At 47.0% G+C, this 72,089-nt stretch overlaps 1 pseudogene; it reads left to right on the top strand.

The window, feature by feature from the left end:
- The first annotated feature begins 28,558 nt into the window (after positions 1–28,558).
- Positions 28,559–63,262, top strand: LOC149858252 (uncharacterized; annotated as a pseudogene).
- Positions 63,263–72,089: the final 8,827 nt, after the last annotated feature.

The following is a 72,089-nucleotide window of genomic DNA, read 5'->3' as shown; positions in this document are numbered from 1 at the left end:
CTCCTTGGGCAACACCCAGAAGTCCTCAAAGGCATCCAAGAAGCCGGTATATGCTACCCATTGGTACTCTGCCCAGAAACGTGAAAGAAGAAGTGAGAGGAAAGTGGTTCTGGAGTCTCTGGGCACCTTCCCAGCCTGAGTCTCTTTCCTGGTCAAGTACAGGGGCCACTTGACCAGTGCCAGGAGGAGGTTGACTAGGAGGTCCTGGAACTTGGTGAGGCTGCGGATGAGGTGACCAAAAACAAAAAAGTGAGGGGTGAAACTCAAACAGATGGAGGTTTAAGCCTGGGTGGGGGGGGGGCACTACTTGGAGGCTTAAGGCTTAAGGTGACTCTGGAGGTGGAGGGGCTGTAGCCTGGTGCACTCAAGAGTCATGTGTGCCAGGGTCTCCCTCCACCCACAGAAGGGGCAGGAGACCAGGGTGTCTGTGAAACTTGCCACATACACACCTGTGGTGATGGTTCCATGGAGGAGTCACCAGCTGAGGTTCCCAGTGGCTCATGGGATAGGGTTGGAGTACAGACATAGCCACTGCGGTGCCTCAGCCATGTCCTCACCAAGCTGGTTCCACCACTTGGTGTCTGGGTGGGACATGAGGTCAGCATGATGGATTGTGCAGCACACAAGCATGTAGAAGTGGGGGTGATGGATGGTGGAAAATCAGACCTGTCTGTTATCCTCTATCTGGCTCAGGTGGTGGAGTGGAGAGTGCCATGAGGCTGCACAGGGCTCCAGCCCATGACAAATTTGGGTGGAGTGGAGAACACTGTGGCGGGGGGCAGGGCAGGGACTGCCACTGCATAGGACCTGTTCAAACAAAGGTGAAGGTGTTGAGAGATAGGGCAGATTTCACCTCCTGGATCAGATGGCAAGTTACACGTGTCATGGATAGACCCATGCACTGGGCTAGTACAGTGAGCTCCACCCAATCCTGCCTATCATAGTCCAGGAGTTTTCCAATATGGGTGACACTACCCAGGATCAACCGCTGTTGCAACTAGGGTGCCTCTGCTGTTTAAATCTCCAGCTGGGGTTTCAAGAGGATGGGCTTAACAAGCAGGTTGGTGCCCTGGGTGAGTGTCACAGGTAACCTGAAGGTGAAGACTAGACTCCAGGCCCAGAGAAGGTCCTAGTATAACTGTGACAGTCCTTGCAGGTCCTGTAAGGAGAAGCCCCACAGCCAAAAAGCTTCCAATTGTATTGGATCCCCCAGTGCTGGAGGAAGGCATATATCAGGTGGCCTCATACCATGTGGCTACTGACACCATATAGTAGTCACTGCAGGGCCTGAAGGCAGAATATCAGGACCTGGGTTTGCAGACAAACCAGGCCCTGGCTCTCCTGCTGTGAGGGGAGGCTCATGACTTCCACAGCAACACAGTAGTTTTATGATGGTGAGGGATCTGTGGGGCACAGGTAGACCTCCAGGTAGAGCAGTGAGCTCTCGCTCCAAAAGATCCCATGGATCATGAGCGGTGTCAGCCTACCTGTCACCCATCACCCATTGTCAGACCAAAGCTCTTGATCCAGTTGACTCAGGCAGAGGAGGCCACAGAGTACAATGCCTGGCAGGCCTCCACTTGCGCCAAGTCATCTGAGTCCTGGTCCATAAGGAGTACATCATCAGCATATGCTGACAGGACCAGCCACACTGCCAGCTTCCAGAGCATCAACCCTGCCACCCACCTCAGCAGGAGGACAAAGAAGGACTCCAGGGACAAAGTGTACAGCTGGCAGCCTTGATGTACCACTTACCTGAATGGGATAGGCTCTGTCAGGGTCCAGCTGAGCTTGATCAAACACTCTGCAGAGATGTAGAGCACCTGAAGAGCCCGCATGAAGTGAGGCCCAAAGCCAAAGGCCTGCAGCATGGATGTGAGGCACCCATGATGCATTCTGTCAAATGCCTTCTCCTGGTCCAGGGATAGGAGTGCAAAAGACAGGCCCTCCTGATGCGCTATCTCCAGGAGGTCCCAAACCAGGTACAGATTGTTGAGGATGGGTCATTCAGGCACCGTGTATGTCTGGTTTGCATGCATCACATCCACCAGCACGGAGCACAGGTGCAGTGAGACAGCCGTTGCTGCCACCTTGTAGTGCATACAAAGTAGGATCACAGGATGCCAGTTCTTCAGGTCATGGGAAACCCCCTTCTTTAGCAGGAGGGTCAGCATGGTCCTCTGGCATGACAAGGGGAGTTCCCCACTTCCCTCATAATCAGTCCATACCACAGCAAAGTCTGGGCTGAGGATGTCCCACAAGGCCCGATAGAACTCGTAACCAGCCCGTCGATGCCTAGTGCCTTGTTGACAGGCATCAGGTGGAGGGAGGATGAAAACTCGGCCAGAGTGAGAGGATCCTCCAGCCAGTCCTCGTCACCCACACTGACATATGGGAGTCCTGCCCACAGGTTCTGACAGGCTTCAGAGTCGGTCAAATCCAGGAAGAAGAGCTGTTCTCAGAAGGCCAGCGCATGTCAGCACATCTCACCTGGATCCATGAGGGGGATGCCAAAAGGCAGGTGATGTACTTCTTGGCCCCTCTCCTCCTTTCCAGGGCATAAGAGAAGCAGGAACCATAGTCCATATCCTGAAGGAGCTGGATGTGCGAGTGGACAATCCCACCACAGGTCCAGTAGTCATCCAGAGCATGAAGCTCTTCCCTCCTCTCCAAACATTCTCCACAGATGGACGGGTTGTTTGGATCAGTGGCCAGGCATCTCTCCAGCTCCAGCACTTCCCACTTGAGCTGATCTCGGACTGCCTTATATAAATCTGGTCCAACTGAGAGTGGTGTGACTGTTCCTCTCCCACCCTCACATAGGTGAAGGCAGGGAGCTCAGTAGGGTGACAGGCACTCCAGATGTCCACCAGAGAGTAATCCATCAGGATCTCCCCAAGGACACCCACAGCAGCCTGGTTCCTTTCCCTGCCTGACTTGTCTTGCGTGTCCAGTCTCATGTTAAAGTACATGTTCACAGGGGTGTACATGTTCAGAACATTCAGGACCATGTCCTGCACTTGGACAAGAAGGTGCAGCAGGCAGCCCAGCATGACCTTAATGTCATGGAGAACTTCTGACTGCAGGCCTGGGGAGAAGAGGGTGGCCACCTCACAAGAAGTGGCCAAGAGGTGACTAAAAAAAACCCCTGCCTCCCCACTCCAGCCACCAATTAGTCTCATCAGCAAGAGTCATCAAAATCTCCTGAAAGAATATGAGGGGGTATCCACCCTCCAGAATAAAGGAGATCACTTAGCCCTTCCTGTGGCTGAGGGCCATGATCTTAAATGACTTCATGGCTAGAGAGATGAAGTAGACAGAGCCTCAATGCCTTGGGACCAGGGTGAGGGTAAGGGTTGGGGTGGGGCTCCCTCACAAGATGGTAGGGTAAAGCTGGAGCCCAGGGGGGAGGGGATCTGCGCAGGGTCCCAGACAAGATCTTTCCTAGAGGTGGGGTGTTGGGCACAGCTGGGGAGGCCCACATAAGCTGGACCACTGCTTCTCCCCATGTGATAGTATTGGGAGGATGGGGGGAGTCCTTCATATCAGAGGGTTCCAGCTGTGCCCATGCCTTCCTCTTGGCTTCGCACTCAGAGGGGGCCAACACCAACTCAACCAAGGGGTGGTCCTCAGGTGGACAGGTTCTACCAGCAGGTTAGGGTTGGTGGGCTGGGGCAGCTACAGCAGAGGCATAACTGCTGGCTCCTACCCTGGGGGTCTTTAAGAGGAGGCTTGATGCCTACCTAGCTGGGAGCATTTGAGCCCAGTTTTTTCTCCTGCCCAGGCAGGGGGTTGGACTTCAAGATCTACAAGGTCCCATCTGACCCTACTTCTTTGATTCTATGACTCTATGATAACTAGAGGCAGGGGGATGAACTCCCTCTGGGAGGAGTATGATCCCTCTCTTCTCTTGGCTGCTGCTACCCTCCCCTGGATCCTGCCAAAATTGATTGGGAGGCACAGTCCCCTGAGCTCACAGGGGCTGGATGATGTGGCTGACATGCCAAGTGGGCTTGAGGGGGGAGGGGCACTGGTGTCAGGGGCACCCCTCTCACCAGTGGGACACATGGATGCTATCTCCTCTTCACCCATGTGACATTTGTGATGCAAGTGTCTCTGGCCATGGTACCAGAAACACCTTAGGCATCTAGTATATAGAAAACTCTCAGCAGGGACCCCTGAAAAGGAATTGCAAGGCATCCCTTGGCCTCCAGCCATGCTCCCATCACCAGCTGGATCATAACATAATGATGGAATGAGTGCATGTGTTGGAGGCCAGGGTCTCAGCACCCCAGTGAGAGGGCCACCACCAGGGAGATAACTTTCTGCAGGGTTTGGAGCTGGGGGAGCAGGACCCAATTAGGGATATAGGGAGGGACGGAGCTGAGGACCACCCTGGTTCTCAGCTCTTCTAGTGGCTTAAGGGGTATACTCACCCTCCACCTCAAGCCCCCTCTCCACTACCTTCTGTCCAGCAGCCTCCAAGGCAAGGGAAAAGACCCACTTACCATTAAGGAGTCTCAAAGTGCAGGTTCTCCTGCTTGAGTAGTTGGCACTTCACCCCATGCCTGTGGGTGAGTGTTGAAAAGGGGGCCCCCCTTTCCAAGAAGGAAGGACCAGTGGTGGAGTGTTCAGGCCCTGCAGCTTTCGGCTTTCTGCACCTTCTTGTGCACAACTGTGCTTCCTCTGCTGGGGGGTCCTTTGGTGGGGCCAGAGCTAGGGACAGGGACAGACTAAGTGGGTGTGCTGGCTGGTGCAGTGCACTTGGTTCCCTCAGGTGCTGGTGGTTTAGGCTTGGGGGGCAGGTCCCTTGCCCTTTCCACCCCCAATTGTATAGGAGGATGAACAGGATCCTTTCCCAGTGACCTTGCCCTGGGTCCTTGATGGTGGGCTAGGGGGCTTGGGAACCCCTCTGGGGGTGGCCTGTCCAGGAGGATCTCCAGGCCCTGCTGGCTCCCTGCTGGAGTCTCACCTGCCCCTGCAGTGGAGGTTCCAGGTTTCCCTACCCCTGGAGGAGGTTGGTTGAATTCTGCCTACAGGGTGGGGGCTGCAGGGCCATGCACCATCTCAGGGGCTTGGCTGGGATCCACCCCCATAGTGCAACTTGCAGGAAGTTTTGTAGGGGCATCTTCCTCTCTAGAAGGTTCCTTCCTCCTGGTTTCTGGATTTACAGAAAAGAGAGGAAACTAATTAAAAACAGAACATACAGTGGGGCTAGTCTTTGAAAAAATGATCAAGGGCCACATTTGTGAGAGCCCTGCAGGGGACGTGATGTTGAGGGGTAACCAGCATGGATTCATACCAGGCCGATACTACCTAACCTGGTCTCCTTCTATGACCAGGTAACAAAGAGCTTAGATGTGATGGAGGAAGTCAATGTTGTTTTCTTGGACTTCCAGAAGGCCTTCGACACAGTGTCCCACTCCAGGGGAACACCCAGAGGGTGGTGGAGGATGGGTCAATGTCGATCTCGGAGGGTGTGGGCAGTGGAGTCCCCCAGGGCTCGGTCCTTGGGCCGGTGCTGTTCAACTTCTTCATTAGCGACCTGGACGAGGGTGTGGAGAGCACCCTGTTCAAGTTCGCTGATGACACTAAGCTGTGGGGTAGAGTGAATACACCGGCAGGCAGGGACCACATCCAGGCAGACCTGGATAGGTTAGAGAAGTGGGCGGATCTGAACAGGATGCAGTTCAACAAGGACAAGTGCAGGGTGCTGCACCTGGGGAGAGGGAACCAGCATTATGGTGATAGGTTAGGGGCTGACCCTCTCGGCAGCACAGAGGCAGAGAAGGATCTTGGAGTCAGGATTGACTCCAGGATGAATATGAGTCGCCAATGCGATGAAGCAATAGGCAGAGCCAACTGCACCCTGTCATGCATCAACAGGGGCATTACTAACAGGTCCAGAGAGGTCTTGCTCCCCCTCTGTGCAATACTGGTCAGGCTGCAGCTGGAGTACTGTGTCCAGTTCTGGGCACTGCACTTCAAGAAGGATGTGGAGAACCTGGAGAGGGTCCAGAGGAGGGCCACTCATACGGTTGAGGGCCTCGATGGCCAGCCCTATGAGGAGAGGCTGAGGGACCTGAATCTCTTCAGTCTCCACAAGAGGAGACTGAGGGGGGAACTTGTGGCTGCCTAGAACTTTATCAGGGGCCACCAGCAGGGACTCGGGGAAAGTCTGTTCACCAGGGCCCTCCTTGGAGTCACCAGGAACAATGGCCACAAGCTGAGGGAGGATAGGTTTAGGTTAGATATTAGGAAGAACTACTTCACTGTAAGGGCGGCCAGAGTCTGGAATAGGTTTTCCAGTGTCAAGGAAAAATCTTAAGTTTGGTGCTGCCATCACAGGGAGTTGAAACTACAGACAGGCCCCCAGAATGTGTCCTCTGGGTGACCTGGAGGCTTGTCAATCACAGAGCATGAGGTAATCTGATATAACATACATGCTCAGTTCACTGACTGCATGATGTAATTTGACTAGAAATTTCTCTGTGAAGAGCGTTCTGATTGGCCACTAAATTCTTATAAAAGGTTTGTGAGCTGCCACCCGGGTGTGGTGAGGTAGTGTGTGTGTGTTTTGGAGGGGAGACTGTGCTCGATCCTGTGAGCAGAGGCTGCCTTTGCAGGGACTGTCTCACAGGGAGAGAACGATCCTGTGAGCAGAGGCTGCAGATGGCAGGGACTGTGAGGCGCAAGCAGAGGCTCCGGACAGTGGGTGGAGTGACTCGTCTTTTCGATCTCGGTTAGAGGACTGTTTGGTTTCGATTTTGACTTCGGTTTACTTCGTTCTGGCTTCTCATCTCCGACCTCAGTTTACGGACTGTCTTTTGGACTGGCGTCACGACCCCGTTCCTCGATTCACTACGTTACAGTTTTTGTCATTTGTTATCCCGTTCATGAGCTGTTGACCAGTCCTGGGACTAGCTAGTGGGCAGCCGCACCTATCCCTCAGGGGGTAGAAAGCAAGGGCTTGCTAGTGAACCCCGTGGGCCAATAGACCCCTTTGTTGTTCGCTATACTGTAACTGAAGAAATATCTGAGCCTCCACTTCCCAAGCGTGAGTAAATAAATCATCTTTGTTTAAACTTCCCGTACAGCTCACACTCCACCACCGCTAATCCCACCTGTTTGTATTCCAGTTGCCACCCTCGCCCACCGTGACCTTGGGGCCCGATTCACTTGGTGTTCGGTTACCCCAACACCCAGAAAGGTGGTTCTCTCACCTTGCCTGGAAATCTTCAAGAGGAGACAGGATAGGCACCTGGCTGGGGTTTTATGACCCCGCCCATCCCCAGTGCTCCTTCCTGTCTATGGCAGGGGGTTGGACTGGATGATCTGTCTAGATCCCTTCTGACTCATTAATTCTATGATTCTGTGATTCTAGTAAAACCAATAGCTGCAGACTGGGGCTGTGGGAGAAGGGGGAGTGGATGGGAAAGGGGGATGAAGCTCACTGAGCTACAGCCCAGCAGAAAATCAGGTGGATTGTGCCTGTGGAAGGTAGGGGATGGGACACACACACAAGCTAGCTTACTCAGCCACACAACAAACACTAGGGCAGGAGGAATGGACCACAGAAGGGCAAAAACACACAAGGAAGGCTGCTAAGGCAGATGTGAAGATGGCTGGAGAGGTGAAGTGGGCTTTGTTTGTTGAGGCTTAGTCCAGGAGCTGCTCAGGCCTCCAACCAGGCACTCAGCATCAGGACGGCAGGCAGGAAAACAAAGCAGTACAAGGTGCAGTGAAGCAGCTGTAGGAGAGTGCAGAAGCAACTAAGCAAGTAATTTGGCTTAATTTCTAAGCAACTAATATGGCTTAGAAAATCATTGTACCAAATGAGTAGGGGGATAAGTAGTTAATATGGATTAAATAGAATATTTTTCCTGTTTTAGCACTTCTAGCATGATTGCTATATCAGTTTGTGCTTGTCCGCTTATTAAAATCTAATAAGCTAATTGATAACAATGATTTGATCTTAATTATCAAACAAATATTTTAATTAGGATAGTAAATGTGTCTTTAAGATTTTGTATTTATCTTTTTCAAATGGCAGATGAAAATAGTAATAATAATCATAATAGACATAGCTGCAGATGGTCCAGGCTCCTTTCTTTATCCTAAAATATACTGTAAGGACCCTGACACATTGCAATGATAAATACGCAGCAGTTTCACATTAATTAAACTAAGCATAGTACTGAAATACAGAGGAAAAGGAAGTTTTCCTTTTAAGTTTGTAGTAACTTGTTTGAAATAAGAATTCCAGTATTAAATCCAGTTCATATTACACATAAGCACAGCCACCACTACAATTAATGCTTTTTGAATACCTCCTCTAAAATACCAAGTCCTGAAGATGCTTAAGAATGAAGTTGGTCAGTGTGAAGAATGTGTATGGGGCAGCCTGAAAAAGGGATTACGTTATCAGTTTGGAAGCTCTTAACAGCATGGACAAATAAATAAAAACAGTAAGGTTTTTACATGCTGGGGAACTCCCTTCCTGTCAGTGCAGAGGCAGAGAAGGAACTAGAAGTCATTACTGAGGCCAATATGAACATATGCCAACAGTTTGGGGATGTGGTCAGGAAGGCCAACCATACCTTGTCATGCATCCACAGTGTAGCAAAACCCCCATTTTTTCTTTTTTCTTTTTTTATGATTTATCTTAAAATGCATTCCCTCCCCTTCCCCCACCATTTCTGACTTTTCTCTCCCTCTCTATTCCCTATAGATAAGTATAAGTGAGCTCAAATTTAGGATAAGTTTTAAACATTTTTATTTTGGTAGCAAATTTTTGGTTTTGGATATCCATTGTTTTATAATGATTAGGTTTTTAGGGCAACAACAGATGCATCTCAAGCAGGTCCAAAGAGGTGATCCTCACCTTCTATGTGACACTGCTTAGGCCATAGTTGGAGTACTGCATCCAGTTCTGGGTGCCGCACTTCAAGAGCGATGTGGACAGTATGGAGAGAGTCCAGAGGAGGGCCACCCGCATGATCAGGGGGCAGCAGGACAGGCCCTATGAGGAGAGGCTACGGGACCTGAATCTGTTCAGCCTCCACAAGAGAAGGCTGAGGCTGGATCTAGTGGCCATTTACAAACTAGTCAGGGGGGACCAGCAGGCATTGGAAGAGTCTCTGTTTCCTTGATCACTCCCAGGAGTGACAAGAAATAACAGTCACAAGCTAGCACAGGGTAGATTCAGGCTAGATGAAAGGCGGGTGATCCAGTCTGATCTGGACAGGCTCAGCAAATGGGTGGACAAGAACCTGATGGTGTTTAACACCCAAAAATGCAAGGGTTCTCCACCTTGCGAAGAAAAAACCTGCAGTGACCAAAACTCTGGCTTGCATCCATAGATGCTTCTCAAGCAAATCCAGGGATGTCATTCTCCCCTTGTATTCGGCCTTGGTGAGGCCGCAGCTGGAGTACTGAGTCCAGTTTTGGGTTCTGCAATTCAAAAAGTATGTGGAGAAGCTTGAGAGAGTCCAAAGAAGAGCCACGCGCATGATCAGAGGTCAGGAAAATAGACCTGACAACTACAGGATGAGAGCCATGGGGCTCTTTAGCCTAGAAAAGCGCAGGCTCAGGGGTGATCTGATGGCCACCTATAAGTTTATCAGGGGTGATCACCAGGATCTGCGGGAATATTTATTCACCAGAGCGCCCCAAGGGATGACGAGGTCAAATGGTCATAAAGTACTGTGAGACCGTTTCAGGCTGGACATAAGGAAGAATTTCTTTACTCTCTAAGCCCCCAAGGTCTGGAACAGTCTGACATTGGAGGTGGTTCAAGGACCTACTCTGAACACCTTCATGAGCAAATTGGATGCTTATCTTGGTGGGATCCTATGACCCCAGCTGACTTCCTGCCCTTTGGGTGGGGGGCTGGACTCGATGATCTTCCGAGGTTCCTTCCAACCCTAATGTCTATGAAATCTATGAAATCTATGAAATCTAGATATCAGGAGGTGCTACTTCACTGTCAGGGCAGCTAGGATCTGGAACCAACTTTCAAGAGCAGTGGTGCTGGCTCCTATCCTGGGGGTCTTTAAAAGGAGGCTGGATGAACACCTGGCTAGGGTCATTTGACCCCAGTACTCTTTCCTGCCATGGCAGGGGTTTGGACTTGATGATCTGCTCAGGCCCCTTCTGACCCTACCAGCTATGAAACTATGAAACTATGAAGGTTGTACTGGTAAAATCCAGTTCAAGCATACAAATTTTAGAACTTCCATATTGTGGAACAGACAGATTCCTTACACTATGGAAGATAAATTGAATGGTTTCTTATTGTATCTCTACTAATTCCAAGATAAGTGAATCTATTTAAATCAAATTGTTTTGATTTATTTGTGAATATTTAACACAATATTATACGTTTAAATCCAGATTAAAATAGTCCCATATTCAGTGATGGTTTGATCTGGAGTTATAGTTACAAATAAGATGCATCATAAACTGATTCTGTATTCTGATTTCTTAATATTACACAATAAATTTTCCTGTTTTAAATTGTAGTGTAGTGTAATATGTTACAGTAAATACCATACATCAGAAGACAGTGTCCTATGCAAACAATTGGCTCTGAATTTCAAAACCAACTCTCTGAGGATATTTTATGAAACAGCAGAATAGCTTCAATTACATATACATTTGGACTGTACTTTTTAACTGAGATAATGTAAGGTACTGAAACACTTAAGAGAAATTATCTTGAAGATTTTTTTTTTCATAAAATGAAATGGAACACAATATGTGCTTTATTACAGTATCATTTAATACTGAAGACTTCATTAAGAGAAAAAGAAAACCTTGAATATATAGATCTCCTGGCTTTCAGAATTACTGTTTATTGTTCTGTCTTCATTGCTTTCCTTTCTGTACCCATAGCAGATACTCTTATAACTAAAAAGTATCCAGAAAATGCTTTTTGTGGCTTCTTTCATCTTGGCAAGATGGGAACAAGCTACTGTAACCATTATTTTCATTCTTCTCAATTGCCTGAGGACAATAGAATTACTTTAATCACTTTTCCTCCATGCAGTTGAAAAGTATTTTGCACTTCTGAAACACCTTTCATCTAAGGATCTAAAAGTTCTTCACAATTATGGTTAATTAAGCCTCAAAAATCTTGCCCCTGAATGTAGATACATGGTGCAAGAATTTTTTTTGGGAGGGGGGAGGAGTTCTTCCTTAATTTGTAAAGGAAATGCATTAAGGAAATTTGACCATGATAAGCACCTACATGCAGAAGATGTTAGTGTGACAGCTAATATGATAAATGTTAAGTCACAAGGAGGTCTGTTATCATTTATCTTCAGTGTTAATGTTGTGTTTGATTTAGAGTAGATGAGAATATCATATGTGAACATCTATGAGATAAAAAATGAAAAGGGACTTGGCACAATCATTGCATAAAAGCCAGCATATTAACAGTCAGGGCTGTTGTCAGAAAAGCAGTCACATGTACTAGTACTAACTAGAACAGTTTTCAGGTAAAATCCATTTAGATTTTGGTACATGCATCTAGTAGTGGGTAGTTTCTCTAATAATTTGAGTTTGTGAGTGAGATTGAAAGAAAGGGCAAATCTGGTCTGTATAGACCTACTTTGTATTTGCTATCAGTGGGACCATCCAGATGAATGTGCATGTGCCTCTTGCAGCATCCCAAACCTATATGATATGCTACAAGTGGCAAGCTGGGAACAAAAAAAAAACATTCCTCACACTGCATATTTACAGTACAGGCTCAAAATTTGATACATCTCCAGGTATCAAAAAATACCCTAGGGTAAAAAAGCAGGGCAAGGCATGGTCCCAGACCATGCCTTGAGGCAACCAAAACCTAGGGCCTTCAACAGAAACATTCTGGTGGCCAGCCACAGTGTCTCTATGGCTGCCCTTTGCCCCAGAGCTGCAGCAGGCTGTCTGTCCATGCAGGGCAAACAGTGGTGCAGGCTGTTGTGACCTGGACTACATTCCAGGTAGGTAGGGGGTGAGGGGTGTAGCAGGAATTGAACTGATGTAACTGATGTTAACATAGAGTGTAATAGTAGTGAAATGTAACCATGTTAGTTTTGTCCTGTAAGTAACTTAAACACTCCATTTTGTATTCTTTTGGTTGACATAAGTGAATGAACTCTGTGTGCCCTTTAAAAAAAAAAAAGTGTATGTGAAAGGGTGAATAGTGCAAGCATGGCATAGAGATGGAGAAAAGATTTAATTGTTTATGTAAGCAACAAGACAGCAAATGTAAGTTATTAGTCAGTAAACTAATTAATGGATGCCTGAAGAATCCCTTTGAGGGCTAGGGCACAAAGGAGATAATAAGGAGTAGGAATACACACACCCTGCCAAATGGTCAGCAAGGACACTCCAAGGCTGACATACCAACTTTTATGACCAAACTGACCTCAGGCTAAGATTAGCTGAAGACAAATAAAGAACAACTACAAAAACAGAAGATGGATATGGAAAAACCCCAAAGCACAGAAACAAAAGATGCCAGTCCCTATTAAAGAGGTCTTTGAAAATGCCAAGTTGGGTGAACCTCTCTCTCAGCTGCTGCTTTCTCAGAGCACAGACACATCTGTCCACCCCATTCCAAAGCTGCTATCTACAGGATCTTTCTCTCCCTCAATGAGGCTTAGGCCGGCCACCCAGTGCCATTATTGAACAACAGCTGCTGGTAACTCTAATATCTCAATGTAATAGTTGTTTTGTGTTTTGTGTGTGTGTGTAATGATGTACATGATGATTTGTGTGTGTCTATATGAGTGGTGTGTCCAAAACTTTATGTCTAATTCATGTAATCAATAAATGCAGCATTTTCCTTATCCCCCTTTATAAGGTCTCACTCTTGATTTGGCAATTGGAATTTAAAGCAGTGGGAGGAACTGAAGGGGAGGGACTAGTGAGGTGTGGTGGACCATGGGGACACCCCTGGAGCGGTGGGTCCCCCTCCCACCCTCCACATAGCCCCAGACTCCCTAGCCACCCCCCCGCTCAGAAAGCCCAAGCTCTATTGCAGCTGACCAGCAACAGCAGCAGTGATTGGGGCACTCAGGGACTCATGGCACAGCCTCCTTGCATGGTGTGGTGCCAGTTGCCTCTGCCACATCACGTTGGTGTGGTCTGGCTTGGGCAGTACTCCATAGTGCTGTGCACTTTTGGGCAGCTTGGGGCCACTCAGGCTGTCACCTGCAGCCTCACACCACTTGCAGGGACCACCTGCCACAGTGGACCTGGTCCTGTGTGCATGGGCCTCTTGTGCCATGAAGCTGGGCCACTTCTATCCATGCAGGATCTGGCCTGGTGAGGGAGGCAGTCCCTTTAAGCAGTGTGGGGCCACGGGAGACAGCCCAAGTGGCCCCAAGCTACCCAAAAGTCCATGGTGTCATGCAGCACTGCACCGAGCTAGGCTGCACCCTCATGATGTGGCAGAGGCAGCATGGATGCCAGGTGGTTGGCAACAAGGTGCACTACTGCATTCTGTGCAAGGATGGGTGATGGGCTATGAAGCCCTGAGCACCCCAATCCTCACTGCTGCTGCCAGTGAGCTGTTTCTGGTGAGGGGGGTTCTGGACCATTTGGGGAGGTGGTAGCCTCTGCAGGGGGCTGTAGTCCCTTTGGAGGGGGTCTGTAGCCCCCGTTCGGGGGTAGGGGACCCACCCCTTCTAAGCAGCCACCCCACACAGTCCCCCCCACACATTCCTCCCACAATCCCTCCACATTTCTCCAGCTCAGCACATCCTGTGCTAAGTGCCAGGAAGACTGTGATGCTGCCACTGGCCCCAGCCTGCAGCAGCAGCCTGCTGAAACCTGGTGTGCAGATCCAGGGGCCCACACCACCAAGAAAGAGCTGGTGAATTGATCAGAGAGCTGAGGAATTGAATCAGGAGCTAGGGAATTTAACCAGGGGATGGGGAATTGAACAGGGAGCTGGGCAATCCTTGCCCCACAACCTGGCTCCTTAGGGAGCAGAGATCTATGCTGGGGTATCCTTTGAGCTGCTGCCCATCGCATGCAACCCCACATTGCCAGGGCTGCATGGGGTGTGCATCAGTGGCCTGGAGACCCTGGCATGGCTATCTGCTCCCTGTGGAGCCAAGTTGTGAAGCAGGAACCAACAGACTTGCTCACCACTGTGTGCTGCTTCCCTGCCCCTCAACCCAGTGTGACAGGGATCAGAGATCCACATGGGTGTCTCCTCTCCTGCATGGAGGGCTGCAGACCTCCCTCCCCCCTTGATGAGCCACCCATGACCCCATCCTGTTCCTTGCTGAGGCCTTGCAAGCCCTGGCCTGAAGTCCTACCTGGGTGAATAGGGCTGTGCGAAGCTTCCCTTGCAGCCTGTTCAAAACAGATTGAAAACAGTTTTGGCTGAGATCTCTGAAACAGATTTGGTACAGGACAGTGATCTAAAACACCAGCCTTTTTTTAAAAATCTGGAAGAAGATGGATTTTGGGGTTTTTTAAAGAGTGAAATCAGGATTTTTTTATCAGAGATTTTGCAGTTTTTAAATAGGGAACACCAGAATTCCTGCTAGTGGGCCAGGAGGCAGACACAGGCAGAGGATCCAGCTCAAGGCTTTCTCGGTTCTTAGGTATCCCCCTCCTGGTCCTCAGTGAGCTTCTTAGGCACCATCTGAGCCCCCTGGTCTGTGAAAACCCAGGACTCTGGTTGGGATTGGGAAACCTCTGCAGCCCCCTGGGATGAGGCTGTGGGTAAGGGATGGAGCCCTGGGTGGTCTGCACAGAGTCCCCAGGAAAACTAGCCTCTTGATCATAGAACCCTACCTCAACCCCCTCTGGTGTGGGATTGGTAGTGAGGTTTTTTGAGGGAACAGGGGAGGAGACCCAACAGGCAACAGGGTGGCCTCAGTGCCTGCCTCAGTGTTGTAGGAGAGAGGACTCCCCTCCTCAGGACTCACCAAGGTGAGCCCCAGGGCTCTTGTCTCTGCCACATCATCAGAGGGGGAGAGTTTCACTGCCTGGGCCCAAACAAGATGGTGTTCGCTGAAAAGGAATGGCCAGATGCTAGAGGAGTGTGCTTTGGCAAAGTGCAGCAAAGAGCTAAAAATCTGATCCAACTGGGAGCAGCATGCCTGCTCCTCCCCCACCTTCATATCGGTGAAGGCAGGGGGGTTGACAGGGTGACAGGATTGCTAGACATACCCCAGGAAGTATCCAGTCAGGATATCCTCAAAGATGCCCACAGCAGCGTGGTTTCACTCCCTTCCCAACCAATCTCACACATCTAGCATTATGTTAAAGTCCCTGCCAAGGACCAGGCACTCACAAGGATTGAGGGTGTCAATGTAAGTGGCCACCTGGCAGAAGAAGTCCACTGACTCCAGATCCTTTGCAGGGGTGTACATATTCAGAAGGTTCAGGACCAGGCCCTGCACTTGGACCTGGAGGTGCGCAAGAGCCCTGGCACCACCTCAAGTCCTGGAGAACCTTTTACTGAAGCCCTAATGAGAAACGGGTGTCCACCATCAAGAGGTGTATGACAGGTGACTAAAAAGACTCAGGAACCCCACTCTACCTGCCATATAGGCTCATTGGCCAGAGTCATCAATGTCTCCTGATGATGCTCTGGAGTTGTCAGTCTGTCCCTGGCTCTGACACAAAATGCATGGGCAGAAGCCTGTTGCATCCCTAATGAGACTCAGGACTCCCAGGACTCTCCAGCAGGACTCTGACAACCTTGACCCAAACTCCCCAGTGCAGCTAGAGGAACCACCAGCCCCCAAGAGCAGAGCAGCACTGTCGGTGAGCCCTTCTGCACATGCATGCAGTTTAAAAAGGGCCCGCCAATGGTAAAAGCTGTAGTCTGTCCCCAGATACAGTGTGAGATGCATGGGCAGAAGTCGGTTGGGCCCTAAGACCCTCCAACAGGGCCCTGCAGCCCCCAACCCAGACTCCCAGAGCAGCCAGAGATAGGTGGGGCCCACAGCAAGGAAGGGATCTAGTCAGCTGCAGGTCATGCCACAAATTAGAAATTCACCTGTGTGTATGTGTATGTGTAGGTGACTGGTATGTATGTGACCTGATATACATGTATGTCACTGTGTGCATGATATATGAATTAGTGATCTGTGTATGTGTATTGGCTGTGCAGGTATTGGCAATTGATTCTGGTCTAATTTCTTTTGGTCTGTATAGTGTGTGTAGGTGCTTGAAATGGTGATAAGCATGCATTTGCCTAGGCTGGTAATTTTGGATGTGTATGTGCCTGGATTGGTAGCGTATGTGTGCACGCCTGTTGGGGGTGCATGCACCTAGAATGTGTGTATGCACTGTGTGTGTGGCTTTTGAGTGTGTGAATGTGCAATTGTACACCATGCCCTCTTGTTTAACAGCGCAATATTGAGATCCTGAGGGTTGGCCTGACCCCACAGTGCAGCACAGTCACAATGGTAGCAGGACAAAGAGACTCAGTGGAAGGGTTGGAACCGAGGTAGGAAAGAGAAGAAGAGTCAAAGTCCTTGGTTGAAGAGGGGATGGGGCGTGATAGCTACCTATTAGGCTATAAAGGGGTCTTTGTCCAGCAGGTAATGTCCATAGGGGGTTGTTGGCATGGCCTCTGGGTGGATAGGTGGTGTGGCATGGTGCAGGTCCAGATGGAGAGGGAATTCCATGGAATCAGTCTTCACTACTGCTTTTTATGGGGTAGACTACTTATGACCCTAGTGGCAGGGGCGTGCCCAGGCAAGGGTCAGCCCTCGTGTTCTGAGCATCTGTATTCCTAGGTAAGGACATGCAGTTTCAGGTGTCTGTGATTGTGGGTTAGCTGATTTATGCAGCAGTCTTTATCTTCCAAATCTTGAGCCAGGGAGGGTCAATGTAGGGTGATGGTTGGATCATCCAGTTGATTTTACAGTCATTTAGAGGAAGCTATTTTTAGACTTATTGCCATTGTCTCTCATGCACCATCATTCATCCCCATTCATTGAGTGACCAATTTCCATAGGAAGGCTAGGTACGAGTCATAGGTTACAACACACTTGCACAACAGGGCATGGGGACAAGATGGGACAACACAAAGTCCTTTTTTGAATACATAGGGGGAAGAAAGAAGGTTCTGGATAACGTGGGACCCCTGCAAGACACGCTAGGAAATCTGGTCATAACACTAGATGACAAAGTTAACCTATTACATGACTTCTTTACTTCCATTTTACTGATCAGAGACCAGATCACCCGCCCACACAGGGTCCCCCTCAGGCCCCAGGGGAGGCACACCTAGGTCAGAGAGGATCTATTCAGGGAACTTCTGGAGGCACTGGATGTATTTAAATCAGCTGCTCTGGATGATCTCCATCCCAGAGTGCTGGGGGAATTAGCTGAGGTCTTTGCGGGACCCCTGGCACAGCTTTACGAGCACTCGAGGTGCTCTGGTGTGGTGCCAGAGGACTGGAAGAGGGCCAACATGGTTCCCATCTTCAAAAAAATAGAGGAAAGAGGACCCAGGAAACTATAGGCCAGTTAGTCTTACCTTGACCCGGGGGAAGCTTTTTGAGAGAAGTATCCTGACATGTCCACGAGGGGCCAGCAGGGGAGGTTATGCTTAGGGAAAACCAATAGGGGTTCATTAAGGGCAGGTCCTGTCAGACCAACCTGGTGACCATCTATGACCAGGTCACAAAATCCTTAAATGCAGGGGTAGCACTGGTCTTTCTGGACTTTAGAAAGGCCTTCAACACTGTCTCTAACCCCATTCTCATTAATAAACTGGGGGACTCTGGTATACACATCTACACAACCAAATGGGTCACTAACTGGATGGAGGGCCGCACCCAAAGAGTGGTGGTGGCTGGGTCATTTTGGACCTGGAGGGATGTGGGCAGTGCGGTTCCGCAGGGCTCAGTCCTTGGGCCTGCACTGTTGAATATCTTCATCGGTGACTTGGACAAGGGGGTAAAAAGCACCCTGTTCAAATTTGCTGATGACACTAAGATATGGGGGGATGTGGGCATGCTAAGGAACGAATAGGCTACAATCAGACCTAGACAGGTTACAGGGGTGCATGGATGAGAATAGGAATGGATTCAACACTGACAAGTGCAAGGTTCTGCACCTGGGGAGGAAGAACAAGTAGGATATCTACAGGCTGGGGAACTCCATTCTTGTCAGTGCAGAGGCAGAAAAGGATCCTGGAGTCATCATTGATGCCAAGATGAATATGGGCCGGCAGTGTGGGGATGCAGTGAGGAAGGCCAACCGCACCTTGTCATGCATCCACAGATGCATCTCAAGCAGGTCAAAGGAGGTGATCCTCCCCCTCTATGCAATACTCAGGCCATAGTTGGAGTACTGCATCCAGTTCTGGGCACCGTACTTCAAGAGGAATGTGGACAGCATGGAGAGGGTCCAGAGGAGGGCCACTCGCATGATCAGGGGGCAGCAGGGCAGGTCCTATGAGGAGAGGCTCAGGGACCTGAACCTGTTCAGCCTCCACAAGAGAAGGCTGATGGGGGATCTAGTGGCCTGTTACAAACTAGTCCAAGGGGACCAGCAGGCATTGGGGGAGTCCCTGTTCCCCCCAGTACTACCAGAAGTGACTAGAAAGAACGATCACAAGCTTGCAGAGGGTAGATTCAGATTATACATCAGGAGGTGCTATTTCATTGTCAGGGCAGCTAGGATCTGGAACCAACTTCCAAGTGAAGTGGTGCTGGCTCTTACCTTGGGGGTCTTTAAGACAAGGCTAGACAAACACCTTGCTGGGGTCATTTGACCCCAGTACTCTTTCCTGCTATGGCAGGGAGTCAGACTTGATGATCTGCTCAGGTCCCTTCCAACCCTACAAACTATGAAACTATGAAACCTGACACAAAATGGATACTTGGCATCAGTCATGCCATCCCACATGGCAGGGCTAAATCATACAATGTTAATATGAAAAAATAAAAATCAATGCACAAATGATAGGACTATAATATAATACAATATAAAACAATAAAAATCAATACATACATAACAGAACACTATTGACAATATGAAGAGGGGCTTATTACAATAATAGCATGCATGAACTTATCATATACCTAGTACTACTTGTAATCGCTTATAAGGGATAGAGAGGGCAGAGAGGAAACCAGAAATGGTTAGGGGAAGGGGAGGGAATGTAGTTTTAAATTAAAAACAAAAACAAAAATACTTGGGTTTTGCACAAATTGATTCTTGATGGCCAGTCAGGGTCTTGTCCAGCAAGGTGTTGTGCAGAGGCGGTGGCCAGCAGGGCCTCTGGGTGGATAGGTGGCATGGCGTTGTGCTGGCCAAGATGGAGAGGGCATCCCAAGGAGGTTACATTCTACTATCCCTTTTATAGGGGTGGCTACCTGTGCCTCCTATGGGAGGGACATGCCCAAGCAAGGGCCAGTCCTGCTCAGATGCATACATGTAACAGAAAGCCCCATTTTCTGCCTGCGCCCCCACCCCAGTGTTACAAGAAGTCCCCCTTCCATCATATATTTCCCTCTGGCCATTGGTAGCAAAGGCTTCTTGCCTGCATTTGCTTTCCCCTGTTTGGATATGTCTCTTTTCTTCTCCCTTTTTTTCATTCCTCCCCCACTCCCCCCACTTTCCCTTTTTCACTATACGATATAGAATTAATTGGGTATTTTGATATAAGGAAATGTGTTTTACATTTTGTACATGTGCATTTTGTATGCATGGCATTTGCACTTCTTGTATTTGATATTTTGTGTTGTTGTAGTTTATATTTTATACTCTTTACCTTATAACTGAATGTGTTCTATTTTTAGAAGTAAGTTATACACTATAACAATGTTAGCAAGGGTGGGAATTGAACTGTCACCTCTCTGTATCAGGTGGGCCCCTGAATAAGTGAGTGATTGAATGTATAGGATGGTAGCTAGCTTCAATAACAAGTTAACAAGCAGCAATTAACACCTACAAAACCAGAGACTAAGGAGAGGAAGAAATCAGTAGGAGCCAATGTAAAAGCAGAGAATTCCCTGAAATGTCACTGTTAAAGGTACAGAAGCCCCAGTTTGAACTAATCAATGCTGGAAATTGACTCTTGGGAATGAAATACCCCCTGACCAACCACTCCCAGAGCCCTATTCATCAGAACACTGAATTAATAAAAATTCATCAACAGACTCCTGAGACTACACTTACAGACGAACATGACCCCTGCAGCTGACAGCTGTCATCCATCAGCCACCAGGGACAACATCCCACAGGTCACTGATCCCTGGATTGGGTAAGCCAGAGAATTGGAGAGTCACCAAAGTCTGCCAGAGTGGGATAAACGGCCGTGAAGAATGACCCCCAGTGGCATCCTCTTTGACCTGACCAGCACCCTGCTTGTTCAGCCAGAAGGACCAGCCAGTGTCCTGTTCTCGAAGCAACATCACACTGAAAGAAACCTTGACTGGCCATTGACAGTGGACTCCAGTGCTTGGGGATAGGTATATCTTGAAAACGGTGCTTAGTATTCATAGCTAGCTACTGTGAGTGTGTTGTGCATGAATGTGTGTGTTTTAGGGGATCAGCACCAAGGTTTATGATCTGACTTCTGCAGCTGACTAATAAACTAGAATGTTATGATGATCCTGCGAGGTGGTCCTTTGTAGCCAATGTGCATGCAGATCCAGGTGTCCTCATTGTCTGGTGGGATACAATGATAAGTTTTCTGTTTTCTGTAGGGTCTTTGTCTTCCAAATGCTGGGTTCCTGTAGGTTCTTTATCTTTCAAATGCTGAGTTTTGTCTTTGTTCCTGGGTGAGTCAATGCAAGGTGATGGATTGGTCATTGAGTTGATGGTCCAGCCATTACTGGTTATTCGGTAGAGGCCTGCTACCACTGTGCCTCACAAACCCCCATTCATTCCCGTTCATTCAGGAACCAATTTACATGAGACTGGTTATACTTGAGTCAAAGTTACACCACACTATACAATAGGTTTTGCTCAGGCAGGGGACACAAGATTAAGGCTTGACATACAAAATGGAAACTTGACATTACTTTACAGATACAGACCCGAATCATATAAGTTCAATATAAAACAATAAAAATCAATACAAACATAATAGAACACTATTTACAATATAAAAGGGGCTTGTTACTATAAGGGAGTATAAGAACTTAGCTTACCTATGACTACTTATAATTAATTATAAGGGATAGAGAGGGCAAAGAGAAATTCAGAAATGGTTGTGGAAAGGGAGGGAATGTATTTTTAAATAATAATAAAAAAGAAAAGCTAGGGGTTTCCCTTCCACTGCACCAGGGTCCCCTCCCTTCTGGAGCTCCGCAACAAGTATGAACCTCTTGTATCCCCAGTAGAGCCTGCAGAGCTGCCGGCTCCTGAAGACAAGGGAGGAACACTACAACTACCATACCTACTCTCCCTAAGATGAAATGCAGAGTTGTCATTGTGGGAGGCTCCCTCCTGAGGAGGGCTGAGGGAACAATCTGCCACCCCAACCCCTTAGCCTGGGAGGTCTGCTGCCTCTTGAGGGCCTGGGATGTAGCTGAGAGTATCCCAAAGCTTATCCAGCCCACTGACCACTACCCTATGCTCCTTATCCATGTGGACACAAATGACACAGCTCAGACCAATCCCAGCCAGGTCATGAATGGGATTGGGGCTAAGGAGGGTGGGGGTTCAGGTGGTTTTTTTTCTCAATCCTCCTGGTTACAGGGTATGGGCTGAGAAGGGAGAGATGGACTGAGGTAGTCAACCAAAGACTGTGACCCTGGTGTCATCATGAAGGCTTCAGCTTCCATGTTTACAGTTCACTCTTCTGTGAGAGAGGCAGCGGTGTGTTGGGAAGACATGGCCTCCACCTTACCTCACTCAGGATGAAGCTCTTTTCAGACAGAATGGCTGACCTACTTGACTGGACTTTAAACTAAGCCCACCAGGGAATGGGTGGACAACCACCAAAGCAAACCCACTAGGCAACTACTACAAAACCAACAGGTTATGGCTCTCAAGGGAATCCACTCCTACCTCAGCCCTGGAATGGTGTTCTCCTGGGAGTACAAGGAAGCCTAGGACTTCCAAAGGGACACTTATATATCTGTACATCTATGCCAGGAGCTTGGGGAACAAACAGAAGGAACAGGTCCTTCTGCTAAACAAGAATGACTACGATCTCTTAGGGACAATAGAGCTCTGGTGGGACTCCACCTATGACTGGGACACATAGATGGCTATATCTAGTACATAAGTGATTGTGATGGGAAAAAGGGGTGGGGTGTAGCTTGCTATGTCAAGGAAAGCTACACATCCTTGCAAGCTGACATTGGCACCCATGGAGGACAACCGGAGACCCTCTGGGTTAAAATATGTGGGGAACATAGCACAGAGAACACAATGGTAGGAGTCTACTACAGACCTCTTAATCAGGAACAAGAGCTTGGCCAGGAATTCACTAGGGAATGGACTGAGGCTTCATGCTTTTGGTGCATGGTTGTCATGAGAGACTTCAACTAACTGGACATCTCATGGGAAGAGTGCTTGACCAAATATGAATGGTCACAAAGCTTCCTCACATGCATGGATGAGCCCTACCTGACTTAAGAAGTATATGGATCAATGAGAGGTAAAGTGCTGCTGGACCTGGTACTGGCCAAAGGTGATGATCTAGTCAGCAACATAAGAATCGAAGGAAAGCTGGGAGACAGTGACCCTGAGCTGATCACTTTTTCAATCCATGATAAAGCTGACAAGTCAGTCAGGAATGCAGAAGTCCTCAACTTTAGGAAAGCTGACTTTGATAAGGTCAGGAGACTTGTTGTCAAGGCCCTAAGTGGCCGTGACTCAACAGGGACGGGAGTACAAGATGAGTGGTTGCTCCTTAAGGGAGTGATCCTGAAAGCACAAGGGTCGTCCATCCCATCTTGGAGGAAAGATAGTAGAAGGACACAGTGACACCCTTGGCTCATCAGGGAACCCGTGGACCTCCCATGCCTAAAAAGAGAGGCTTATAAAGGATGGAAAACATGAGTCACCACTAAGGAGGAGTATTTTGCACTCGTCTGTACCTGTAGGGAACAAACCAGGAAAGCCAAGACTGCAACCAAATTCCAACTGGCTGCACATATCAAGGACAAGAAAAAATCATTTTTCAGATATGTGGGGAGTTGGAAGAAAAGCAAGGGCAACATTGGACCCTTGCTGAACCAGATGGGACAACTGACAACCAACACCCATGAGAAAACCAATCTTCTGAATGAGTACTTTGCATCAGTTTTTCACCAGCCCAAAGGGACCACCCTGCCTAACATGATCTGGGATGGCCAGGGTGAAGGTGAATTTATACCCAACATTGGTGTACACCTTGTAAAGGAACACCTTGAGAGACTGGACACCTTTAACTCAGCTGGTCCTGACAGATTGCACCCCAGACTATTTAAAGAGCTGGTAGGCATCATAGCCCAGCCACTGGCAAAAATATTTGAAAAGTTATGGTGCTCAGGTGAAGTATCTGAAGAATGAAAAAAGGCCAACATGGTGCCTATCTTCAAGAAAGGGAGGAAAGTAGATCTGGGGAACTACAAGTGACTCGCTTGACCTCAATCCCTGGGAAGATTTTGGAAAAAAATATCAAGTAGACCATTCTTGATGAGCTGGATGATGGCAACATCCTGAAGGACAGCCAGCATGGGTTTCTTGTGGGTAGGTCTTGCCTGACCAATCTCATTTTCCTCTATGACCAGGTGACATATCACCCGGACAAGGCAGGAGAGATTGATGTCATATATCTGGACTTTAACAAAGCCTTCAATCCGGTGTCCCATGATCTCCTCATAGAAAAACTAGCCAACTGCAGCCTCATCTACATCGCAGTTCAATGGCTTGGGAATTGGCTCTGAGGTTGGACCCAGACAGTGGTGGTTGATAGAAATGAAACATCATGGTGCTCCATGACCAGTGGTGTTCCCCAAGGCTCCATCCTTGTACCTGTATTCTTTAAAATCTTTATTAACAATGTGGACTCTGGAGTCAGATGTGAACTGGCCAAGTTCACTGATGACACCAATCTTTGGGGAGAGTGTCCACGCATGAGGATAGGCTGCTCATCCAGGCTGACTTTGATAGGCTTAGAAAGTGGGCAGATAAAAACCCAGTAACATTCAATACACAAAAATGCAAGGTACTCCATCTCAGGGGAAAAAAACCCCTGCATCACGCGTATAGGCTCAGCAGTGCCACACTCACTAGCACCATGACTGAAAGGGACTTGGGGATCATGATTCACCACAAGATAAACATGAGTCACCAATGTGATGTCACAGCTGGTAAAGCAGACAAAACTCTGGCTTCCATCCATAGTTGCTTCTCAAGCAAATCTCAGGATTTCATCCTCTGCATTGGACTCATCATCCTGGAAAAGTGCAGGCTCAGGGGTCACCTGGTGGCAGCCTATGAGTATATAAGGGTTGTGCATCAGGACCTGGGGGAACACATGTTCACCCCAGTGCCCCAAGGGATGATAAGGTCCATCAGTCACAAACTCCTCCAACACAGTTTTAGGCTGGACATAAGGAAAAACATCTTTAGTATCTAAGCCCCCATGACCTGGAATAGACTCATTCCAGAAGTGGTGCAAGCACCTACTCCAGAATCTTTTAAGAAATATTTTAATGCTTATCTTGCTGGGATCCTTTGACCCTAGCTGACTTCTTGCACCTGGGTCAGGGGGCTGGACTCAATGCTCTTCTGAGGTCCCTTCCAGCCCTAATGTATATGAAATCTATGAAATCCTGCAAGAATACCATAGGGTACCTTCACTCCTGAAGGAAGGAGAGCACCCAGCATCTCTGGAGGCCTTTCCTGCCACCATGGATGTTGAGTGTCAAAACTTTAAAAAATCTCATGGCTGGAGGGATGGAGTGGATCCAATGCCTCATCTATGAAACTGTGGGCCCACTTTTAGATCGAGACATTGCAGCTTTGGGGCCCCTTGCTTTCCCCCACCATCACCCATGCAGTGGCAAGGACACTGTCAAAATCTCCCCAGTGGTCCAAGGTGAGCTGTACATTGCTGGTGGACCATCAAGTGTACTTATGGTCAAGACATGCAAGTAACTCACCTCTGAGGACCTCCAGGACTGAGAGGTCTAGAGGGTCCAAAGAGCCTGCTGGTTTTTCATAGTTTCATAGTTGGTAGGGTCAGAAGGGAACTAAGAAGATCATCTAGTCCAACCCCCTGCCATGGGCAGGAAAGGATGCTAGGTAGCTGTCTAGCTGCCTTTTGAAGACCCCCAGGGTAGGACAAAGCACCACTTCCCTTGGAAGTTGGTTCCAGATCCTAGCCACCCTGACAGTGAAGTAGTGCCTCCTGATATCTAGCCTGAATCTCCCTCAAGTTATGGCTGATGTTCCTTGTTACCCTCAGTAGTGCTCGGGGGGAAGGGACTCTCCCATTGCCTGGTGGTCCCCTTGGCCAGTTTATAGGTGGCCACCAGAGCCCGTCTCAACCTTCTTTTGTGGAGGCTGAACAGGTTCAGGTCCCGTAGCATCTCCTCATAGGGCCGGCTCTGCTGCCGCCTGATGATGTCATAGATTTCATAGACATCAGGGCTGGAAGGGACCTTGGGAGAACATCGAGTCCAGCCCCCTGCCCAAAGAGCAGGAAGTCAGCTGGGGTCATAGGATCCCAAAAAGATAAGCATCCAATTTACTCTTGAAGGTGTTCAATGTAGGTGCTTGAACCACCTCCGATGGCAGATTGTTCCAGACCTTGGGGGCTCGGACAGTAAAGAAATTCTTCCTTATGTCCAGCCTGAAACGGTCTTGCAGGAGTTTGTGACTGTTCGACCTTGTCATCCCTTGGGGCACTCTGGTGAAAAAACATCCCCCCAGATCCTGGTGGTCACCCCTGATAAACTTATAGGTGGCCATCAGATCACCCCTGAGCCTACGCTTTTCCAGACTAAAGAGTCCCATGGCTCTCAGCCTATCATCGTAAGATCTGTTTTCCTGACCTCTGATCATGTGCATGCCTCTCCTCTGGACTCTCTCAAGCTTCTCCACATCCTTTTTGAATTGTGGAGCCCAAAATTGGACACAGTACTCCAGCTGCGGCCTCACCAAGGCCGAGTACAAGGGGAGAATGACGTCCCGGGATTTGCTCGAGAAGCATCTATGGATGCAAGCCAGCATTTTGGTCGCTTTATTAGCTGCAGCATCGCATTGGAGGCTCATGTTCATCTTGTGGTCAATGATGACCCCCAAGTCTCTTTCTTCTGTAGTGCTATCCAACGTAGCACTGCCGAGCCTATAATGAAGCTGCAGATTTTTCCTCCCAAGGCAGAGAACCTTGCATTTTTCGGTGTTAAACACCATCAGGTTCTCGTCCGCCCATTTGCTGAGCTTGTCCAGGTCAGCCTGGATCACCCGCCTATCTTCTGGCATGGATGCTTTGCCCCAAAGTTTGGTGTCATTGGTGAACTTGGCCAGTCCACTCCTGACTCCAATGTCCACATCATTAATGAAGATGTTGAACAGTATGGGTCCAAGGAGAGACCCTTGAGGGACCCCAATGGTCACAGGGCACCATGATGAGTGACTGCCACCAATTCCAACCCTCTGGGTCTGACCACGGAGCCAATTTCCCAGCCAGCGGATCGTGGTGGAGCCAAGGCCACAACTGGGCAGTTTGGCCAAGAGGTGATCATGGGATACCAGATCAAAAGCTTTTTTGAAGTCAAGATATATGACATCAATCTCTTCTCCCTCGTCCAGGTGATAAGTCACCTGGTCATAGAAGGAAATGAGATTGGTCAAACAAGACCTACCCACAACAAACCCGTGCTGGCTATCCCTTAGAATGTTAGCCTGGGCCAGTCCATGAAGGATAGCCTCCTCAATAAACTTTTCTAAAATCTTCCCCAGGGTAGAAGTCAGGCTAATGGGCCTGTAGTTAGCCGGATCCACTCTCCTCCCTTTCTTGAAGATCGGCACCACATTGGCCTTCTTCCAGTCTTTGGGCACTACACCAGAGTGCCAGGAGTTTTCAAAGATCCGTGCCAGGGGCTGGGCTATGATGCTCGCCAGCTCCTTGAGTACCCTGGGGTGCAGATTGTCAGGGCCAGTTTGCACTACTGTTTTCATTAGATTTAGTCCATGTGGGTTTTTATCTTCCAGTGTTGGACTTGAATTTATAAACTAAATTAACATGAAGTCATACAAAATTCTTTATTTAGCATTATATATTTCACTTTGTTTCAAATCTAGATAATATGAGGAGCAGTTCTGGGACTGCGGTACTTAAAGAAAACTACAGACTACATTCTGGGGTAATTCCAGTGGAGGAAGACACATTGGCTTACCCCTATGCAAAACTGTTAATTGACACACACTTCTCATGAACTCTTTCAACATTTCCTAAGAAGCTTTGGAAAGTTCATTATGTTCTGTTTGACATACAAATTGGAAAAAATACCTAAACCAAGTGAATTTCCTAAAGATTTCTTGGGAATATTTCACACTATTTTACCTTGAGTTCAAGAAAGTTCTAGCTTAGTTCTCATTTTATTCAAAACTGCATAAATATAATTTTTATTTTGTCTATTTTGGAATTTGAATTAGATCTCATAACTCAGAATTTTATATATTGGTCATTATTTGTTGGCATGAAAGTCATAAAGATTTCCTAGCTCACAAATTAGGATGATTAATACTTTGTAAAAGTAGATAACCAATGTTTAAAACATTAGAACATGTGAAACCTTTCTTCTGAGCAGGTTGCTTGTAATATTTGAAGACTTCCATACCAAGTTCTAGATCAGCTACCTGGTGGCCAAGTATTTTATGCAGATAAAGGTTATAAAGATTTCATATTTGCAGTTTCTGAGTTGCTGTTAAACCACCTTTTGAATTTGAATTGTTTTAAAACACAGCCATAGAAGATAAAATGTTGAGTATCTATGAATATAACTTGTATTAACAAACTGTGCCTGAAGTAAAAAAAAATAACTTGTCAATATTTGAAAAAGATTGCATGAAATTCTTTTCTCTAATAGAACTGAGTTGGTGACTTGTGAATGAATATTCAGACAGTTAAGGTGCCCAACATTTCTGTTTAATCTCTGGAACTGTCTGTATAAAATGGCTGACTTGCTTACTGTTAAAATGATTGGCTGAAATTCAGGTTGTGAATGCATGTTGAGAGGAAGAATTTTGAGAAAATGCAAACAGCAGGGTTGAGTGTTGTTGTATCCATTAGGGTTTAGGACATATAGAAGAAGCAAGGCTTGTTTTTGGTTATATCTTTTATTGGACCAACTGTATATTTGGGAGAGATATTAAAAGAGCTTTAGGGCCCAAGGTCCCCTTCGTATAGGGAAGAAGGAGGAAGCATTGCACCGTGTTCCAAGATTCAAAAGGAAGGAAGTAGCAGATATGCTGAGAGCTTCTGGCTGAAAATAAAGGGGGAAAGGAATAGTTGTGACCTTCCAGTGATGTAAAAATACCTATGGTGTGTTATCAACCATTGAATCTAGAAGAGGCGGTGACCCTGCCATCAGGGGAGAGTGGGGGGAACCCCCATCTGTCCCTCATGTGCCCACCTTTGGGACTTGGAGGAGCAGGTGAGGGAACTCCAGGAGGTAGTGAGCAGGCTGAGAGGATCAGGGAGGACAAGGCTGTGACTGATGGGTACTTCCATTCCTTACAGGTCCAGATGCCTACGGGTGATACCCATGAGAGGAATCTGCAGCAGGGGAGTGGAAAACTATCACCTCTGGATCCAGGCAACAGGGCCCCGCATCTGCTTCCCCAGTGCATCTGGGGAACAGGTATGGGGCTCTGGCAGCCTTGGTGGAGGAGGCAGGGGAGAAACAGTCTCCAGCAGAGGGGGTGCAGAGGAGGTGGCCCCTGCAGCCACCACCAGGCAGACTAGGGGACCACTGCTGAAGCAGAAGAAAAAATACTGAGTTATTGTGGTGGGTGACTCAATCCTGAGAGATAAAGAAGGGCTGATCCGCTGACCAGATCCCATGATGAGAGGGGTCTCCTGCATGCCTGGAGCTAAGATCAGTGACATCTCTTCAAGGATTCCTAATCTCATCAAGCCCTCCGACTATTACCCCATGGTCCTTGTTCATGTGGATACTAATGATGTGGCTGCGAGTAGTTCTCACCACATCATGAAGGACTTCCATGAGCTGGGGGTCAGGCTCAGAAAGTCAGGGGCACAGGTGGTATACTCCTCTATCCTTCCATTTGGCAGCAGCCAAAGGTGCCAGGATGCCCGCATCAAGGAAGTCAACTGGTGGCTCCAGAGATGGTCTCTTTAGGAGGGATTTGGATTCTACCACCACGACCACTTCCAGGGATAAGGCTTCCTAGGATGGGACAATCTTCATCTGTCTCCTAGAGGTAAGCATCTGTTCTCCCACAGGTTGGCTGATATCTTCCAAAGTGCTTTAAACTATGTTCAATGGGGGATGGGGAATCAGTGGTCAATGAGAACCCAGGGTTGGAAAGCCACAATCAAGTCACCCGACCTAACCAGGTAAGCACTAAGGGAAGACATGCCATCAAGGCAAAGGGACACCAAGAGCACTCACTGCGGGGCTAAAATGTCTTTACACAAATGCCAGGAGTATGGGAACCAACAGGAGGAGCTCACACTCGTATTTGCTAGCACACAGTATGACCTAGTCGGCTTAACTGAAACATGGTGGGATTCTACACGTGACTGGGCGGTAGGCATTGAGGGATACAGGTTGAATAGATGAGACAGAGTGGGGAGAAAAGGTGGGGATATAGCTCTCTATGTTAAGGAGCAGTACACATCTTTCATCATCAAGGTGATATGGAGGAGAGGAATACTGAGGTATTGTGGGTCAGGATCCAGGGGTGGGGGCAGGGGAAAAGGACTTGGTAGCATGGGACTACTACAGATCTACTCACCAGGATGATGATCTAGATGAGGTATTCTCCAAGCAGCTCTCAGAAGCCATACAGGTGAGGGAGGCAGTGGTCATGGGGAACCTAAATTACCTTGACATCTGCTGGCAGAAACAGGCAGCCAAAACAAACCATTCATGGAGGTTCTTACACTGTATGCAGGACCTCCACCTAACCCAGATGGTATACAGCCCCATCAGGGGTAGCATCTTGCTAAATCTGGTCTTAGCAACAGGGAACAATCTTGTGGGGGACCTGCAAATACACAGTAACCTGTGTAATAGTAACCATTACTTGGTAGAGTTCACTATCCAGTGAAGGGTCAGAAAAATATCCAGTGATGCTAAAGTTTTAAACTTCAGAAGGGCCAACTTTAGTAAACTTAGAAATCTAGTTAATGAGGTGGTGGAACTCAAGAGGATTGGGCTAATTGGGGTCCAAGAGGTTTGGGATTTTCTCAAGGGAGTGATCCTTGGGGCACAAAAGGGAAAGGGGCTAGGGGGACAAATAAACCCCCTTGTCTGAACATGGATCTCCAGGAAAGACTGGGGGCAAAGAAAGAGATATATAGGCAGTGGAAGCAGAGGGAAGCCACTAAGAAGGCATACACCACCCTGGTGCACTATTGTAGGTAGTTAGTTAGGCAGGCCTAGGCAGGACTGGAGCTTAGGTTGGCTTCAACAATTAAAAACAATAAGAAGTCCTTCTACTGATACATTGCAAGCAAAAGGAAGGCACAGAGTAACATAGGGCCCCTGCAGGGCAATTAAGGTCATTTGGTGGTTGATGCAGAGAAAAAGGCAGAGCTCTTCAATGAGTTCTTTGCTTCAGTATTCCTTAATAGTGGCCAAGATAATTCACCCACCTTGAGCATAGACAGATGTCCAAAAAGCACCAGACTCCCAAAGGTTAGTGCTGACTTAGTTAAAGAGCACTTGGGATGGTTGGATGGGTACAAGTCAGCTGGCCTGGTTGACCTCCATCCACAGGTGCTGAAGGAATTGGCCAGTGTCATTGCTGAGCTACTGGCGTGGCTGTTTGAGCTGTCATGGTGCTCTGGCCAGGTCCCTGAGGACTGGAAAAGGGCCAACATGGTGCCCATTTTTAAGAAGGGGAGAAGGGATGAGCTGGGTAACTTTAGGCCAGTCAGTCTTACCTCTATCCCTGGGAAAATACTGGAAGAAATCACCAAAGAGGTCATTTGTGAAGGCCCAGCAAGGAAATGATGCTGAAAGGAAACCAGCGTGGTTTCATCACAGGTAGATCCTGCTTGATAAACCTTATAGCATTTTATGACCAGGTCACACACTGCCCTGACATAGGAGCAGAGGCTGATGTCATCTACCTGGACTTTAGGAAGGCCTTTGACACAGTTTCACATCCTAGTTTCATACAGAAGCTAATGGTACTGTGGAGTAGAAGCCTACACAGTCAGGTGGGTGGCTAACTGGCTTAGGGTCCACATCCAGACAGTGGAGGTGGACGAGTCATTCTCAGCCTGGAAGGAGGTGGACAGTGGGGTCCCACAGGGTCTGGATGTTGGACCAGCGTTATTTAATATCTCCATCAGCAATTTGGATGAGGGTGTGGAGAGCACCCTCTCCAAGTTCACAGATGATACCAAGTTATGGGGCAAAGTTAATACACTGGAGGACAAGAAGCAGATACCGGCCAGCCTGGACATGTTAGATCAATGGGCAGAACGAAATAGGATGAAATTCAACAAAGATAAATGTAAGGTACTCCACCTAGGAAGGAGGAATCCCCAGCATACCTAAAGGTTGGGGGATGACCTCCTCAGCAGCTCAGAGAGATCTTGGAGTCATAGTTGATGAACATGAGTCAGAAGTGTAATAAGGCCATCAACAAAGCCAATCGCACCTTGTCATGTATTAGTAGACGCATGAGCAACAGATCAAAGGAGGTGATGCTCCCCATCTATGCAGCATTAGTCAGGCCACAGTTGGAGTACTCAGTCCAATTTTAGGAGTTGCACTTCAAGAGGGACACAGAGAATCTGGAGGGGGTTCAGAGGAGGGCCACTCACATGATTAGTGGTCTCTACGTAAGACCCTACAAGGAGAGATTGAGAGATCTGGATCTCTTCTGCCTTTACAAAAGATGGCTGAGGGGTGACCTTGTAGCTGCCTGTAAGTTGATCGGGGCGGACAGCAGGGAATTGGGTATGCGTTGTTTACCAGAGTGCACCAGGAAGTAACTAGGAATAATGGGTGCAAAATAGTGGAGAGTAGACTTAGGTTAGACATTAGGAAGCAATTGTTTATGGTAAGGTTGGCCAGAATCTGGAATGGGCTTCCAAGAGAGGTGGTACTATCATCTAACTTGGAGGTCTTCAAGAGGAGGCTTTACAATCACTTGGCTGGGGTCATCTGACCTTGGCCCTCTTTCCTGCCAGGGGCACGGAGTCAGACATAATGATCCATTGGGTCCATTCCAAGTCTATAATCTATGAATCTATGAACAGTAATGCAACAGCTGCTGAACTTCCAAGAAAGAATCAAAGAACGACACTTCTATCCCAGGAGGAAAATAATCTTAACTGATTAATGCAACTCAGGAAGCATCAACAGAGGCAGGAAGAGGGCATTTGGGTGTCTGAGTTTTGGGGATGATGAATTAATTGTATATCAGAATATATGTATCTAAAATGTATGAACTAAAAATAATAGGGAAATTTAACCTGGAAAATATATGCTGGGAAGAAAATACAGCAACATCTCTGCCAAGTTTTTAATGTGTGTTGGTTTTTTTGTTTTCAAAAATTGGAGAGATGGAGGTCCTCCATCTTTTTTCTGAACAAGATATGCAACCAGGTTAGCTGTATGGTAGTGGCTAAACACTTTGGAAGAAGTGACCATGATATGATATAAATAATTATTACAAGAGAAAAAGGTATAAAAATAGCAAGAAAGGAGGCAGTATTTCAAAATGGAAGATTTCAACCAAGTCAGTGGAATACTAGATAAGAACCCAAAGCCAGACAAAATAAAAGAAAAAAGAATCTAATAGGGATGACAATTGTTAGAGGAAATAATATTGAAGTCTCAACATAAAACTGTTCCAACACTTAAAGAAAGATGAACAGAATTGCAAGAGACTGATATGGCTAGACCAGGAGCTTCTTTGCTATCTGAAAATCAGAAGATTTGGGAACAGACAGTGAAAGCCAGGGACTGTGCAAAGAAGTACACACAATATATCATGAACATTTAATGAAGGAATCAAGAAAGCAAGGTAAAAAAATAGCAATAGCTTGCAAGAAATGGCAAAAACAACAAGAAAAGTGTTTAAAAATATATAGATGGAAATGGAAGACAAGGACAACTCTGGGTCTACTACTCATAGATGTGTAAATGACCGTACTTTATCAAGATCAACCTTTTACACTTTTGAGGGGTGATCTTCTGCTTGCCAGTTTTTACAACCTGACAGTTTGACACAGTAGGTAATTTCTAATGGTGTCCATCCCTCACCTTGCCTGCCAAATCTTGATGTATATATGAAATATAGAAAGCATCCTTGATCTCATGCACCATCAACTCTTAGTCAGGCAATGTTCCTCAGGGCTCCACCTCCCCTTTCACCCCGGCCTTGCACCAACCTAAAGTTACAGGACTTACTCAGGTTTTCTGTCTTAGGAACACACAGTATTCCTATTCGCACACTTGGTGTGTATTATGGCACAGTCAATAGCCCACTTTTAAGTCAGTCTTTGGGGCTTAAATAAATTACACCCAGCTGGGTTCAGCCCTCTAGTCCCTTCTTTTGACCTTTTATTTTAACAAAAAAAGTCCTAAGGGGCACCGTCATCTAAGGGTCCCAGTGAAATATCCTTCTTTCATTGCAATTGACTCACTATTGACTCACCATTCATTGCCTTCTCCATTCCAGTACAGCAGAGAGGAGTCCTGGCATTCTGTTTGTCACTGACTCTGATTTGTTGGATGCAGGTAAGTGTTAAGACTCCTTTGAGTATCTATTTGGAGAAGCAGCTATCACTTCTCTCCTCTTGCCCCTGCTGGGGTACACTCAACTGGGACCAGCTTCTCAGCAGTCTTACTTGCTTCTCACAGATTTCCCATCCTCAGCTAGGATGAGGCACATCTTTAAAAATGTGATCAGTTGTGTGCCAGCCCAGCTGGAGCTGGCACAAGCTGATAAAGTGCTCTAATGTTAGGGATTTCCCATACCACATCTCCAGTGTTTCTTCCAGTAAGTAACTGTACTTGAAGAAAACCCATTCTTTCTTTCCCCACACCCCAAGGGGGTGGGGACACCCTTGGAGAATTTGGGTTCACATTGAGGGTTAGTGAGAAATGTATCACAAGATGGTTGTAAAAGACTCTCATAAGACAGTCTGCACAAAAAACCCCATAGAAAACAACTACCATATTTACCTGAATGTAAGATAAGGCTCTCCCCTAATCAGCATAGGGACAAAACATCCCCATCGTATATATGAAGCAGAAATGGGGAGCAGGTGACATCTGTGGTGCTGTGGCTCTGCCTCTGGCCTAAAGCCTGAGCTGGGGCCAGAGTCAGATCCACAGCAGCATTATCCCCCACCCCCTTTCCCCTCTTCAGCTTCTACACCACCTCTGGATCCCCTTCTTATTGGAACCCCTCTTAGTGTCAGGCACAGCTAATCTCCAGGTTGGGCTAGGTCTCTCCTAGCCATAAAGCACATGGAAATTCCTTCCCCTGCACAGCCAATGAGCAGCGCCAACACTGTTTCATTGTTTTCCCAGTCAATCACCAGCACTGGCACTGCTGAATGGCCAGGCAAGGGCTGAGCTTCCATGTATTGTGCTCTGGGATGGAGTGGTCCAAGCAGCATCTAACAGGAAGTGAGGGGAGAGGAAGAGGCAGAGCTTGGTGAGAAGAGAAGGAATATACAGAGACTGGGTGGAGTGGTGGGGGAGAAGAGGCAGAGACTGAGTAGCAGTGGGGAGAAGGCAGAAACTGGGGGGACCAGGGATGAGAGGCAGAAAGTGGAGTAAGGGAAGCTTTGTGGAGCTGGAGTGGGGAGGGTGCAGGTGTCAGGGGATCAGGTAGACTTCAGGGGGGGAAAGTGGGCAGGGCAGAGGATAAGGGGACCACCTGAATCCCTCCATCCACTGCTTCCCTTCTGTAGCAGTGAGGGGTGGGTTTCAAGACAACCCTCCAATACTTAGATTCTATACCTAGAAAATTAAAACAAATTTATAAATTTTCTATATAGAGAATCTAATTATTAGGAGTAAGCTATATTCAGGGTCATTCTATATTCTAGTAAATACGGTAATGTCATGGACTATCTTCTAGGAGTTGAAGCAAGCAGGGCATGATAGAATCCACCTGGATTGCTGAATGGCCTAGCTGAAGAAATCTTGGAGCAATAGTCTCATGTATGATAGCCAAAATCTCAGAGACTAAAGATGGGAGAAGGGCTAAGGTGGTGCCCATCTTTAAAGGCACAGGAAAGAAGCACTGATGGCATCATAAACTAATTAGTCTGACTTCAATACATGGGAAATTATTAGGGTAAATTATTAAACCGTCAGTTTGTAAACACGTAGCGGAGGAAGGGGTGATCATTATCAATGTCATTTATTTTTTTTAAGAACAAATCTTGTCAAACCAACTTGATTTCCTTTTATTTGAGTAACCATTGTGGTAGATAAAACTAGTGTGTCAAGATAATGTAGAAAGGCTTTTGTCACAGTCACACAAATCCCACTCCTAAGTAAGCTACAGAAATATAAACTAGATCAAATTACCATTTTAGTTGCATTAACTGCAAGTAATTAACTTGCTATAACAAGTACTAAATGAGTGCATAGTAACAAATGTACAGTCAAGTGCACATGTAGATGCACCCTATATTAACTAAATTGTTAGTTGTCTCCGTTGATTGATCCATGTGTTCTTCATCACTCCATTGAAACATATTTTAAGCGTTCGCACACATTATGTCATGTTTTTTCTTCAGCCACTACCATAAACTGTACTTTCCTTTGTGATGTTCAAGAAGTCCAACACTTGCCTCTATTGTCCTCTTCCTAATTGTCAAAAAAATGAAGACCCATGGCAATACCAGGGCAAGCAATTACCATATAGATGATTAAACAAATTATGAGAATGATTTCTTTCATATCCACTTGTAAATGGAACAGAATTATCTGGGCAAACTAAATTTTACTTCTGTTATAAATGCAAAGTACTTTTTCATAGTAAGACTTTTGAATCATCACAAAGACAAAAAATTGTACTGGGAAATCAAGTCTATATTGATTGTAGTTAGTTCTCATAGCAATTCCTGTCTTATACTGGAGAGATCAATTTCAACCATAAACTTGCAATTTTTAAATAAAAGAGTGATTTTCTTTGCTGCTTCCAGAACTGATGCAGGCAAAAAGGTTTCTAAATGGTTAAATAATCATTTCTTAAGAAAAGACCTAAGCATTTATTATCTCTTCCAGGTTAGAATTGAGAGGAATATTAATTAAATGTATACAAAAATACTACATAAACATTAGGGCTGTGTGAAACACCAGCATTACTTTTCAACTTCCATTTCACCGTTTTGAAGCTACAGTGTTTCATTTTGATATTTTGTTTAGAAACTGCCTATAAATTTGTCATTTCAGTAGGGAAGGTAGCCCCTGCTGAGGCCACAGAGCCTGCCAAGTTTCAAGCAGATAGGTGAAAGGGTTTCGGTAGGGCTGTGCAAAATTTCACCAGCTGTTTCATTTCAACACTATTTTGACTAATTTTTAGCTCAAAACAGCTAAATCAAAATGAAACATGAGCAGTCAAAATGTTTCAAAAGTTTTGAAATGTTTTGAGTTTTAAACCTGAAGATGGGCTTGCCTTCAGGGAAACAGAAAGTAAGGAGAGGGAGGGGGAAGAGAGGGGAAGGATTTATGCAATATTTACTGTGTAGCTGGCCAGTGACTGTGATCCTTCCCTGAGGTCCCTTCCAATCCCAAAGCTCGTGGTGGAGGGATGGCACTGGAATGCTCAGCATAAAGTGAAATGAGTATGGAGGAAACTGTCATGTTGGTGCTGTTGCTGCTGCTTGTTGTCATGGTGGGAGGGGGCGTTATGGCTGGTGCTCTTGGAGGGGGCGCAGACTCAGGCACAGGCAGTGGCACTGCTCCCCTCCCTCTGCTGGTTGTAGAACTGGAACTGGAACTTAGTCTTGCTTGTTGTAGGAAATAGGCTGTGTCTCAGTTTGTGGGGTAGGGTGGAACTTACAGTTCTCCCTCTACCCCCTCTTCCACTCCTCCCTGAAGGCTTACCAGCTGCCTTTCCAGCATGCTTCATGGTGTGTTTCAGAGTGTCTTTACCTTGGTATTCTGGGAATATATCTCTTCTTCTGTAATGTAATCTGATTTATGTAATTATGTAGATAAGTATATAAATGTATGTAGTATTTGTTCCTGAATAAATTCTATATTATAATATGCAATGTATGCTTCCCTGAACAGTGAATGGAATGCACACTGTGAGAGAAAGCACAGATTTATTTTCTGGGGGAAAAATAATCAAAAAAGATTAACAAAAACAAAAAGGATTTTGGGGGAGGAATAAACTGAAAGGAATGAATTAATATAATAATAAAATAAAAGGGTATAAAAAGGAAAAGTTATTGATGAATCCCACTTGCTATGAACAGGCTAGCAAATAGGAAATGATAACCTTTGTTGCCTGATGCTGCTGAGCTGCTGGAAGTCATAGCTCAGTAACTGACCGCAAGGCAAAAAGCAGCTCAGTTCAAACAACGCTGCTTTTTATATTGTTTTTCCATCCCTCCCCCATACCACTGGGATTGGAAGGGATCTCAGGGAAGGATCACAGTCACTGGACAGGTACAGTCAATATCAAAGCAGTCCTTCCCCCTTCTTCCACCTCCCTCTCCTTACTTTCTGTTTCCCTGCAAACAAGTCCAGCTTCAGCTTTGAAACTCAAAACATTTTGAAACTTTCAAAAAGCTTTTGACTGCCCTCATTTTGTTTCAAGGCTGTTTCAAAGTCTTTTGTTTCATTTTGATTTTGATGTTTTGAGTTCAAAACAAATCAAAACAGCATCAAAATGAAACCACCAGCAAAATTTCATACAGCCCCAATAAACATCTTAAATGCTCTGTTATTTGCAGACTTCTTGGTTCTGAAATCAATGAAAAAATACAACATATTTTAATTTTTTTTCCCTGAATATATACTCCAGTTTTAAGTATCAAATCAGACACAGATTGGGAGATTCTCCATTTGATGTGTGTTTTAATTTATTGAAGTAGATGCTGTTGAAGCTGTGCTATGTAATAACCTTGTACTTCAGCAGGAGGCAGGCTATTACTACAGAGACATCATTACTAGTAAAAACTGAAAAAAAAAATCATTGTGGGGCCATAAATAGGTGGGAAACTTTCTTTGGTTTTCACTACCAAATTTCTTAGAAACAAAGATCAGCTTTCACAGTCACTCTGTTGTTAAAATGATCATGGCAAGGGGCAGGCTTATTTGCAGTTTCACTTTAACCATGTTTTATGTGACTTTAATATGACCCTGCCTTGCAGACTTCTAAAGCAATTTCTCATTTTGATCTGCTTTGTACTGACCTTCATTTAACATACCTAAAAGAAAAACTGCTCATGGAGATAACTATATCTATATACATATACATATATATATATATATATATATATATATATATATATTTTTCCCCCTTGCTATCTCTACAGTAGTCAGGGACAGCACCATTTTATAATACATCATCATCTTCAGGACTTTTAAAAAAAATCTTTCAAAGCTTGTCTGACATGATTGTTTGTAATGGCAAAGGAACTGTTTTGAATGAAAAGCTAGAGAGGTTACAGGTTGCTATTTCAGTGTTTGGTTCAATGTTTTGGTTTTGATATCTCAGGGAAAAAAGTGGTTGATTTTCTAAGTTTGAGGAAGCTCTAGAGGCAGATTACCAAATATTGTACATAATTAAAAATGAATAACTAGAAGTTTTATGGACAGAGGGGATTCTGCAAAACATTCTATAATTTACTTTTTAAATTAGTCAAGGCTTGAGTCCAGAGTGGGCGCATGTATGCCTCCAGTGCACATGTGTCCTCTGAACTTGCTGAGGCATAGGGGCAGCAGACCCTGGAAAGGTAAGTGGGGGCAGAGGCAAGGAGGAGCTGGCACAGCTGTAGAAGATCCAGAGGGGGAGCCCCCCAGAGCCTTCTTAACTGAGTCAGCAGGGAGCTGTGCTCCTGAAACACATGCAAACAGAGTGCACAAACAGGCACGCTCTGTGGGGCACAGGCAGGGAGCAGACTAAGGGAGGACTTCTCCCTCTGGGTGAGTGGGGACTCTCCTGAGGCTGATCCCGGAGGCAGCAGCTGCAGCCACCCCAGGAGCTGGGTCTCTCTCCTGTGGGAGGGGGTAGTAGGGAGCAGGGCAGCTGGCAGGCTGTTCTGGGGAGGCCTGGAACAGCCTGATTGGGATGAGTTAGCCTGCAGTGGCCTGACTGGCTGCTGAGCTGGAGCAGGAAATTCAAACCGTGGCCCTTAAAAGCCGTGGTTTGTTTAAACCCTTGGCAATTGGGGATTGAGTCCAGAGTGGGTGCATGTGTGCCTCCAGCATATGTGCATCCCCTGAACTTGCTTAGGTGGAGGCAGCAGCGAATCCTGGAAAGTTAAGTGGGGGCAGAGGTGAGGAGGAGCCAGCACAGCGGTGGTGGATCCAGAAAGGGATCCTCCTGGAGCCCTTTTAACTGAGCTGGCAGGGAGCTGTGCTCCTGAGCCATGCATGAACAGAGCACACAAATAAGTATGCTCTGTAAGGGCTCACTGGCATTGGTGCCCCCATTCACACAGGCGGGCAAGCAGGAGGAGCCAGGAGGAAGAAGGCACCACACACTACAGCAATATAAGGATGTGGAGTACTGCTAGGGACCCTGCCCAGGGGGTACTGCCTACCTGGGGCTCCTCTGAGGACTCCACCCAGATGGGTAGCAGTGAGGAGGAGGCAGTAACACCCTGCCCCCCTGCTTGTGGGGGTTGTTCTGAAGGGCTTTGGCTGCAGGGAGTGGCAGTCTCCCTACCTGTCCCACATGTGCCCTGCTTCAGGCCTTGGAGGGGCAGGTGAGGGAGCTCCAGGTGGAGGTTAGCAGGCTGAGGGGGATCAGGGATGCAGAGGATGAAATTGATGGGTATTTCCATTCTTTGCAGGGCCAAGCACCTTGGGGGGTGCCCTCCACAGAACAATAGCAGAAGGTTCCCTCCAGAGCCATGGCTGCTCATGGCAGTGCAGTATCAGCTCCTCCAGTCCATCTGGGGAACAGGTCTGAGGCCCTGGCAACAGTGGAAGAAGAGGAAGGAGAGGAGGAAACCCTTGGGGAGGAGGCCAGCAAGACTGGGGGAAGCCAGAACACCCAGAAGAAGAGATGTCAGGTGCTCATCATAGGTGACTCCATCCTCAGAGAAACAGAGGGGCCCATCTGTTGCCCTGATCCCATGACATGTGAGGTCTCCTGTCTGCCCAGAGCTCAGATTCAGGACGTGACAGAGATGATCTTGGTTCTTATCCGGCCCACTGATTATTACCTCATAGTCCTAATCCATGTGGGCACTAACAATGTGGCCAGGAACAGTCAAGATCATCTCATGAAGAACTACAAGGTTCTTGGGACCAAGCTGAAGGACACGGGGCAGATGTGGTCTTCTTATCTGATGATATCATGAGACCTGCATCAAAGAGGTCAACTTGTGGCTTCAGAGTTGGTGTTACAAGGTGGGCTTCAGCTTTTAGGACCATGACCCATACTTCTGAACCAGAGACATGCTCGGGTGGTATGGTCTTCATCTCCCAGGTGGTCTTTTCATCCCTCCTCCCAGTTGGTGGAGGCCGTCAGTGGCAGAGCACCTGCATCCGTGAGGTGAACTGGCACCTCTGGAGTTGGTGTCATCACGCCACATTTGGCTTCCTGGACCACAACCCACACTTCAGAGCAGAGGGTGTCATGGGGCATGATGGTGTCCATCTCTCCCCCAAAGGTAAGAGTTTATTTTCTGGCAGGCTTTAAACTAAGTTCATGAGGGGATGGGGATGCACAGGAGCAAGAGACAACTCAACCAGGTGTAGGACCTGCCCAGGTAAAAGCTCAGGTATATACCAAGGGAACAGTTGTCTCTCAGGAAGAGGGGGGTGCCAGGGCTCCCACGGGGGGATTAAGGTGTCTTTTCACTAATGCAAGAAGCATGGGGGACAAGCAGGAGGAGCTTGTTTTCCTGCTTGCAAGTAGTAAAATAGACCTCATTGGCCATGGTGGGATGAAACTTTTGACTGGGCAGTAGACATAGAGGGCTATAGGTTATTTAGAAGAGATAGGAAGAGGAAAAAAGGTGTGTAGGGGGTTGCGCTCTATGTTAGGGAACAATATACCAGGTTTACCTTCCAAATGGGACCAGAGGAAGGCTTAACTGAGACCCTGTGGGTCAAACTTCAAGGAGGGCGGGAGGAAAGGGATCTGGTGGTTGGGGTTTTCTACAGGCCATCACATCAGGAGGAAGAGCTTGATCAGGAATTCTCCAGGCAGCTGGGGGAGGCCATGTGTGCAAAGGATGTTGTGGTCATGGGGGATATGAATTACCCTGACATCAACTGGGAGGAGCAGTCGGCCAGGTCTAGGCACTCATGAAGGTTCCTGACGTGCATCCAGGACCTCATGCAGGAGGTACTCATCCCCACTAGGGAAAACACCATACTGGATCTGGTGTTAGCCTCTGGGGAAGACCTGGTGGGGGAGGTGCTAGTACAAGGAAGGCTAAGAGACAGTGATCATGAAATGATCCAGTTTGCTATTCAGAGAAAGGTGGGGAGGGTAACTAGCACAGTGCAAATGCTTGACTTTAGGAAAGCCAACTTCAATGTGCTCAGGGCAATAGTCAGGGAAGTGCTCGGAGCCCATGGGGTAGCTAGTATGGGGGTCCAGGAAAGGTGGTCCTTCCTCAAGGAGCCTATTCTTGGGGTGCAGCAGGATGCAATTCCTCTGCACAGGAAGGTGGGAAAAGGGTCCAAGAAACCCTCATGGCTGAGCATGGATATCCAGGCTGGTCTGAAGGCAAAGAAAAAAGCATACTGGCAGTGGAAGCAGGGGGCAGGGACAAAGGAGGAGTATACTTCCCTGACCTGAGCTTGTAGGGATTTGGTGAGGAAGGCTAAAGCAGCACTGGAGCTTAGATTAGCTTCTGGGATTAAGGATAACAAAAAGTCTTTTTTCAAGTATATAGGTAGCAAGAAGAACTCTCGAGGCACCACTGGACCCCTAGGAGGCAGGGCAAGGCAGGCCAGTTGGTGACGGACACACAAGAGAAGGCAGAACTCTTCAACAAGTTCTTTGCCTCCTTGTTCCTGTCCGCTGCCAATGGGGTGCTCTTGGGTGATAGCGTAGAGAGGCCCGGGAAGGATGCGAGTCCCCCAACTGTTAGTTGACCTAGTTAAGGACTACCTGGAGGGCTTAGATGTGTCCAAGTCAGCAGGCCCTGATGACCTTCATCCGTGGGTGCTGAGGGAATTGGCTGGTGTCATTACAGATCCATTGGCACAGCTGTTCAAGGACTCCTGGTGCTCAGGCCAAGTCCCTGAGGACTGGAAAAGGGCCAATGTGGTTCCTATTTTCAAGAAGGGGAGGAAGGAAGAGCCTGGCAACTACACGCCAGTCAGCCTCACTTCTAACCTGGGGAAGGTCTTTGAAAAAATTATCAAGGGCCACATTTGTGAGAGCCCTGCAGGGGAAGTGATGTTGAGGGGTAACCAGCATGGGTTCGTGCAAGGCCAATCCTGCCTGACTAAGCTGGTCTCTTTCTATGACCAGGTAACAAATAGCTTAGATGGGAAGGAGGAAGTCGATCTCATCTTCTTGGCCTTCCAGAAGGTCTTTGACACAGTGTCCCACCCAATTCTGATGGGCAAGCTGAGGGACTGACATAGTAGGGATCACAGAAACGTGGTGGGACTCATCGCATGACTGGGCGGTGAGTGTCAAGGGCTATAGGCTATACAGGAGGGACAGGATAGGAAGGAAAGGTGGAGGAGTAGCACTCTACATCAAGGAGGAATATACTTCCTCGTTAATTAGCAAGGGGGCAGAGGGGGGGCACTCTGAGGTGCTCTGGGTTAGAGTAAAAGGCAGTCCAGGGGAGAGAGACTTAACGGTGGGAGTCTACTATAGACCTCCGAACCAGGGAGAAGAGCTCGACCAGGAATTCTTAGGTCAGCTCACAGAGGCAGTGAGGGCTAAGGATGTGGTCATCATGGGGGACCTGAACTTCCCAGACATCTGCTGGGAGGAGCAGTCAGCCAAGTCTGATCACTCACGTCGGTTCTTAGCCAGAGTGCAGGACCGCCATCTAACCCAGGAGGTGCACAGTCCCACCAGGGGAGACGCCATGTTGGACCTGGTGCTGGCCATGGGTGATGACCTGGTGAGGGGGCTGCGGGTGATGGGCCACCTGGGAGACAGTGATCATCGCTTGCTGGAATTCACCATCCAGCATAAGGTAGCAAAGGGCTGCAGCAAGGCAACAGCCCTAGACTTTAGGAGGGCTGACTTCAACAAGCTAAGGAGGATCGTTGGGGAAGCGCTGAGGACCCAGAGGGGAAGGGAATCAGATGTCGAAGGGGAGTGGTTGCTCCTTAAGGAGACGATCCTCCATGCCCAAAGGGAGGTAATCCCAACAAGGGTCAAAGGGAGCAGGAGGGCACATAAACCCCCATGGCTCACTAAGAGCATCCGGGAATGTCTCCTTGCTAAAAGGGAGGCATACACCCAATGGAGAGATGGGGTCATCACCAAGAAGGACTATGTTACAGTCGCCCGAGGATGTAGGGGGGCAGTCAGGAGGGCCAAGGCAGAGATGGAGATAGGACTAGCTTCCCGGATTAAGGACAATAAGAAGTCCTTCTTCAAATACATCGGGGGTAAAAAGAGGGTCCCAGGTAATGTGGGGCCCCTGCAGGACACGATGGGCAACTTAGTCATTACGCCAGATGACAAAGCTAACATATTTAACGATTTCTTTGCCTCTGTCTTCCTAAGTAGGGACCAGTTCTGCCACCTCCCTGCTGGGCCCCCCTCGGGCCCCGGGAGAGACACGCCTGGGCCAGGGGTTAGCGAGGAGTTAGTTAGGGTACTTCTGGAGAGGCTGGACGTGTTCAAGTCCGCTGGTCCGGACGATCTTCACCCTAGGGTTCTACAGGAACTGGCCGAGGTCATTGCGGGACCCCTGGCGCGGCTCTATGAGCACTCGTGGTGCTCTGGTGAGGTGCCGGAGGACTGGAAGAGGGCCAATGTGGTCCCTATCTTCAAAAAGGGAAAAAAAGAGGACCGGGGAAATTACAGGCCAGTTAGTCTTACCTCAATCCCGGGTAAGCTCTTTGAAAAAATTATCCTGGCACACATCCAGGAGGGCCTTGTGGGGGAATGCATGCTCAGGGGCAACCAACATGGGTTCATCAGTGGCAGGTCTTGTCAGACCAACCTGGTGGCCTTTTACGATCAGGTCACCAAATCATTAGACGCAGGGGTTGCTGTGGATGTAGTCTTTCAGGACTTCCGGAAGGCTTTCGACACTGTCTCTCACCCTGTCCTCATCAAAAAGCTGGGAGACTGTGGTGTCGATGCCCACACGGTCAAATGGGTCGCCAACTGGTTGGAGGGCCGCACCCAGAGGGTGGTAGTGGATGGGTTCTTCTCGACCTGGAAGGACGTGGGCAGTGGGGTTCCGCAGGGCTCGGTTCTCGGGCCCGCACTGTTCAACATCTTCATCAGTGACTTGGATGAGGGGGTAGAAAGCACCCTGTTCAAGTTTGCTGATGACACTAAGATGTGGGGGCATGTGGGTGCACTAGAAGGGTGCAATAGGCTACAAGCTGACCTTGACAGTTTGCAACGGTGGGCGGATGAGAATAGGATGGGGTTTAACACTGATAAGTGCAAGGTGTTGCACATGGGGAGGAAGAACCGGCACCACACTTACAGGTTGGGGAACTCCCCTCTTGCCAGCACGGAGACGGAAAAGGATCTTGGAGTCGTCATTGACTCCACGATGAACATGGGCCGGCAGTGTGGGGAGGCAGTCAAGAAGGCCAACCGTACCCTGTCATGCATCCACAGATGCATCTCGAGCAGGTCCAGGGAGGTGATCCTCCCCCTCTATGCGGCACTGGTCAGGCCGCAGCTGGAGTACTGCGTCCAGTTCTGGGCGCCACACTTCAAGAGGGACGTGGACAATATGGAAAGAGTTCAGAGGAGGGCCACTCGTATGATCAGGGGTCAGCAGGGCAGGCCTTATGAAGAGAGGCTACGGGACCTGAACCTGTTTAGCCTCCACAAGAGAAGGTTAAGGGGGGACCTTGTGGCCTGCTACAAACTGGTCAGGGGGGATCAGCAGGTATTGGGGGAGTCCCTGTTCCCCCGTGCGCTGCCAGGAGTGACCAGGAATAACGGTCACAAGCTGGCGGAGGGTAAGTTTAGATTAGATATTAGGAGGCGCTACTTCACAGTCAGGGCGGCTAGGGCCTGGAACCAGCTTCCAGGGGAAGTGGTGCAGGCTCCTAGCCTGGGGATTTTTAAAAGGAAGTTAGATGAGCACCTTGCCGGGGTCATCTGACCCCGGTGCTCTTTCCTGCCAAGGCAGGGGGTCGGACTAGATGATCTACCTAGGTCCCTTCCGACTCTAGCTACTATGAAACTATGAAACTATGGACTGAGGCATTGACGAATGCACAGTCACATGGGTCCCAGAGGGTGGTGGTGAACAGCTCGATGTCTACTTGGGAGGGTGTAGGCAGTGGAGTCTCCCAGAGCTTGGTCCTTGGGCCGGTACTGTTCAACTTCTTCATTAGTGTCCTGGACGAGGGTGTGGAGTGCACCCTGTTCAAGTTCGCTGATAACACCAAGCTCTGGGGTAAAGTGAATACACTGGCAGGCAGGGACTGCATCCAAGCTGACCTGGATAGGTTAGAGAAGTGGGCGGATCTGAACAGGATGAGGTTCAACAAGGAGAAGTGCAGGGTGCTGCACCTGGGGAGAGGGAACCAGCATTATGGTTGTAGGTTAGGGGCTGACCAGCACAGAGGCAGAGAGGGATCTAGGAGTCAGGATTGACTCCAGGATGAATATGAGTCACCAATGTGACGAAGCAATAGGCAGAGCCAACTGCACCCTGTCATACATCAACAGGGGCATCAGTAACAGGTCCAGAGAAGTCTTGCTCCCCCTCTATGTGGCACTGGTCAGGCCACAGCTGGAGTACTGTGTCCAGTTCTGGGCACCGCACTTCAAGAAGGACGTGGAGAACCTGGAGAGGGTCCAAAGGAGGGCCACTCGTATGGTTGAGGGCCTCCGTGGCCAGCCCTATGAAAGGCTAAGGGACCTGAATCTCTTCAGTCTCCGCAAGAAGAGACTGAGGGGGGATCTTGTGGCTGCCTACAATTTTATCAGGGGCCACCAGCAGGGACTTGGGGAAAGTCTGTTCACCAGGGCCCCCCTTGGAGTCACCAGGAACAATGGCCACAAGCTGAGGGAGGATAGGTTTAGGTTAGATATTAGGAAGAACTCTTTTACGGTAAGGGTGGCCAGAGCCTGGAATAGGCTTCCCAGAGAGGTGGTGCTCTCACCTTCCCTGGAAATCTTCAAGAGAAGACTGTATAGGCACCTGGCTGGGGTCTTATGACCCCTGCCACCCCCAGTGCTCCTTCCTGCCCATGGCAGGGGGTAAGACTAGATGATCTGTCTAGGTCCCTTGTGACTCATTGATTCTATGATTCTATGGTTCTCTCCACTGGGAAGGGGGCTGTTCTCAGACAGACTGGCTGACCTGCTCCCCTGGGCTTTAAACTAAGCTCACTGGGGAATGGGGAGACTGCCACCACTGCTGGCCTGCTGAGCAATCCTTGTAAAGCCAGAACGTCAAGGCACTTAAAGGAGCCCACCCCCGCCCCAGCCCTGGAATGAGCTGTGGGCAAGGCAAGGGCTCCTAAAGGGACACTTGCCTGCCTGTACATGAATGCCAGGAGCTTGGGGAATAAACAGGAGGATCTTGTCCTCCTCCTTAACATAACTAATTATGACATCATTGGGATAATGACCTGATGGGACTCCACCTATGACTGGACCACATGTAGAGATAGCTATAACCTGTAGAGGAGAGAATGAGTGGACAAATGTGTGGGAGTGTAACTCTCTATGTCAAGGAAAGCTACACATCTCTGCAAGCTGACATAGGTGCCCAGGGTGGATTACTGGAGACCTTCTGGGTTAAATTCTGTTGGGAACATGGCACAGGGGTCACAATGGTGGGAGTTTATTACAGACCTCCTACCCAGGATCAAGAGCTTGACCATGAGTTCACCAGGGAATTAATTGAAGCTGCATGTTCCTGGTGCATGGTTGTCATGGGAGACTTCAGGTACCCTCGCATCTCATGGGAAGAGTGCTTGGTCAAATCTGAATGGCTGCAAAACTTTTTCTCATGCATGGATGAGCTCTATCTGATGCCAGAAGTTGATGGGCTGATGCGAGGTAAAGTACTGCTTGACCTGGTACTGGCTATGAAGGATGACCTAATCAGTGACCTAATGATTGAAGGGAAGCTGGGTGACAGTGACCATGAGCTGATCACCTTCACCGTCTGCCATAAATCTGGCAAGTCAGTTAGCAATACAGAAGTCCTTGATTTGAGTAACATTGACTTTAACACAACCCAAAGGGGAAGGGAGTGCAGGATGAGTGGTTGCTCTTCAAGGGAGTGAATCTGGATGCACAAGCCAAGTCTATTCCATCTTGGAGGAAAGGCAGCAAAAGGGCAGAGCAGCCCCCTTGCCTCTGCAGGGAACAAGTTGACCTCCAACATCTAAAAAGAAAAATCTACAAAGGATAGAGGACTGGATTCACCTCCAAGGAGGATATTCTGCACTGGTCCGGACCTGCAGGGAGTGAACCAGAAAAGCCACGGCTGCATCTGAACTCCACCTAGCTACAGGTATCAAGGACAATAAAAATCCTTTTTTAGATAAGTGGGGAGCTGGAGGAAAAGCAAGGGCAACATTGTACCTCTACTAAACCAGATGGGACAACTGACAACCAATGCCCCAGCAAAAGCAAACTTGCTAAATGGGTACTTTGCTTCAGTTTTTTATAGTCCCAAGAGGAGCCCCTCCCTATTACAGGATGGAAGCACCTGGGTAAGGGTGATTCCTTACCTTCCATCAACGTTGATCTTGTGAAGGAACACCTTGAGAGACTGCAACAAGGGCCAGGGCAATGCTGTGATTAGGGGGCCAGTGCACACATCCACAGGAGGCCTCAAATGCTGCTACACAAATGCTTGTAATGTGGGAAACAAGCAGGAGGAACTTACCCTCCTACTAGGTGACAACAACCCAGACATAGTGGGGCTCACTGAAATGTGGTGGGACCCAATGCATGACTGGGTGGTGAATATCAAGGGCTATAGGCTGTACAGAAGGGGTAGGACAGGGAGAAAAGGTGGGGGTGTGGCACTCTACATTAAAGAGGAATACACATCCTCACAAGGTAGCACAGAGTCAGAGGAGGGGCACATGGAAGTGCTCTGGATTAGAATACAAGGCAGTTGAGGGGAAAGAGATTTAACAGCGGGGGTCTACTACAGACCACACAACCAAGGGGAAGAGCTAGACCAGGAATTCTTAAGTCAGCTCACGGAGGTAGTTAGGTCAAAGGATGTGGTCATCATGGGTGACCTGAACTTTCCAGACATCTGCTGGGAAGAGCAGTCAGCCAGGTCTGACTGCATATGTAGGTTCCTAGCCAAAATGCAGGACCTCCATTTAACTCAGGAGGTGCACAGCCCCATCAGGGGAGATGCCCTGTTGGACCTGGTGCTGGCCATGGGTGAGGGGACTGTGGGTGCTTGACCACCTGGGTGACAGTGATCATCACCTGCTGGAATTCACCATCCAGTGTGAGGTGGCAAAGGCCTACAGCAAGGCAGCAGCTCTAGATTTCTGCAGGGTGGACTTCAATGAGCTAAGGAGAATAGTCAGGGAAACACTGAGGTCCCAGAGGGGAGGGAAGCCAGAAGTCCAAGGAGAGTGGTCACTCCTTAAGGAGATGATCCTCCAAGCCCAAAGGGAAGTAATCCCAACATGGATCAAAGGGGGCAGGAAGGCACAAAAGCCCCCGTGGCTCACCAAAATCATCCAGGAATGTCTCCTAGCTAAAAGGGAGGCACAAACCAAATGAAAAGGAGTGGCCATCACCAGGGACGACTATACTGCAGTTGCTCAGAGATGCAGGAGGGCAGTCAGGAAGGCCAAGGTGGAGATGAAACTGGGGCTAGCAAGAAGTCCTTTTTTAAATACATAGGGGGCGAAAAGAAGGTTCCGGGTAACGTGGATCCCCTGCAAGAGACACTAGAAAATCTGATCCATCACACCAGATGACAAAGCTAACCTATTTAATGACTTCTTTGCCTCCATTTTACTGAGCAGGGATTGGATCAGCCCACCCTCTGAGCCCCCTCAAGCCCCAGGGGAGGCGTACCTAGGCCAAGGGTAAGACAGGATATATTCAGGGAACTTCTGGAGGCACTGGATGTATTTAAATCACCTGAACTGGATGATCTCCACCCCATAGTGCTGAGGAAATTAGCTGGGGTCATTGTGGGACACCTGGCATGGCTTTACGAGCACTTGTGGTGCTCTGGTGGGATGCCAGATAACTGGAAGAAGGCCAATATGGTTCCCATCCTCCAAAAAGATAGGAAGGAGGACCCGGGGAATTATAGGTCAGTTAGTTTTACCTCGAACCCTAGGTAAGCTTTTTGAGAGAATTATTCATGAGGGGCCACAAGGGGAGATTATGCTTAGGAGCAACCAACACGGGTTCATTAGAGGCAGGTCCTGTCAGACCAACTCGGTGGCCTTCTACGACCAGGTCACCAAAACCTTAGATGCATGGGTAGCAGTGGACATAGTCTTTCTGGACTTTCAGAAGGCCTTCAACACTGTCTCTCACCCCTTTCTCATTAAGAAATTGGGGGACTGTGGTGTCAACACCTACACAGTAAAATGGGTCACCAACTGGCTGGAGGGCCGCACCCAGAGAGTGCTAGTGGATGGGTCATTTTCGACCTGGAGGGATGTGGGCAGTGGGGTTCCGCAGGGCTCAGTCGTCGGGCCTGCACTGTTCAACATCTTCATCAGTGACTTGGACAAGGGGGTAAAAAGCACCCTGTTCAAATTTGCTGATGACACTAAGATGTGGGGGGATGTGGGCACGTTAGAAGGAAGGAATAGGCTACAATCGGACCTAAACAGGTTACAGGGGTGGGCGGATGAGAATAGGATGGGATTCAACATTGACAAGTGTAAGGTGGTGTACCTGGGGAGGAAGAACCAGCACCATACTTACAGGCTGGGGAACTCCCCTCTCACCAGCACAGAGGCGGAAAAGGATCTTGGAGTCATCATTGATGCCAAGATGAACATAGGCCAGCAGTGTGTGGATGCAGTCAGGAAGGTCAACCGCGCCTTGTTATGCATCTACAGATGCATCTCAAGCAGGTCCAAGGAGGTGATTCTCCCCCTCTATGTGACACTGGTCAGGCTGCAGCTGGAGTACTGCTTCCAGTTCTGGACACCGTACTTCAAGAGGGATGTGGACAGCATGGAGAGGATCCAGAGGAGGGCCACTCACTTGATCAGGGGGCAGCAAGGCAGAACCTACAGTGAGAGACTGCAGGACACAAGTTGGCAGAAGGTAGATTCAGACTAGACATCAGGAGGCGCTACTTCACTGTCAGGGCGTCTAGGATCTGGAACCAACTTCCAAGCGAAGTGGTGCTGGCTCCTACCCTGGGAGTCTTTAAGAGGAGGCTACATGTACACCTTGCTGGGGTCATTTGACCTCAGTACTCTTTCCTGCCATGGCAGGGAGTCAAACTTGATGACCTGCTCAGGTCTCTTCTGACTCTACTAAGTATGAAACTGAAACTATGAAACTGGACACCTTCAAGTCAGCCGGCCCTGACAGTTTACACCCCAGGGTACTCAAGGAGCTGGCAAGCACAGTAGCCCAGAATGGATCTTTGAGAACTCCTGGCACTCTCTTGAAGTGTCCAAAGACTGGAAGAAGGCCAATGTGGACCTATATTGTTCAACATCTTCATTAATGATGTGGACATTGGTATCAGAAGTGGACTGGCCAAGTTCACCAATGACACCAAACTTTGGGGTAAAGTGTCCACACCTGAGGACAGGAGGGTGAATCAGGCTGACATTGACAGGCTCAGGAAATGGGTAGATGAGAACCTGATGGGTTTTAACATAAAAAAATGCAGGGTGTTCCACCTTGGGAAGAAAAACCTACAGCATGCTTATAGGCTCAGCAGTGCTATGCTGGCTAGCACTATGGACGAAAAGGACTTGGGGTCATGATTGACCACAACATGAACATTAGCCTTCAGTATGATGCTACAGATAGTAAAGTGAGCAAAATGCTGGCTTGCATCCATTGATGCTTCTCAAGCAAATCCCAGGATGTCATTCTCCCATTGTACTCAGCCTTGGTGAGGCCGCAGCTGGAGCACTGTGTCGTTTTAGGCTCCACAATTCAAAAAGGATGTGGAGAAGCTTGAGAGGGTCCAGAGCAGAGCCATGCACATGATCAGAGGTCAGGAAAACAGACCTTGTGATGAGAAGCTGAGAACTATGGGACTCTTCACCCTGGAAGAGCTCAGGCTCAGGGGTGATCTGGTGGCTACTTATAAGTTTATCAAGGGTGCTTACTAGGATCTAGGGGAACATCTGTTCACCAGAGAATCCCAGGGGATGACAAGGTCAAATGGTCACAAACTCCTTCATGACCATTTCAGGCTGGACATAAGGAAGAACTTCTTTGCTGTCCAACCCCCCAAATTCTGGAATAGGCTGCAGCCGGAAGTGGTTCAGGCACCTACTTTGAACACTTTCAATAGAAATTTGGAAGTTTATCTTGCTGGGATCCTATGATCCCTGCTGAGTTCATGCCCCTGGGGCAGGGGGTGGACTCAGTGATATTCTGAGGTCTCTTCCAGCCCTAATGCCTGTGAAATCTATGACATTTAAGGGAAAGAAAATGATAAAGCAGTAATGCTGGAAAAAGTTCCAATATATGTTAAAAACAGATTAAAATAGCACTTTGGAGTGATGAAGGGAGATCATGACAAGAGTATAAAGCATAAGAAAATATCCTTGGGGCATAAGTGAGATGATTAGAAATATCATTAAAGCCAAGGCATCTGTTTACATCCTTTGTGAGGCATCCAATTCACCCACATGCACACATAAATGAGGGCTCAGTTTACTACTGTTGCAGTTTGAACACTAAACTTAACATGCTTTGCATTTAAAGAACGTACAGATTAAATATGAGGAGACTGTAAAACCAAGGAGCCTACGGTAATATTACACTGAGGATTTAAAGGAGATCATATGTAAACAAGGCAATTGTCCAAAGTGAGTAAAAGTTCATTATGGAAAATTTCCTATTAGGTGCCAATTGTATACCGCTGAAGTGATTTATTTTAAAATTGGGGTAGAAAATCTAAAATGAATAAGTAAAGATCAGTGGAAATGTGACAAAGAAGCCATTTTGATGACTTCCTAGGACATATTATTAGTTGCATGATGTTTTATAAACATGTGGATACACACAAGTAAAGAAATCACTGAGGCAAAATAATGCCAATTCCCACACATTATATGAAAATGTAGGATAAAATGACCTTAATTTAGGCACATGTGTATCTTTAATCAGCCTTATTCTATTCCTCTTCAGTAAATCATTTATGGTTATGTTTAACTTCAAGATTGTTCTTAATAAATCATGGGACTGAAACAATTGTTTAATGTTAAGCATGAAGGGCCTTGGTGGTTTGCTGAATCAGGATCTAAAAACTTGAGTAGATTGAGCTATCTTGGTATATTTTTAATGAAAACTATTGCTAAAGGAAGCAAATTACTGTTGAAGGATAGATTCAACATGTATTATTATTTTATTGATTTTTTATTATTATATGTGTAACATTAATGCCTAAAAGCACTTCCCCACCCCTGAAACTAAATACTCATTTTGCCAGGCATCATATTTCCTACTCTGAAAAATCTACTGCTTAATTTACAGGCAGAGGAATAGAGGAATTAAAAAAAGAGACACAGAAAATGAGCTCCTCATATCTCATAGCAGATCACTGGCAGAAACAAGATTAAAATTCAGGTCTCCTGACCACAGCTAGTCAGAAATAGCTCTAATCCTGATTTCCAGTTTACTGGCTTATGTCCTAGTGCTATTTTTAACTGGTGGCTATAGCTAGGAATTTAGTTTTTAAGAGAAGTTCTCACTTGGCTACTATGTTCTGATTTGGCTAATGGAAAATCACCACAATTAATCACGGTTAGAGTTTTCATTTCTGCTTTTGGTACCTGTGTTACGGGTTAAAACATTTCTTTTCCTTACTACTGTATGTGATAGATGCTAAGTCCCATACTCTGTTCATTGTGGAAACACTGATATTGAATCTGTAGTTAAGTCTGACTTCTGTTTTACAACAAAAAATAAATCTTTGTTTTATATTAAAAAATACATAATCTCACCAAATTTACTGCACATACTCTTTCACCACAGAATGAATGCATTAAGTAGTTTTCGTTAACATTTACTTTAAAATGGGTCCTTTAAGTTATCTGGTCCTTTAAGATATCTGGTCCTAAAATGGGTCCTTTAAGGTATCAGAAAAAAGGTGGTATCTGTCTTGTCTTTGTGCTGAATTATCTTAACAAAGGAATAACACAGACACTTCAAATCTTCTACCTAGTTTAAAATCAATTGAAATATTGTGCATAAACTCATGTTTGAGGAACACAGATAAAATTAAGATATATTATTAGTAAGTATTGTGTCTAATTGTCTACTGAAATTTCACCATCCGTGGGATAGAGGAAATACTTTATTTATACATTGTTTTGAGATATATGGGCGAAAAATGCTGTGTAAAGATTTTAATAAGACTGATTATAGGTTGGCCCAGTTACATTCAGATAACTCCTAAAGTGGGGCTAGTGGGACATAACAGGTAATTTAACCCTTCCTTTGTTTAATATGAATGCAGGCATACAAACCAGACTTAAAAGTAATTGTGATATGCAAGTGTTAAAGTAGAAAATACTCAGCTAAATCACTGAAATAGCCTTTCTTTTCTCTTCTAATAATAGCACAAAGGAAGAATAAATATGGGATTTTAAAAAATGTGTTTACAAAAATCACCATAATGTAAGACGGGTCCATGAATAACTAAAATGCTACATGGATTAGAGGTATCATTCTATCTCCTCTCTTTTTGTGGTATATTGTATGGCATTTTTGTTATTTGGATTGTGAGTTTTCTTCAGACTTATTTGGTCATATGTTCAGATAAGTTATACGTTACACTAAGACTGCACTAAATCTGTGGGATATTTAGTGGTGATAAAGTTATAACTAGGGGTTCACCAATAGGGATTTTTTGGGGCTGATACTGATGGCTGATTTTTAATGAGCCATATCGGTCAATACCAATCCAATTCCCAATATGCTGCATGTCTGGCTGGTAAGTCTGTTGTGGGGGAATGGGTGGGGGGAAGGAAGAGGCACGGGAGAGGCATATTGAGGCCCCCATGGTGAGGGAGGCAGTGAGGCTGGGGCAAGGGCAAGTGCTGCACAGTCAGGGTGGAGTGCTGAATGGAGCTGCAATCAGCTCATCTGGGGGGGCTCATGGGGTTGTGGCTCCTGCCACTATGTGCACCCTGGGAGGGCATGGGGGACATGTGCACCCTGGATTTGCACAGCATGAGGGTAGGCTGCAGGCTGGGGCTGCTGTGGGCTGGGACTGGGACAGTGCCAAGCTCTTCCTGGCAGGGGGCTGGGCCAGGGCTTTGCTTGGGGCAGGTGGTGGCAACACTGGCAGAGAGGTTATGGGGGCACTGCAGCCACCCCAAAATTTGCTGTAGCACCACCATCCCCACTCCCAGCACAGCTACTACCCACTCCAAGTACAGCCTGGCCCAGAGCCCCCATTGGGAAGAGCCTGGCACTGTCCCTGGCCCCAGCCCACAGTGGCATCCCACCCTCACCCCATGTGCACATTCAGGGGCACATGCTCCCAGGGTGCATGTAGAGGCAGGAGCTGTCCTTCCCCTTCCCATATCCCCCAGGAAATCTGTTCACAGCTCTGTACCACACTCCATCCCGGCTGTGCAGCACCTGCCCTTGCCCTAGCCCTAGTCTTAGCCCCAGCCCCACTCCCTCCCTCACTGTGGAGGCCTCAGTCGCCCCCCACCACCCCACCCCCCTCAACAGACTTACCATCCAGACAAGTTGCCTCATTGAGTTGCAATCCTGGCCACCTGCGTGCTGCATTGCAGCTGCACACATGTACGGGGCTTTTATTGGCTACATTATTGGTTACATCAGTCAAAAAAAACCTGATTGCCAATACTGTCAGTTTTCCTTATATCTTTGCCGATCCAGTATGGGACCAATGTATCAGTACTCATCTAGTCAGAACATATTAGCCAGGTACAGACATTACACTTTTACTGGTATAAATAATTGCAAAGTGGTCTATACTCATAACAGAAAACAATGTAACTTAGATCAGTTCTGCCTCAGGGTTTTTGAGTGTCTGTACTAGCTATTGTGAGCAGTTTTATGTTAAAGATGAATGCTGTTTCTTGCCTGCAGAACTCTGAGTTTCCACTAGAAGGCTGGCAGGCAGGGTCAAGGCCAGGAATCAGGACACCTGAGCTCTTGGGGAGGCAGCTGGAAGTGGTACATCCTGGGATGTTAGAGGACTGCAATTTTTTTGAGCAGACTGAAGTAAACCTAACATGAGCTATGTAGCATGGTTCAGAGTTAACTCTAGCCTGAAATGGCATAACTTTGAAATGCTCAGAGGGAGACATAGCATGAACTTCATAAACTTACCTATGTTTCCCTCTGTGATAATGTGCCCTGTTTTATTAAAGGTATTTAAATTAGAAATGTAAAATAATCACAAAAATGAGCTTTATCAAAGAGTTATTAAACTTTAAAATGAACCATATGCTAGCTGAATTCTTTTTTCTTGAAAATAATATGTTCCTACATTGAGTCTTTGCAACTCAATGGTTCTTCCCAGATTATGTTCATGAAAGGTTCAAAGCTTTACTCTGAGAGTTTACCTGGTTTCCTATATACTATTGCGTACTAGAACTGGTCTGGGTTCCTGACAGTCTTTCACCAAAAGAAGAATACTAATTCCCAGGACCTCCTCAACAGACATAATGTTTTAATTGCAAACAGTTTAATTCTCCCACCCTCCCACCCCAATCATTCAAAAAATTGAAGAGCCTGTGTACACAAACAACTCCATTACTTTAGCCTGCCTTTGAATTTCATAGGGGCAAGCAAAACTAATAGGCAGCTCTGACTGTTCTGTGGATTAATGGAAATTTTCAAACACTCGAATTTACTTGAAGGAAATCAAACCAACATAAACAAATGCAGGGATTTATAATGGAAATGCTATCAGACCTTTAATTTTAATGTCTCTTCCAGGCATCAACATAATAACTGAGTAAAAATAAAAATAAACAATACTTAGGTTATCATTACTATAGGAATAGCAGCCTGTCTCCATTATTTTTAGGCTGGAATCCTGAAGGCTATAATAACTACTCTGAAGTTTTCCCAGTGTATTTATAAGTGCTTCCTTCAAAACGAACATATTTTTGCCCTTAAGGCCAACTCAAGTTGTAGTGCCTTTAATTAGTGACACACATGGCTTAATTTGACATATTCTACATGCACTTTTACAGATATATAAATCAGGCAAAATTTTCCATTAGCAAAGAGCTTGAAAGGTTGCTGCATAGTGATGTGGACTAGGGAGAGCTATTTTCTTTCCTCAGACACATACCTGCCATTTTGAGGCAGAATAACATTGATTTCCACAGTATGGTAAGTTACATTTTAAAGCATAGGTTGCCAGGCATATGGTAGAGAGGCCTGGGCCAATTTAAAGGAAGGGACCTTGATTGGTTCCACTCAACTCAGGCATTCATTTAGATGTTTGGCCTCTGCTATTCAGGCAATTATACCATCATACTGATAGTAGTCTAATAAGCCTAGAATAGGGAAAGAACAAAATAGAGACTGCATAGATTAACTGGATGTTTTCAAATCAGAAAAACCTAATGAAATACATCTTAGAGCACTCCAGGCATTGGCAATTCAGGTAATTTCAAAGCCATCTATGAGAACTCACAGGGGTCCCATGTTGTTCTAGGACCAGAAAAGAACAAATACAGTACCCATCTTTTAAAACAGTGAAAAAAGGATGCAGAGAATTACAGTCTGCCAGTCTAATTTTACATATATGAAAAGATACTTAAGACTATCATCAAATAATTGATTTATAAGAATAAGGATTGCATGGTGAAAGCAGCTGCCAGCATGACTTAGTCAAGAGCAAGTCTAACCAATCTGATTTTGTTGCATGACAGAATAACAGGCTTAGAGGGCATGTGGAGTGGTGTGCATATGGTTTGTCATGACTATTTTAACCTTGTTTCTTATGACAAGTACAATAATGAAATATACTCTAAATATGCTCAAAGTGTAACCACCAATGTCTCAGTGTCACACTGGGAGGAGTTATCAAGTAGAATTCCCTTAGTAAATCCTTTTCGAGGTCCAGTACTGTCTAATATATTAATTATATGACAGTTGAAATTTAGTTTGGACTTTGTAAATTTGTGTATAACATCTACCTTGGGATAGAAGACACTTCAGAGGCCAAAGGATTTGAAGTGACCTTGATAAATTGGAAAAAAACAGTATGAAATAACTAGGACAACATTCAGTAAAGACAAGTGCTAAGTATGCAGTTGGGAGGAAACACACTGCTATAAAAATTCAAAATAGGGAATGACTGGTTAGGCTCCACTATTGCAGAAATTGCCCTGTGTGTAATAGCAGACCACAAGTTGAATGACTGAAATATTGTTGAAGAAAAATGACTGATAGGATGGAACAATAGACATGGGCAAATTGGGATTATTTAGTTTAGAGAATAAAACACCGAGGGAGAATTTGATAACAGGTTTCAAATAGAAATAGGGTTTAAAAGAGGTGAAAAATTGTTCTCTATGTCCAAAGGAAGTAGAATAAAGAAATAATTACAACAAGAGATATTTAAGTTGAGATTAGAAAGTATTTTAAACTATGAGAATGGTTAAACTCTAAAACAGTTTATTTAGAGAAACTGTGGAATCTCAGTTACTGAAAGTTTTTAAGGGCAAGTTAAAATAATATTGTGATATGGTTTTGACAAGGGTAATCCTACTACGATCCTTCCCTACCTTGGTTATTTTCCTGGTTCTATGACTCTTCTTCTTTACCACCTGTTTTCCCAGCAGTTTGCCATTTATATTGCGAACTAAAAGTCTACTGATTTTTCAGAACAGCTCCAGATTTCATGTTTCTGCATAGGGTTATTTGTCTGCCTTCTTGTTAATCTATTTATTTTTCTGAATGTTGTGTCACTTGAGATTTCTTGTATTTGACAGCTCATTGTTTTTGTTTTTTCATTTGTAAATAGATTCTGCACTTGTTAGTAGTTCAGTCAGGTTTTACTTGGACAGTTAAATGAATAACTTAAGTTTAGTAGTCTGTATTCTGTCACAACTTTGTTGTAAATTGTGCTTTCTGACATGTTAAGCGACAAATATATAATCACCTTCCTAACTGTATAAGCAATTTGGAAGTCAGCAGATAAGCATCACTTGCAGGTTAAGACTTAAATATTAACACCAGCTGATAAAGGGATAAACATATACACCTTGGTCCAGTTCTAGTTATTATGCTCTTGCCTATAGTATAATCTGAAAAGTGAGATTGTTAGTGGTTAATGAGACTTCTGGCATTGGAAGAACTAAGGTGTTCCAATAGTGATCAATCTTGAAATAATGATTGAGTTCATTGGTTAATATTAGGTGGCCTTATGGTGGACATTTATTGTACTTGTTTTAATGTGGTCTGATCAGGGAAGCTAGTATCTTCAGTTTCATGGTTGCTTTGGGTTGGGGGAAAAAAAGACTCCCCCTTTTATTCTCTAAAGAAGTCACATTTAGAGTGACCAATCAGCAATTTTAAAAGAAATGGTTTTTCCCCTCTCAAGATGAAGTCACATGAAAATGGGAGCAAACCCATAATACTGATGAATGAAAATTGCACATTATTTGAAGGAAGTTTCCTAATTATAAGTAGTTAATAATTATTATATTTACTGATTATTTTTAATTTAAAAGAGGCATCTGTCTCTATTATACACCAAGAGCTACATTATCTGAATTATCTGCCTGACCTCCTGTCAAATAACTGTTTATGCAAGTGATTTAAATTATTGCTTTTTCCTGTTTAGCTCTTTTTGTACAAATAAAAAAAAATCCTTCACAGATCTTTTTCTTTAACCATGTGTTTTCATTCAAATATAACAAGTATAATTACACTGCTATGTTTTGGGATACAAGTAGAAAATAAGACAGAGCTACTAAACTTGACAGGAATTCCTCCTTCAAAATATAAATATCAATATATCTGAGAGTAAGAGATTTCTGGTGGCTGCTACCATCCCATAGTTTTTTAAGGAAATTTGTTATCCCTATGGAAAGTCTCCCAAAATACCAGTGAAATCATAATTTATATACTGAATAACAATGATGACTTTTCTTTGATACTTGTTGGGGCCATTCATATTTTATCAATTTTTAATCATGAATGGAGAGGGAAACTGAAAACGATAATGTTCATTTTGCTGTATTTGATATAGCAAACCAAAAATGTAATACAATCTGGGATCTACTCGTGTTTAGCCAAGCTTATTCTGTTTTAACTGTAACAGTAAAGCCAAACCACAGTTCTAAATATATATAAGCATGTTGTGAAATTACTTTTCTTATTGGGAAAATATAGGACAGAGAAACCAGATTAATTACCTACATTATGTAGAAGGCAGGCCAGCATGGCACAGAAGGTTAAGTACAAAAGCTGGAGGCAGAATGGATCTAATGTAAATAGTTTTCTGTAAGCAGAGTAGTGAACAGACCACATATTCACTCTTTGGTGTGGTGGGGAAGAAAATCTTAAATCACATTCCACCATTTTGAAACTAGTTTATGTTACTTCTGTTGTTATGGGTATAGACCAGTTGCCAATCACCTATACCAGTAAAAGTGTAATGTCTGTACCTTGCCATAGAGACTTAATTCATTTAGAGAACCTTAAGTTTTTATAAGCACCAGAATGGTTCATCAGATGCTAAGTAATATACCAAGTCATCAAGAACCAGATAATTTGACTCCTGGTTCACTATTTTAATTACATTTTATAAATAAATGGGCTTTAATTTTGGATTCCCCTCCCCCCCTTTTTCATTTTTTTAGGTTTTTTTAATATTCATTTAGTCATTTTGGTGCAGGATGATTGCAACTGTAGGTATATCTTTTTGGTTATTAAATAGTATTTATGAGATCCTTTTTAACCTAGATATGGAAACCAGGTTCTTATTTGTAGGGTCTATTTAGTTAAACTGGGATTACTTTAGAAGGAAGAAAGAACAGGTGCTTTGAAGTGTTTGGTTATGTTTCTTATTCTTAAGCAGATATGTGTCTTACTGTCACAAGGTTGATTAAAGTACAGTTCAGTAAATGTCATTCCTGCCCTAGTCCATAGACCATTTTAAAATGTATGCATTAAATTGTCAGTGGTATTCACATCCTCTAAATCTGAATTTTAAAAGACTGATGTGTGGCAACAGAACTTCTCTAAATATTTCTACTATTTTGTTAGCAGGCAGTTTCAGCAACATGTGATATTTCAAATTTGTTACATACGTGCTTGACATTTATACCAAATTCTAAGCTATAAAATGATATGTAGATGTTCACTTTGTGTATAAACATTAGATATGGATTAAAGAAGTGCTTTTCAGAGCCTTGTATTTAGGCAAGAGTTTGGATTTCAGGTTGGGGATAAGGCTGTAGTTTGGATTTTACTCTTCTGAAATCTTACAAATCATTCTCCTCAGGTTAAGATATGCAGAAATATCCAGAGATATCTTTAATAGTGATTGAATTCTGGCCTTATGCATCAGATATCAGCTATGTAACATCTATATAACTTTGGACATATAAAATCTATCCCTTTTAATTTTGGATAAGAAATAGAAAAAATACAATAGATATGTATTTAGAACTAGGAAACTGAATATTCATTTAGATCTACCTTGATTTTAGAGTCACTGAATTCATAAGAACTCTTTACATGTATATTAAATGAGTAAAAAAAATTCCACCCAAGGTCCTGGTTTTGATCCACTTTTAGTAATAAACAATAACTTGTATATTAAAATAGCCTCAGGTAGGTGGATTGGAAAATATCTGAGACACAGTACTGCAGATAATTATTTTGGTGTCTACTGAACATCATTTAATTTAATATTGTTGCTGATAAAAGTGGAAACACTGGGTGCAACTGCAAGAGATGATTTACTCGAGGTTAGAGCTAATTACTGCAAAGTAAGCAACACCATCTACAAGTGCAGATGTTTACTGGGCAGTAATTTGCTCTAATTGTGAGTAAATTTGTTATCTTCAAATGCAAGTAGAAAATTTACTCTCAATTACTTACTGCACAGTAGGGCACATGTAGATGGCTGACTGGGAGCCAATGTGCTCCCAGTCAGCTGGGAAGCAGGGGGCAGGAGATTGCTCCCTGCCCCCAGGAGTTGCTTGCTGCTGGGTCGGTGTCCACCACTAAAGCCTGGGAAGGTACTATGTCCCCCAGAAGCAGGGAGCTCCCAGCCCCCACTTCACACCTGGGGAGTAGGGGCTAGGAGATTATTTTCTCCCAGCCCTGAGTGATGGGGCCCTGGCTTGGAAATCCTTATCTCCCGGTGCTACCTCTGTGTTGCAGGGCCAGCACTGGTAGATTCTTCTCTCCTACTGCCAACTCTGCAATTCCAGGTCTGGTGCTGAGAGATCCTTCTCTCCCAGCACCAGCACTACAGTCATGGAGCTGGAGTTGGGAGAGAAGAATCGCCCAGCCCAGGCCCCATAACTGTGGAGCTTGGGTTGGGGGATAAGGATTTCCCAGACCCACTCCCACAGTCATGGATGGAGATTGGGAGCTCTCTGCTGCCAGGGCAGGGGGACATTGTTCTCATTCAGACTCCAGTGGTGGAGTCCACCCCAGCAGAAGGTTGTTCTTGGTGGCAGGGAGCAATGTCCCATCCCCTGCTAGGAGACAATTGTTCTCTGGCCCCATGCTTCCTGCCAGCCCCTGGGATATCACTCAGGGCTGAGCCTAAAGCTCCCCCTTACTCCTGAAGGGGCTTGGTGCAGGGCCACAGGCAGCAGGAGCAGTTTTCTGCTATGAGCAACAAATCTGTTCCTGCATCCCTGAACATATAGATAAGTGCCCACGAGAATTAACTCAGAGTACTTTAGAATAAATTGCTCCTGGATTATTTGGACATGTAGATGCACCCACTGGGCACATCTACATGAGATGCTTTACTGCACAGTAAAGCAAATTACTGTGCAGAAAACATCCAGGTCTACATGTGCAGATGCCTACTGTGCAGAAATTGGCTCTACTCTCAAGTAAATTTGGTACCAGCAAATGCAAGTAGCAAATTTTCTTGCACATAGTTACTGTGCAGTAGTGCACATATAGATGTTGACCAGGAGTAAATTTGCTCTCAGTCAGCCCCGCCACTACAGGCCAGCACCAGGCTAGCCCCAGAGCCCTGGGGCTGGGAGCCTCTCCTGCCCCAGGGCTGGGCCAGCCCTATGCCTGCATCAGCCCCAGGCCCTTAAGAGCCTTCAGGGATGCCAGGGCCCAAGGGCATGTGCTAGCAGCCTGTGGCCATTTCTGGCCACCACATCCCCTAGTACAGGCTGTAGGGCAGCCGCAGTAGCCTGCCCACACCCCAGCACTGCTCCCTGACACACAGCTGCCAGGGCCATGCCATCCATCTCCACAGGGTGCTGCAGGCACCTTCCCAGACTGGCAGCACCCAGGGACACCTGCATCCAGCTTTTGACCACTAGGTTCTGTGGCAGCTGACTGCAGGAGACCCTCAGCAGCCTGCCTGGACCCTTCAGCTGCTGCCTGGAACAGCCTCACCACGCACCTGCCAGTCCTGCGCTATGTCCTGCACTGGGCATTACAGGCAGCTGCCTAGGCCCAGCAGTACTAGAACTGCCATGTGGAGGCCCAGTGAGCCATCAAGAGAGCCATGCTGGTGTCCTCCCTGATGCCACACACCACCTCCTGGGGCTGTAACTGGTTCCAGAAGGAGACTGCAGAGCTCATTGTGCTGTGGGCAAGAGTGAAGTCCTCACACAGTTTACATGGGGTGGGCACTTCCACACCCACATTTACAAGGGAACGTCAGACCACATGCAGAAATCTGGGCACAACCAGCAGATCAAGGCCTTGCAGGCTCAGTGAGTCACCATCATCAACCACAACTGCTAGTCAGGGGCTACCCACAAGTCCATACATGTTATGTGATAACTAAACCACATCCTTAGAGCCCAGGACCCCGGCCACAGCCATGCTGCCTATTTGAGCACAGACAGGCTGCCTGAGCCTCTACTGTGGCCTGGGCCAATGCTGATGCATAACTAGAGGAGGGCCCCTCAACCCATTAGGAGCCTGTCCCACCAAACTCCCTGGCCCCAGCACCAGCAGCTCCAGGAGCCTGGGTTAGCACCTGCCCCACCAGCTCCACAGACTCAGCCTCACTCAGGAAGCCAGGCTAGCAATGACACCACCAGCCACCAGGAGTTCCAGCTCCTACTTGGAGGGATCCCCTGCCCAGACAGCTGGAAACCACACCCCTATATCCTAGGATACAGTTGGGAGCCACACACCCTCACCATCAGAGCTAGACCTGGGCCACTTGGCATAACAGCCCTGCCTATATGGTAAGCCCCACCCTGAAGGGAAAGCCCTTGCCTACCTGTTTCCTGCCTCTGCCCTGGCCCCTGCCCCCATCTCCATCCAGCCTGTGCTCCCCTGGCCCCAGGTTCCCTCCCCCACAGCATGCTGGGAGGAGGGAGACAGTGCAAAACTTTATTGAGCAGCCTGTGCCCCTGCAGCTAGGTGGGCATGGGCCTCTCACACTGAGGAAAGTGTCAATGCTCGTGGCAGTGTCCTCCTCAGTTGTGGGGGTAGGGACACGTAGCACAGCCACATGTAGCCCTCCAGTGGCAGAAGAGGTTCTTGGGCAGTGCGGGTTTGCCCACTGCATTGTTGAAGCTCACCATCCTGTGCCAGGTATTGAGTGTTCCCAGGGCAACATGAACAGCAGCAGCAGCAGCAGCAGCAGGAGCAGGGCATAGTGGGTCAGGCACCCCTTAGTTCACACATACAGCTCTTCATGGGACTCTCACAGCAGGGGAAGCTTGGAATACAGCTCTGATGCAGGGAGGCACTGGCCTCAGGGCACCTCCCCGGAGGGGCCCCCTGCAGGGAAGGGGGAGATGCTGGCAGCTCCACCTTGAGTCATCTGGGATCCCCATGCTCCCCAAGTCCAGGTGCCATTGGCTTGGTGGCAGCACAGGAGAGCAGCTCACCTGCAGAAAAAAAAGGGTGGGAGGTAGGTCTGGCGCCACAACAGCAGGTGCTGCCAGTAGCCAGGCCTGTCCCAGCCTGGGAAAAGGGCAAGCCAGGCAGACTGCCTGCAGCCAAAACCCAGCAGCCACCCAAGCCCTGGGGAGAGATCAGGGATAGGAGTCTCAGCTGGTGGCTGCCTGAGCCTGGGTATTCCTGGCCAACCTACCACAGTCTGTGGGTACCCATGCATGCAGGACCCCTGATCTGAAGATGGGCAGTTCATGGCCCTCTGGTACAGAACATCTTATCTCAGAAAGGTTGCAAACTCTCAAAGCCTCTTTCTCCTTGCCCTGCAGGTCCTGAAGCTGCACACAGGGGAAAGAAAGGCCTCAGCTGGAAGGTGGAATGATGGCTCAGGCAGCTGGAACCCTGTGGATGTGCCGACTCAAGAAGACACAGAACTGTACGCTCCTGCTGAACCACCTCGTCATCATGACTGAGGAGCACCTAGCACTCTGAAGCTTGGTGGGTGGAGGACATCTCCTGGTAGGATGCTTGGTGGGTGAGGGATGTCTCCCAGAGGGAAGCTTGGCAAGAAAAGGATGTGCTTTGTGAGGTTGCGGAGGACCGGTGCAAAGAGGAGAGGGACTGGCACAGGTGGAAGCTCATGGCTCTGGAGGAGCAGCACTTTGAGGGCTTGGAGTGGCAGGCTGTCATGGTGGCCAGGGCAGTAGAGGCCATGGAGTAGACAGCCAGATGCTGGACACTGTCAGGGCTCTGGTAGTTGCCTTCATGCCACCCACTGCCGAGCATCTGGCCACAGCCTTGCCTGCCCCCTGGTTGTTTCCTGCTTCCCAGCAACCCCCGCCTCCCCCGCCATGGTCCTGCAAAGAGCTGCAGTGCTGCCTCCAATGACCAGAAGCCCCTGCACCAGATCCCTTACCACCCAGGCCCCATGCTTAGGCCCATCCCTGCCACTCACCCTGGCTTCATGCAGCTGCAAAGCAGGAGCTTTCTGCAGTGTGGCCAACAGCATGCATAGGCCAACTGGACCTGACCACTCCCTGAAGGGGGGGAGCCACCTGTGCCAGGAGATCAACATCTGCCATCACTCCTGGGTGACCGCCCACCATCAATCCTGAGTCAGACTTGCTATGGTTTGTGCACCTTTTGGGGAGCAGCCAGTCAACAGGGTTCTAGGTGCCTATCCCCAAGCACCACCCCCTAGGTGTCCCGACTCCATTCCCCCCACCCTGGGAGGGCACACTCAGCACTTGTAAATATTTAGTACAGGGAACAAGGTGTTTTATTGGTGGTGGTGGTGGTTGGGCTGGGTGATGGAGGGGCTCTGTGGGAAGGCAAGAAGTGGGGTTTGGGCTCTGGTGCTGGGGAGGGCAGGAGGTCTGTTTCTGTGGAGAATAAAGTGGTAAGAGCTATCTGTGAGCCATGGTGAGGACTTGCAGTGCTGCCAGGGGCCCTGCCTCAGTGGTGCCACCCTTCCAGGGCTCCTCTGAGGCTGCCACCCAGACAGAGCCCTTGGGGGGTTTGGTGACCACCTGCCTCCTGAGCTGTGGGGGCAGCTGGGTGGGATTCCCGGGGGTGGGACTGAGGTCTGGTGACTCCCCCACCTGCCCATCTTGTGAGCATCTTCAGGATCTGGAGGGGCAGGTGGCAGAGCTCCAGGCCAAGGTGAGTATGTTGTGGGGTATCTGGGCAGTGGAGGATGAAATTCATCTGTATTTCCATTCTCTGCAGGAACAGAAATCCACCAGAGAGACCCTACGTGCAAAACATCCAACTAATCAGTGGAAGCAGGTTCCTGTCGAAGCCAGGGCAGCTTGTACAACTGCTGTGCCTGCTCTGCAGACACCCCTTGGGAACATGTCAAAAAACCCGAAGCCTGCTTCCTGGCTCCCCTGGAGGAGGAGGCAGAAGAGCAGATTCTCAGAGTCATTGATGCTGCTTGACCGACAATACAGGCTCAGAAGAGGCAGACCTCAAGAAGAAGGAGATGTAAAATTCTGGTCATAAGGGACTCCATCCCGAGGGGAACCAATGGTCCAAACTGTCACTCTGAGCCCTGGTCACAGCAGGTCTGTTGCATGCCCAGAGTGAGGAGTCACGACTTCATGGAGACCATTCTGAAAATCATCAAGCCCTCTGACTACTACCCACTGGCTGTGGTCCATGTGGGAACAAATGACACTTCCAAGGATAAGCCAGACAACATCATGGAGGACTACAAGGCCTTGGGAGACCAACTTAAGAACATGGAAGCTCAGGTGGTATTTTCCTCTATTCTTCAAGTAAGTGGACAGGGTAGGCATCATGAGGCCTGTATTGATGTGGTTAACTGGCAGCTTTGGAGCTGGTGCCATGAGGCGGGCTTTGGGTTTTTTGACAACGACCCATGTTTTTGTATGGAGGGCATGCTGGGGTGGGATCAGCTTCATCTCTCCCCTAAGGGCAGATGTATTTTTTCTTCTAGGTTGACTGATCTCATACAGCAGGCTTTAAACTAGCTTCGCCGGGGGAAGGGGCTGCTCCGAGTGGAGAGGATGTTTCACCAGCATGCAGGGTGACAAGAGAAAGGGATGCCCAGGTAAGCAACAACATCCTGGGAGTAGGGGGCCACAACTGTTCTGTGAGGGGCGGGGAGGCGCATGCTCCCTCAGGAGCCCTCAAGTGCCTCTACATTAATGCTCTCAGTATGGGGAACAAGCAGGAGGAAATGTGCCTCCTAATTGTGAGTAAGAATCCAGACTTAGTAGGGCTCACAGAAACCTAGTGGGACCCTACCCATGACTGGGTGGTGGGAATTTGGGGATACACCCTATATAGAAGTGACAGGACAGAAAGGAAAGGTTGGGGGATTGCACTCTATGTTAAAGAGCACCTCACAACATCAAGGATTAGCTTCAGGTTAGAGGAGGGTTGGGCAGAGACACAAGGTCTCTTGTGGGTCAAACTACAAGGGGGGCATGGTGAAAGGGACCGGGTGGTCTACTACAGACCACCCAACCAGGGGGAAGAGTGGGACCGGGACTTCTCTGGTCAGCTTATGGAGGCGGTTAGGTCAAGGGATGTTATTGTCATGGGTGACCTAAACTACCCAGACATTTGCTGGGAGAAGTAGAAAGCCAGGTCTGACTGCTCGTGTAGGTTCCTGGCTGTATTACAGGACCTTCACCAGGAGGTGCACAGCCCCACTAGGGGTAACACCTTGCTGGACCTGGTCCTGGCCACTGGGGATGACCTGGTGAGGGGACTGCAGGTCCTTGACCACCTGGACAATAGCAATCATCACCTGCTGGATTTCACTATCCAGCGCAGGGTGTCAAGGGCTTACAGCAAGACTAAAGCCCTTGACTTCAGAAGGACCAACTTCAGTGAGCTTCGGAGATTAGTGGGGGAGGCACGGAGGGCCCAGAAGGAAGAGGAGATGGGAGTCCATGAGGTATGGTCATACCTTAAGGGGATGATCCTCCAGGCCCAAAGGGTAACAGTCCTGAGAGAAGTAAGGGAGGTAAGAGTGCTCAGAAACCCTCTTGGCTCAGCAAAGGCATTCAGAAATGCATGAGGACTAAAAAGGTGGCATACAACCAGTGGAAGGGAGGAGCTATCACAAAGGAGGAGTACTCCTTCTCTGCCCGGGAGTGTAGGAGGGCTATTAGGAAGGCCAAGGCAGAGATGGAACTCAGGCTAGCATCCAGGATTAAGAACAACAAAAAGTCCTTTTTCAAGTACATTGGGAGCATGAAGAGGGCACCAGGCAAAGCAGGGCCCCTGCAAGACTCAAATGGTAATCTTGTGGCTACGCCAGACGAGAAAACTGATATTTTTAACAGTTTCTTTGCCTCTGTTTTCTTGAACAGGGACTGGGACATCCCTCCTACCAGAGGTAGGGACAGCTTGGGGATAGCTCTGTCAGCCCTTCTGTCAGTGCAGATGTAGTTAGGGATCTTCTGGAAGGACTGGACATTTTTAAATCTGCAGGTCCAGATGCCCTCCACCCAAGGGTGTTGAGGGAGCTGGCAGGGGTCATCACAGAGCCCTTGGCCCAGCTGTATGAGCATTTGTGGTCATCTGGCCAGGTGCCAAAGGATTGGAAACTAGCTAATGTGGTTCCAACTTTTAAGGGAGGAAGGAGGACCCAAGAAACTATAGGCCCATATGTCTCACCTCGGTGGTTGGGAAGATCTTGGACAGAATCATCAAGGAGCACATCTGTGGGGAACCAGCAGGGGAGATCATGCTCAGGGGCAATCAGCATGGGTTTATCAAAGGCAGGTCCTGCCTGACCAACCTGATTGCCTTTTATGACCAAGTAACTAAATCCTTGGATGATGGTGTCGCCATGGATATAGTCTTTCTAGACTTTAAGAAGGCCTTTGACACTGTCTCTCACCCCATTCTCATCAATAAATTAGGCAACTGTGGCATTGATACCTACACAGTTGGATGGGTAAAAAATTGGCTGTTGGGGCAGAGAGTAGTTGTGGATGGGTCATACGCAGAGAGTAGTGGTGGATGGGTCATACTCAAACTGACGAGTTGTGGGCAGTGGGGTCCCCAGGGCTCAGTCCTCGGGCCCGCACTTTTTAACCTCTTCATCAGTGACTTGGACAGTGAGGTGGTTGAAGGCACATTGTCCAAGTTTGCTGATTACACTAAGATGTGGGGTGAGGTGGAATACTTGTAGGAAGAGAGAGGCTGCAACTAAATTTAAACAGACTACAAAAGTGGGCAGATGAGAATAGGATGGGGTTCAACATAGACAAATGCAGGGTGCTGCACCTTGGGAGAAGGAATCCACAGCATATATACAGGCTGGGGAGTTCCCCTCTTGAAAGCACAGAGGCAGAAAGGGATCTTGGAGTCATTATTGACTCCAAGATGAACATGCCAGACCACAGCCAGCAAGACCATCCATACCTTGTCATGCATCCAAAGATGCATCTCAAGTCAGTCCAGAAAGGTGATACTTCCCCTCTATGTGACTTTTGTCAGGCCACAATTGAAGTACTGCATCCAGTACTGGACACCGTTTTTTAAAAAGGATGTGGCCAGCCTGGATAGAGTTCAGAGGAGGGCCACCCGTTTGGTGAGAGGGCAGCAGGACAGGCCCTATGAGGAGAGACTGAGGGACCTGAACCTATTCAGGCTTGGCAAGAGGAGGCTGAGGGGGGACCTGATGGCTGCCTACATACAAACTCATCAGGGGAGATCATCAGCAAATAGGAAGAGCCCTATTCTCCCCAGCACCACCTGGGGTGATGAGGAACAATGGTAATAAGCTGATGGAGAATAGGTTTAGATTAGAGATCAGAAGGCAATTTTTAAGGTTAGGGAGGCCAAAATCTGGAACCAACTTCCCAGGGAAGTGGTCCTCACCCCTATTTTGGGCAAATTCAAAAGGAGTTTGGATGATCACCTGTCTGGGGACTTGTGAACCCAGCATTCATTCCTGCCTGTACCAGGGGGTCAGGCTAGATGATCTGTTCAGGTCCCTCCTTACCCTAGCTACTATGAAACTATGACACTATGAAAGTTCACTTCTGAGTACTGTCCACAGTGAGTGTGGTGCTAGGGATGCATGGTAAGGCAAGAATCTGGGTGGCTATCCAGGCAGGCTACAGTGGAGAGTGCAGTGAGCCTATCCAGGTGGTTGTAGTGTGCCAGGGAGATGCAAGAGCCCAGACTGCTCTGGGTCAGACAGTAGTCACAACAGCAGGCCATCAAAGCAGTGAGCAGGAGCCCAGGGAATGGGATGTTGCTGCCAAGGCTGGGAGATGGAGCAGCTATGGCATGGGGGGCAAAGGTGATAGCAACAGAGCCACCATGTACTGCCACCACACTTTGCATGCTGCTCCCAGCCAGAAAAATGGCTGGGTAGGAAGCAGCACATGGTGCTGCCTGTTGCAGATGGTTGCCTGCCACAGGCAGCTGTGACTGGAGCTCCCAGCTCCCCCTGTTGGAGACAGAGGCCAGAGGTGCAGAATCACAGGGAGTGGGAGCAGTTTTCTGCTAGAAACAGCATATATGCTCCCACATCCTTTCATGTGTAGATGTGTGCCCAGGAGAGTTTACTCTCAAGTAGATTACTCAAGAGTAAACTGCTCCCAGATTATTAGCATTTGTAAATGTGCCCACTGATTCTTAATTAAACTAACAAACAAAACAAGTGGAGCACAATGTTGTAGATTTTTGTACTGTTGAAGTGATGTTATAGTCATAATAGCTAAGGAAATAAGTGAGACAGAATTTTTGGGGGTATCTTTAATTGGACCAGCTGCATTGTTGAGATAGACTTACACAAGCTTTCTGTGATCACAGTCCCCTTCCTCAGATCTCATTTTGTCTTTTTTTGTTATAATAATTAACTTATGTATGTTAAATAACTGAGTTAAAAATGAGTAAAGATTCTGTTAGAAAATTTTGGACACCTCAGTTTTGGTAGCAAAGAAAATCAGAGAGGACAGTTCTGTTCATAAGCCACTTTAGTTTGCATTAATGGCAAGAAAAGAAAATGCTCTTAGAAATCTGTAACTTGCTAGAAGTATTCTTTTTAGTCTGCTGTGAAATGTCACACAAACTCTATCCACATGCTCCCATGACCTAAAAAGTTATTAGTTGTCATTTTTTAATTGTAAAAGCTTAAGAACTAAACTCGATATCTAGTGCCAACAATTTAACCTTCTAGCTGCAAGTTAAGAATAAGTGTTTTATCATTACCACAGTAATAAAGTTCAGTGAATCTTTGAATCTTTAACTCACCCTTCTTTTTTTTTTTTTTGCTAACCAATAAATGTGTCTTTTAGTGCTTGTTATATAAAACCAGCTTCTACCCTCATTGATGTTAATGGGAAAATTCACACTGACTTCATTGGGAATGGGATTGGGCCCATAATTTTCATCATATGAAAATATACTTCTGCTATTTTTCTCTAGATTGTCTTTTGTTCTGTTGAATGTATTATCTTGCCATAATCGCTTCACTTTGCCTGGAAATTCATACTGTTATACAGTATATGAAAAGCAACTCTAGAGTAAAAGTAGCTATTGGTTTATATAAGTGTTTTATTCAGACAGTTGCATTTCTTGAGTGGAAAGAGTAATTGACTTGAAATTTAAATTATATAAGTGGCATATTAACTGCCACAAACATAACAAGTTTAATTTAATATAAAAAAACCTGAAGACCAGTTATAACACTTTATATAAGCATGTGACTTTCATAAAACAAGGCTTTTGAAAGACCACTCTGCTAATTTAAGAACATAAAAGTTAGATAAAGCTTTATCCACACTCAATGGCATTTTGAGATGTAATTCTGTATTATGCATAAATTCTACATAGATAATTTTAAATGCATGGGGGGGGGGGGCGGCTGCAGTCACCCCAGAAGTCACGGTAATCCCCATTGTAGTGCCACTGATGCCCACCCT

Source organism: Crocodylus siamensis, chromosome 8, assembly GCF_052110815.1.
Source record: "Crocodylus siamensis isolate JL-2025a chromosome 8, ASM5211081v1, whole genome shotgun sequence".
In the NCBI taxonomy this organism is placed as follows: domain Eukaryota; kingdom Metazoa; phylum Chordata; order Crocodylia; family Crocodylidae; genus Crocodylus; species Crocodylus siamensis.
Note: the sequence above shows the minus strand (reverse complement) of the source record. Positions and strands in the feature narration are given on the sequence as shown.